Below are 52,430 nucleotides of genomic sequence, written 5' to 3' on the forward strand. Positions count from 1 at the left end.
CTAGCTCTGGTCCAGCTTCAAATGACATCATTGACTAGAGGTCGCTAGCTACATCCAGAGCCATATATTTCTAAATATATGGCTCTGGCTATACATCAATAGAACCAAAATGATAGCTAGTAAAAAAAGCCGTCCTATGTCAGCTGGATAATCATTTGCTATGTTTTATTGCATCCTTTATCTATCTTAATATAAAATACTAATCTACTATCCATTACCTGGTTGTTAATAAACTACCACTTCCCATATATTTGGCCACACCAGACGCATACTAGTAGGCAGGCACACTCTTTGGCCAAACATAAATGTATTTTCCCCAGTACAAGGATCTGAGATGACCACTCCTGGCAAAAAGTCTCAGTCTACAGTGACTGGAAGTGCAAGAAAAGTTTAAGACAATGTAGCTGACTGGCACAATCTGATTCTGAAATGGGACTGACTGAATGATGAAGGATCCACCATTGCAAATAAAATTGTCAATCTAAGGTTGAATAAAGAGTAAAAATCCATGTTTTGCGATGTCTTGCTTGACAATAAATGGAATTGGGAGGAAAGTCATGCTAATGTTAAGCGGCAATCTTCCTCATCACTTAAAAAAGATCTGTTTACATAAAGAGATGGAAGTCATGATGGAGGATCAGGACACCTCTGCCACCTCTAATTCAGAGAATGTATTTGGAAACAGTAGTGAACTACAAGAGGAGTTGGTAAGTGTCATGGACAAAAGGGTGAGTCCATCATTTGTGCCATAATTGAACAGAACAATCAGCCAAATCTTGATTAAGGATTGTTCCACCTTTCTCTCTGGCAACACTAACAATTGTAGTTCGATTCCAGATCTGTTTGTACTGTCTTGCCAACAAAAACAGATCTGAGACCAGTATACAATTGTGCTGTCAGTGTCATTACTGACCATTTTCTCTTTCCATTAGACACGTATTGTATACAAAATGAAGTTAGTTTAATCTGAGAAGGGGATCATCGACCTGGAGAAATTCCAATATGGAACAGGAAGAAGACAAACTCCTTTGTTTCAGACCTGGCCTACATCAGTTTGGTGAGACTTTCCATCAGTTTAAGATACCGTGTGCTTTGAAAATACATGTACGACCCAGAATACACATAATTCTGGACTAAAAAACATTATGAATTGCTTTTTAGTTCAGGTGTAGGCTTACGTTTTTTCTGGGAAACCGATCCCTGAGGTGTTTTTATTATAAATCATGTAGTGCCTTCATACCCCTTGACTTTAATCTATTTTGAATTCAGGCTGTAACACAACAAAATGTGGAATAAGTCAAGGGATATGAATACTTTCTGAAGGCACTGCATGTTCCATGACAAGTAGGTTTTGTGAAATGTCACCATTTTCATTGCAGCTGAGGTCTCCTCCAAGCTCTACGAAGCTTACAAGCGTGACCGGACTCTGAAGCAGGCCATTCTTCAGGAACTAGCTCACACAACAAACACAGACCTCTCAATGGTGCACCTCTCCTGCAGGCTGTATCAGTCGTACATAGAGAACAGTGCAAAGCTACTGTTAGAGGGTCTTCTTTTAGAGATTGGTCTATGCCCTATCTAACAAACATAAATTGGAACATTTTTTTCATATTTGAATGGGATTATATTCTGTGTATGGACTTGTAAGTCCAGTAGCCATACAACTACTGTATGGATGTTACAAAGGAACTCCCATGCACTGAATGAAGCACAGCAATGCTGCTGGTTTCAACTCTCCATTAAATAAAATGATTTGTTCTCACATCCTTTATTAAGAGGAAAATGAGCTAAACTGTACAGTATATGAAATGGTTGTACTGCAACAATGAATCACAAATGAAACATGGAAATGAATAAAACCACAACTTTTACGATTTCTTTTAAAGTTTCCCCTCCATTGAATAAATGTCCCATGGTATTACAAACCTATTTTATGTTTGGAAAATGTTACACCCAAATATATAAAAAGTAATAAAATAGTGCAACTTTTTTTAAACTGCTTTTGATATTTATCTACATATAAACATATCACAAACAACTAAACACTTTTAAGGAAGGGCTATTAATTTGTCTAAATATGAAAACACCACATCGAAAATAATGTTTACAAATTCATAAAGAACACTTGGAATACAATAAAATCCACCAGAAGTAAGAAATCAATATGGGTGAAGTTGAGGGGGGTCGTATATGGAGAAACAATAAATCACTGCTGTGTTTTCCCCTCAGCCTCAATACCAAGCAGGGCATGGACTGCTTCCAGAGGGACTCCTTCAGGGGCGCGGATGTGCATGGTGGTGCCGTCAGGCCCGTTGACGATGACGATGCGCTCAGAGGCCATGTCGCCCTCCTGGCCCTCTGCTAGGTGCATGGTGAGCCCCTCGGTCTGGATGTAGATCTCCTGGCCTTCCTGGGTCTCCTGAACCACTACCTGGCCTCCACTGGAGGTGGAGGCAGCCTGGGTCAGGCCACTCTGCTGGACCAGGGTACGGTTGGGCTGATGAGGCTGAGTGCTACTACTCCTGGGCTGCTGATCTACTGGAACTGGGTCTGTGGCCAAGGCCTTCTCTAACTCTTTCATCTGATCTGCTATGTCAGTGGTGCTCAGGACCTCGGTTGGTTCCGTACCAGACGCACCCTGACAAGTCTCCATGGCCTCTCCTCCCGCTGAGTCAACAGTCTCTGTCATGCTGTTGGATAAGTGATCCTGGATCAGTTCCATGGGTGTTACGTTCGTCTCTGGGTTAGATGAGACAACCTGTGGTTTGACAATAGCAGTCTGAGTGGCTTGAGGGCCCATGTCACTGATGCTCAGGACCGCGGTTGGTTCCGTACCAGACGCACCCTGACCTGTCTCCATGTTCTCCTCTCCTCCTGCTGAGTCAATCGACTCTGTCATGCTGTTGGATAAGTGATCCTGGATCAGTTCCATGGGTGTTACGTTCGTCTCTGGGTTAGATGAGACAACCTGTGGTTTGACAATAGCAGTCTGAGTGGCTTGAGGGCCCGCGGGGCTCTTGGTGGGTGCCTGAGTTTGTGGTGAATTGTCCTTCATGCTTGTTGATGCGGTGTTCTCTACTTTGGCCTCACTGGATTCTGAGAGTATACAGGGAAATGAAAGCAGAAACAAAGTGTGTGATCTTCCATGAGTTCTTCCATGTTTTAGTTAGGACATATAGCAAATATCTATCCACAGGTTGTTAGTAGGTAAAATATACAACATACCTATTTTGGAAGTCTCAATGCCGTTCTGATGGATTTGAACACCAACCCGGTTTTCCATTTTAAATCTCTTCGTTGGAGGTAACATTTTAGAATTCTGGGTAAAAGAAAATATATATATAAAAAAAATAAGACTTTCATCAACCTAAGAATTACCTTTACATTTTTGCATCTCATAACAATTCATTACTATGAAAAAAATATATAATTCCATAACAGCAAGAGTAGAGTTAAAGTGTACAGTCTAAATTAAATGGTGCTTACCTCCATGTAGCGGACATTCTTGGTTGCCATGTTGGTGACATTCTGCTGCGTTGGAGGGTTGAGGACTTTCAACCGGTTCACCTCATCGACGATGCCAAGAGATTTGGCAACCTAAGCAACAGGATGTACATTATGAACAATTTTACTCCGCACATTTTGTTTCCGAGACAGAATAAATGTGTTCAATGCATTTGAATACATTTCAACTCCCAGTGTAGTGATACTAATAACGAGATGTCTGTATAGTATTTTATGCATGGAGGTTCTTTAGTCGGAATCTGGCTATGACGTTATTAATTCCCCCCAAATGTATAGTTTTATTGAATAATATAGCTGTACTTCTTACATCTACATTGTGGACCTCCAAGGCCGTGTGGACACCCTGCTGAGGGTTACTGATATAGTCCTGGGCCATCTTCTTCACCTGGCTGTGGAGCTGCTCAAACTCCCGGTAGACATCCGAGAACTGGGCTTTGGGTTGCCGCCCCTTCTCCACCTGAGGGTGAATGGAATACAATTATTCAGTAAACAACAAACTACAACTGTGTCTTATTCTATATTTGCCTGTTGCTAAAAATGTATGTTAAAGTGCATTCAAACATTATGTAGCAAAAACAATGTATTGTGTAAATTGTTTTATTGGCGTGCAACTGTTTGTTCAGTTGGTTAGCGTGGTGACCTTACCTTCATCAAGAGGAACTCCCAGACAGTCATGACCTTGGCCAGACGAGGGAGCACAGTCTCCATCAGTTCTTCATTATCACACTCGTGTGTCACCTAGCAAGGGAACAAGTGACATAAACAGTCAAACAACTTATGGTGTTCAGAGATTCATGTTATACTCACAGCATTGCTAAATACTCATGTGTTCTGCATTATAACAACTACATTTTGTTTGTATATTTAACACTTGTTTTTAACTTCATGTAGAAACATTCCTAGCAGCAACCGTTTGTTGAAAGTGTTCTGACTCCTAATTTGATGTACCTCTTTCAGCCGTGCTTTCCTTCTCTGGGCCTGCTGCTCCACACTGGCTACTCCCCCTCCTAGCTTTGGGGGTCGGCCCCGTCGCCCCCGTCTCACTGCTGGGTGTGCTGCCACCGTCGGCAGGCCTTTGGTAGGTGGTCTGCCCCGTCCTCTGGGCCTCCCTGGTCCCCGAGCCTGGACCACTACCTGGCCCACTGCCTGTCTGGTAGAAGCTGCTACTCCTTGGGCTGCCGTGGTATCCACCTGTGAAGGTACAATCCGTAAAAACATTCTGGACTGGTTTCCCAGACACAGATTAAGCCAAGTCATGAGCTAAAAAGACAGTTCAATGGAGATTCTCCATTGTGCTTGATTTTTTTGTCCTGGACAAGGTTTAATCTGTGTCCGGAAAACCAGCACTATAACAGACAGACATCACCGTAATGTTAGCTTTCGGCTAAATTAGCTGCAGGTTGTCAACATTCCAATGGTATTCGTTTGTTAACATTTGATTATACACAAGGTAACTTTCTAGCGACTTACTTTTTGTTGAGTGGTTGACGTTGCAGCAGCTGTTTTCTCTGTGGCATCACTTTTCTCAGGACCTGATGTATTTTTAACACTGTGGGCATTACTCTCTTCAGTCGGCTTCTTATGTTCGGCCCCAGCGCCTGCTCTCTTACCAGGGCTGTCCGTTTTAGGGGTCCCTTCAGGAGGGGACTTCAGTTCACCGTGAGAGGGATTCAGCCTGTAGTGTCTGGACAGACCTCCGTGGCCTATGTAAGCTTTATCGCACGTTTCACATTGAAAGGCCTTCCGCTTGTGACTGTAACTCATAGATGCTGCTCCCTTTTTACTATCCTCGCCATCCTCGTCTTCCTCCACACTGATCTCAGAGTAATCATCAGAATCTGACTGATGGCCCTCGGCCAAATCCTCTGTCTTGATGAACTTATAGTCCTTCACCTTGTACTTGGGCGGCCTGGACACCCTCCCGGAACGCGTTTTGATATTCGGTGCCTTCTTCACTCTGGCTTTGACCCTTTTAACTTTTTCCACTGTGGAGGCTGGGACAGAGACAGACGTGGTGGCAGCAGCAGTTGCAGGTTTAACTGCTGTGCCATTGACCGGGGCCTTACCAGAAGGCTGCTGGACTGGGGTCTGAACAGGTATGGGCAGTTTATGCACAATGGGTACCAGGCTGCCAACCACAGGGGTTGAACTCTGCAGAAGCAGCTGAATGGGAGGGTCTCCAGGGTTCTGCTGTAGGAAGTACTGTTGCTGTCCAACCATTGGTGTGATGTGGATGATCTGGGGGCTGCTGCTCACACTGCCGTTTGTAGACACTTTGACCTGCTGGCCTTGACTCGTCAAAGCCAAGTTCTTCTGTTGGGGGATTGAAATGGTAGCCTGCGTAGGTCCTTTCACCTCCGGCTTTCCAGAGGGCATCTGGACTTGGATTCTGATGGTTTCCTGCTGGTAAAATATAAACAATACTAACGTCTGGATAGATTTCATAGCATCTGATTAAAGTGCTATGATCAAATGTTAGCTTTTTAAACAGAAAGTGTAAGTCGCATGTGCAATCATTTAATAGAATAAACTAATCCAAAAACGAGTTACCTTTTTCGGGACCAGGCGCGTACCATTGTGGGACTGAAGTGCCACTTGTTTCGCAACCTTCTTCAGCTGCTGTGATGCATTCTGCATTGTGACCAGTGGATGTGGGCTTCCTACTGTAATCTCTGAAGCTGCAACAGTCGTGAACAAGCCAGTTGTGGGGTCCAGAGTGGTCACAACCTGCTCCGATTCCTTGGGTGTCTGGGCCATGGATTGCTGAGATTTGATCACTTGCTCTAGCACTTGTTGCAGCTCATTGGGAGCCAGTGCTGTATTTGGAATAGTATACTGTGTCTGTGATGAAGTAGTAGGGAGTGTTTTGATGACTTGATTTTGTTCAAACAGGCGAACAGCCTCACTCTCTGTCACTGTGACAAGCTGCTGTTTGGCCAACTGCTCCACTAGCTGTTGCTGCTCCTCTGCAGTCAGACCTGATCCCTCAACAAAACTACCATCCGGTTGCACATAAATAATGGTGGTTCCAGGTGCGAGAGCGTTTACAAAGTCAGCACTGACTGTAGAATACTCTGCACCATTTGCAATACCTGAAGTCTCAACAATAGACGTTATGTTTTCTTCAGGTTGTTGTTCATTTCCATCAGTTTGGCTGACAACCACTTGGGAGTCCTTTGCAACGAATGTCTCCTCTTTTGTGCAGCTTTGCAGGAAATCTGTCAAGCCCTGCGCTTCAATACATTTCTCGCCGACTTGGTTCTGGTTTTCCAATTCTGTAGAGGTTTCATTTCCAGTCAATCCAGAAACACATTGAACTTCATATATTGTACCATGATCTGCCCCTGTTGTTGTACTTGACACATCGCTCTCATCCTCGTTGTCCGCCATTTTGACTGTTGTAGCTAGCAGGCTAGCTAGCTAGCTAGATATTCATGTACAATCCCCGAAACAATCGATAGATTAGGTAACTTGAATTTCGAATATTTTTTTTTTACAACGCAATGAGTTTGTAATAAAAACGACACAGAGGTTACTGCAATTGTAAAAAAGACATATATGTTCAGGATACTGTGAAACGATGCAATCATTAAACGCTACAGAAGGTAGCTAACGGCAAAGACAGACGTGAGCAGAGTGGCTGCTGGCTAGAATTTTTTTTTCTCTAGCGTGTGTCATTTCCGGAACCGGTCATTTTCTTCTTCGGTGGGGTTTATCGGCAGTTGGCATCCAACGTTGTGGTGCATTACCGCCACCTACTGTAGTTGAGTGTGGGCCAGAGACTGACAAACTAAATCCTACCCGCCGGTTGGCGTTTCTCTTTAAAAAATATAACAAAATATTTGAGGCTGTATCTAATGACGTTCTACTCAGTATGCTTTGAAACTCATTTCCTGTATCCCCTTCTTCCTCATACTGGATTTCAGCGTCTCTCTTTCCCTCTCATACTGCCCACACAGCATCAGTACATGCGCCACTGTTTCTGTTTCCTGGCAATAATCACACGCTCCTGTCTGATGATTTCCTATCACATTTAAAGTATTATTCAACCTTCTGTGACCCACTCTTAGTCGTGTAAAAATTGCCTCTCTTCTGTCTCTTCCTGCCGTCCTCCTCTCCCCGACTTTCCTATGTACTTGGAATAGATGCCTGCCTTTAGTGTCTCTATTCCACTTCTGCTGCCATATCAAATCAGGTGAAAAAAAACAGGTGTAGACCTTACAATGAAATGCTTACTTACAAGCCCTTAACCAGCAATGCAGTTATAAGAAAATACCTACAAAATGTAAGATAATTATTATAATAATTTTTTTATAATTAAAGAGCAGCAGTAAATAACAATAGCGGGGCTATATAAAGGGGGTACTGGTAGAGAGTCAATGTGCGGGGGCACCAGTGTCGAGGTAATTGAGGTAATATGTACATGTTGGTAGAGTTATTCAAGTGACTATGCATAGATAATAACAGAGAGTAGCAGCAGCATAGAAGGGGGGGGGGCAATGCAAATAGTCTGGGTAGCCATTTGATTAGATGTTTAGCAGTCTTATGGCTTGGGGGTAGAAGCTGTTTAGAAGCCTCTTGGACCTAGACTTGGCGCTCAAATACCGCTTGCCGTGCGGTAGCAGAGAGAACAGTGTATGACTAGGGTGGCTGGAGTCATTGACAATTTTTAGGGCCTTCCTCTGACACTGCCTGGTATAGAGGTCCTGGATGGCAGGAAGCTGTACTGGGCCGTACACACTACCCTCTGTAGTGCCTTGCGGTTGGAGGCCGAGCAGTTGCCATACCAGGCAGTGATGCAACCCGTCAGGATACTCTCGATGGTGCAGCTGTAAAACCTTTGGAGGATCTGAGGTCCCATGCCAAATCTTTTCAGTCTCCTGAGGGGGAATAGGTTTTGTCGTGCCCTCATCACGACTGTCTTGGTGTGCTTGGACCATGTTAGTTTGTTGGTGATGTGGACACCAAGGAACTTGAAGCTTTCAACCTGCTCCACTACAGCCCCGTCAATGAGAATAGGGGCGTGCTCGGTCCTCCTTTTCCTGTAGTCCACAATCATCTCCTTTGTCTTGATCACATTGAGGGAGAGGTTGTTGTCCTTGCACCACATGGTCAGGTCTCTGGCCTCCCCCCTATAAGCTGTCTCATCGTTGTCAGTGATCAGGCCTACCACTGTTGTGTCATCAGCAAACTTTTTATTTTTACATTTTTTATTTAACCTTTATTAATGATGTGGTTGGAGTCGTGCCTGGCCGTGCAGTCATGAGTGAACAGGGAGTACAGTGGGGGACTGAGCACACACCTCTGAGGGGCCCCCGTGTTGAGGATCAGCATGGCGGATGTGTTGTTACCTACCCTTACCACCTGGGGGCGGCCCATTCGGAAGTAGTCAATGAATATCATTCTCACATAGATGTTCCTTTTGTCCAGGTGTGAAAGGGCAGTGTGGAGTGCAATAGAGATTGCATCATCTGTGGATCTATTGGGCGATATGCAAATTATCTGGTCTGCACCATCACTGTCCATATCAGGCTTTTGGATTTGCCTTGCTCATTGAAACTACAACATCCACATCCCCACTACTAAGTGCTTGTTTAGCCAGTACATCAGCTGCCTAGTTCCCTTCCACCCCCACATGGGCTGGGACCCAAGTAAATCTTGTCTGAATACCCATTTGTCTAACCATGCCATTGGTTTGTAGTACATCATACAGCTGGTCTTGTCTGCTACGTGAGCTAAAGGACTGCAGACTCATCAACACTGCACATGATTTAGAGCAAATAACTACATCTGGTTACTTTAGGAGACCATCTATGGTCGTTCCACAAAGTTTATAAACTCAGAGGCTTAACATCGCAAGATTTTCTGGGAACGCATGCGAAACAGACCAAGCAGATCAGGCTGGGGTTTGGGTTTTGAAAAGTCAATAAGAGAAGAGAAAAATTCTTCCTTAGTTGTTCATTTTCTTTAAATCTAAAAGCACAAACTAGAATCGAGGCAATGTTATTACTCCAACCTCGTAAAAGTGACAAACGGACACGTTGGAATTTTTGTCAAGAACAACTTTATATCGAAGGAGTGCGTGAGACCAGATGAAGTGATTCTGCGCATGCACTTAGCTAGCCAACGTCGCCATGACATTGTCTACAAGCGTTATCTGGAGAAGCAGTTTCTGCCCATCTTCATACTGTACTGTCTTTGGTTTTTCTGTATGGAGCACCGTTTGGGTCTTTGTGTATGGAACGCCGTTTGGGTCTTTGCGTGTCAAAAAAGATACACATCAAATAATACTATTTGATGCGTTAAATAAGTTTTTTATTTGTCACGTCAAATAACATAATTCTATTATAGAAAATAAAATTTGAATTAAAAGCAGGCCCAGCCCCTGGTTCGACCGTTATCTTGCAGAGTTACTCCATCTCAAGAATTGCATTTGGCGAAAGGCTCAGCACATGCATACTCAGGTTGACTGGCACTCATTCAGGCAAATTAGAAATAAGTGCACTCAGGCTATCCGGAAGGCCAAAGTTGGTTACTTTAAGGAGCAGTTCTCTCTCTGTGGGTCAAACCCCAAGAAGTTCTGGAAAATGGTTAAAGACCTGGAGAATAAACCCTCCTCCTCACAGCTGCCCATGTCCCTTAAAGTTGATGATGTGGTTGTTACTGACAAGAAGCACATGGCTGACCTCTTTAATCACCACTTCATTAAGTCAGGATTCCTTTTTGACTCAGCCATGCTTCCTTGCCCGTCCAACATTTCCTCATTTCCCTCCCCTTCTAATGCGACTATCCCCGATGCTTCTCCCTCTTTTTCCCCTGCCCGAAGCAAAGTTTCCCCCTGCAGGCAGTCACTGAGTCCGAGGTGCTAAAGGAGCTCCTGAAACTAGACCGCAAAAAAACATCTGGGTCAGATAATTTAGACCCTTTCTTCTTTAAGGTTGCTGCCCCTATCATCGCCAAGCCTATCTCCGACCTTTTTAACCTGTCTCTCCTTTCCGGGGAGGTTCCCATTGCTTGGAAGGCAGCCACGCTTAGTCCTTTATTTAAAGGGGGAGATCAAGCTGATCCTAATTGTTATAGGCCTAGTACTATTTGGCCTGTTTATCAAAAGTGTTGGAAAAACGTGTCAATAATCAACTGACTGGCTTTCTTGATGTCTATAGTAATCTCTCTGGTATGCAATCTGGTTTCCGCTCTGGTTATGGATGTGTCACTGCAACCTTAAAGGTCCTCAATGACGTCACCATCGCCCTTGATTCTAAGCAATGATGTGCTGCTATTTTTTATTGACTTGGCCAAAGCTTTTCATACGGTAGACCATTCCATTCTTGTGGGCCGGCTAAGGAGTATTGGTGTCTCTGAGGGGTCTTTGGCCTGGTTTGCTAACTACCTCCCTCAAAGAGTGCAGTGTATAAAGTCAGAAAATCTGCTGTCTCAGCCACTGCCTATCACCAAGGGAGTACCCCAAAGCTCAATCCTAGGCCCCACGCTCTTCTCAATTTACATCAACAACATAGCTCAGGCAGTAGGAAGCTCTCTCATCCATTTATATGCAGATGATACAGTCTTATACTCAGCTGGCCCCTCCCCGGATTGTGTTAAACGCTCTACAACAAAGCTTTCTTAGTGTCCAACTAGCTTTCTCTACCCTTAACCTTGTTCTGAACACCTCCAAAACAAAGGTAATGTGGTTTGGTAAGAAGAAGGCCCCTCTCCCCACAGGTGTGATTACTACCTCTGCGGCTTTAGAGCATGAGGTAGTCACCTCATACAAGTACTTGGGAGTATGGCTAAATGGAACACTGTCCTTGTCACGGTTGTCGTAGGGTAAAGACCAAGGCGCAGAGGGTTGCATGCTCATCATTATTTTCTTTATAGGTGAACACAAAAAAACAATACGACAGTTTCACAGGCTATACACAGCAGTGCAAAAACAATCTCCCACAAAGGGACAGGTGGAAAACAGGCTCCCTAAGTATGACTCTCAATCAGAAACAACGATGTACAGCTGTTCCTGATTGAGAGCCACACCAGGCCAACAAAGAAATACACAACATAGAAACCCTCGAATACAAAACAAGAACATAAACCAAAAACCCTGGAACACATAAATCCAACACCCCTCTATATAAACACACACCCCGAACCATATAAAACAAATACCCCTCTACCTAAATACATAGCCCAAACCACATGAAACAAACACCCCCTGCCACGTCCTGACCAAACTATAATAACAAATAACCCCTATTACTGGTCAGGACGTGACAGTCCTTCTCTCAGCACATATCAAAGCTGCAGGCTAAAGTTAAATCTAGACTTGGTTTCCTCTATCGTAATAACTCCTCTTTCACCCGAGCTGCCAAACTAACCCTGATTCAGATGACCATCCTACCCATGCTAGATTACGGGGACATCATTTATAGAGCGGCAGGTAATGGTGCTCTCGAGCGGCTAGATGTTCTTTACCATTCGGCAATCATATTTTCCACCAATGCTCCTTATAGGACACATCACTGCACTCTATACTCCTCTGTAAACTTGTTATCTCTGTATACCCGTCGCAAGACCCACTGGTTGATGCTTATTTATAAAACCCTCTTAGGCCTCACTCCCCACTATCTGAGATATCTACTGCAGCCCTCATCCTCCACATACAACACCTGTTCTGCCAGTCACATTCTGTTAAAGGTCCCGAAAGAACACACATCCCTGGGTTGCTCGTCTTTTCAGTTCGCTGCAGCTAACGACTGGAACAAGCTGCAACAAACACTCAAACTGGACAGTTTCATCTCAATCTCTTCATTCAATGACTTAATCATGGACACTCTTACTGATAGTTGTAGCTGCTTTGCGTGATGTATTGTTTTCTCTATCTTCTTGCCCTTTGTGCTGCTGTCTGTGCCCAATAAAGTTTGTACCATGTTTTGTGTTGCTACCATGTTGTTGTCATGTTGTGTTGCTACCATGCTGTGTTGTCATGTGTTGTTGCCTTGCTATGTTGTCTTAGGTCTCTATTTATGTAACGTGTTGTCTCGTCATGATGTGTGTTTTGTCCTATATTATACTTCATTTTTAATCCTAGCCCCCAACCCCGCAAGAGGACTTTTGGTAGGCCGTCATTGTAAGTAAGAATTTGTTCTTAACTGACTTGCCTAGTTAAATAAAGGTTACAAAAAAAACAACAACAAAAAATATAGAATGTTGTGTGTGATGAATTTGCACGTGCAAGCCAAGCGCCACCATTACGATCATTGTCAAAGCTGTAACATTACAATACTGTTGGTAATAAGGCATTATTTGTTCGACCCCAAATAGTAAAACGTCTGTGTGAGCATTTAAAATTAGATCAGGATCAAACGAACAGGATCAAAAATGTATGCAAATATCTTTGATACAGATGTAATTAGCAACTTCTGGGGTAGCTAGCCATCTCTCTAGCTTTGTACCTAGCTAGCACCAATGCAACCAGTCTGAAAACAATGACCAGTAGATACTGCAGTCATTTTCAATATTCTTAACAATGATTTAGGAATCCATGTAAGTATTAGCTAGGTAGCCACTTGTTGTTCTCCTATTGAGATAACTATCTAGCCAACCACTTCACCGTGTTGCCCAAAACTACCGTTATAAGCAGCCAGCTAGTGTCATCTGGCTAGTATGGCTTCACCGGACCGTTATGTGTTGTGAAGCTAACCATAATAAGGATGAGCCACAATAGTGGAATTTGCGTTTCGCCTTCAAAAGAAAAGTCCATCTTTGAAAGTGATGCAGAAGGTAAATTGGTGGAATCATGCCATATTTAGACTAGATAATGTTAAACAAGGTTGGAGTGTTGGAATGTGGAGCTATGAACTGGGGTATCAGTCTACTCGGTGACACCCACAGAACACAATTGTGAAGAGTTTACGCAAATATTAGCGTCATAGCTCTTATTGTGGGACTCAAATCACCACCCCAGTCATCCTATTGTGCGTATTGACATTCATATTCCACTGTACAGCCTGACAGTGCAATGCAATGGGGTATTAGCCTACTAAGTACCCAAGTGCTTTTTCCCCAAAGTCCTTCTCAGGAGTTATCAGGCTCCAAAACATCCACATTGTATTGTTTTTCCTCTGGAATAGTGTTCAATATACATAGTAGGTTGACTGGTATAATAAATGTGTCTCAATTCACAGTGGTTTCAGAGTCCTGCAATAAGAGCTACAATGCTAATGTTCTCTGGGTGTCACTGAGTAGACTGATACACCATGTCATTGATCCACAATCCATAAGGCTGTACAGTGAAATAAGTATGCCCCCAATGCAATTCTAATACATCCAGTGGGATTTCAACAGATTTAACACATTGTCTTTTGTTGGATTTATAAAAGAACATTCCAACCTCGTTTAGCATGATCTATTCCATTATGGCATGATTCAACTTTTTGTATTCATTTGCATCACTTTCTGTTAGACTTTTATTTTAAAGGCGAACCGCAAATTCCACTAATGTGGCTAATCCTTATTATGGCTAGCTTCGCATAGGTGGGTCGACCACCATTTATCAAATAAGAACTGTCTTCTAAATCAGGGGATGACACCCAGCTAGATAGTTAGCTAGCTAACTATAGCTACTGAAACAGATTATATCGTTTTGCTATGCTTTTGGGGAAGAACATTGTTTGCATCCATCAGCTAGCTAGCTTGTTCATGACCAGCTGTCCAGAGCTCGGGAAGTGTTCCTGCGGTCGTCTGGCAGCAGCAGGTGCGGGAAACAAAACTTGACCAGCATCATAGCATAAGTATCGGTGAATCGTGGTGACATGTGAAATACGAGTGACAGTGTAATCAAACTGTAATAACTACGTAAAAATGTATGAACATGTTAAATTATTATGTGACGTGCAGTCATATTCAGGTCCTGATTGGTCAACAAGCTTATTTGACCCGCCAAAAGGCGTTCGATATTTCTGTGTATTTGTTTGCAAAAATCTACTCAGAAGTGCATTTCATCCATTGAAATATGCTCAGCAATGCTAGAGGTGTACTGTAGGCATAGATTTCAATAACAACTTATTATGAGTTGACAGCTAAAAACCTGGGCAACCAGAGGCTTGTGCTCAAAAGCCAGTTTTAGCATGGGGAGCGTCATTGAGGACTTTCACCATTTTGAAGTAGTCAACTGGGTGGGACATGGTTTAAGGAAGAGTCACATAATTTCATCCAGGTCACAAGGACGGATCATCAAATGAATTATACTCGTGAGGATTTTTTTCTTTTTTTCGTGATGATACATTCCACAACTGCAAGTGGCAGTAAATCGCAAACACTGGCTTTGTACCTGTACAAACAGGCAGTGTGCACCCTTACAGTTATTTTGCCAACTCATAGAAGTTGTAGAAGAAGAAAATTGACTACTTCAAAATGGGAATCCCAAAAAACACGTCACTTCAATAGAAGTGCCTTTTCGTTGCATGATAGGAGACAATTTTCACTAACCGTAACCGAATTCTCCTAACCTGTTACGAAAAAGTCACAACTGTATAGAAGTGGTGTGTTTTTATGGAATCTCACGTAAAAATGGATATGGGGCACAATGGCGCTGCCCATGCTCTCACGGACGCCATAATGGGACAGCTACAAATAATATGATACTTGTGAATAGTCAGATTAATATAATAGTTAGATTTCAACGTTTACATGCTTTGCAAGAAAAATGATTTCCCTAATAACCCTGTTTACATGGACACATCTGAAATCAGGCTACCTGATGGGACATTGATAAATGCTGAAAATCGTAAATCAAAATAAAGTTTCCAACATTCTGAGTTCGGACATATAACGCTTTTATGTGATTTTTTTTCTTCAAACGCATACGTTCAGTTTTTCCGAACTCACTTCACTCGCGCAAAAGAAAGAAGCTCGCGTTGCTTGTGCTAGAACATGCGAAGAAGACCGCTATAACTGTACAAATCCTAATAATTCGAAAAATTCGAAAGCAAGCATATGCTTAATTCGATTTTTACCTTACGCCAATTAACATAAACGGAGTAAGGTGTTTCCATGACTACTACCATAAGTTGAATATCGAATTATTAGCGTGTATGTAAACGTACAAGGCGATGTGTATCTAACGTTAAGTCTATGGATCCAACATATCTTTTCTTCATGTATTCTATTGAAATTCAACAATTTCCCCTTGCACATACAAATATGGATGCTGTTCACAGACTGTCCATGAATACACAAATATTGGTAATAATAAAGGTGCCTTTGACACAACAACAGCTGTCACTAAACTTCTCATCTGCCACAGCAGGCAACAGTCATGCTTAATTGTGTTTTCCCGCGAGACAAGGAAGTGATGTGGTGGGGTTTGTTGACGTTCATACTCCATAGCCCGAGACGGAAACATCTGCATGATAAGAGATGTTCTCGAATGATAATTCATAGAAGTGTGCGACAGCAATGTCGTCAGCTCTCTCTTTAATACATGCTTTTAGCGTAACGTATTTGCCATCTATATGATAATAGGATATAGGGACATAATCGAATGTAAGTCTGTGTAAACAAGTCTTGTATTTTGTTTTTGTAGCTAGCTAACGTTAGCTAGGCTAGCTAACGTTAGCTAGCTAGCTTGTCATGTCCGAAACGTCAACATTACTGAAACTGCTGTTAGCCTGGTTGTGCCTTAGTCCAAGATCGTTAGCTACCTAATATTTTTGGTTTCATGCGATTTCGTCTTGGACCTCCAAGTAATGTCACTGTATCTAGTTACTATAGTTAGCTAGCTATTTAGGGCCACTATGGAGAGATATTTGGTAAGGTTAGTTTCAGTTGATGTGGAGTTAGCGCTAACTGTGTTTGTGCTAGTTAGAAGTAGAAGCAAGGTGTGAAAATTGGACCATTGAGGATAACCCCACAGTAGCGACTAGCTAGGTACCTACCTTGCCTGGTCTCACACTGTATTTACCGTAGCCAAATATTCTATAATCATTGTATGCCATACATGTCGGCAGGTAGCCTAGATTGTATTTTATTTATTTCACCTTTATTTAACCAGGTAGGCCAGTTGAGAACAGGTTCTCATTTACAACTGTGACCTGGCCAAGATGAAGCAAAGCAGTGCGACAAAAAACAACAACACAGAGTTACACATGACATAAACAAAAGTACAGTCAATAACACAATAGAAAAATATATATACAGTGTGTGCAAATGGAGTAAGGAGCTAAGGCAATAAATAGGCCATAGTAGCGAAGTAATTACAATTTAGCAAATTAACACTGAAGTGATAGATGTGCAGATGATGATGTGCAAGTAGAAATATTGGTGTGCAAAAAAGTAAATAAAAACAATATCGGGATGAGGTAGGTAGTTGGATGGGCTATGTACAGCTGCAGCGATTGGTAAGATGCTCAGATAGCTAGTGGTTAGAGCGTTGGAGTAGTAACCGAAAGGTTGCAAGATCAAATCCCTGAGCTGACAAGGTCAAATCTGTCGTTCTGCCCCTGAACAAGGCAGTTAACCCACTGTTCCTAGGCCATCATTGAAAATAAGAATTTGTTCTTAACTGACTTGCTTAGTTAAATAAAGGTGAAAAAAAAGTAATGTCTATCATTCATGTGTTCCCATGTTTATGATTGCCATGCCTTCTTTTCCTATTCCACAGAGAGCAGAACATTGCCTGTCCACCATGGCAGCCCAAACCCCTCCACAGAGCGCCTTGAGGGAGTTCTGTCCCCTGTACTACCTTCTCAATGCAATACCTGCCAAGGTTCAGAAAGGCTTCCGCTCTGTAGTGGTCTACCTGACTGCTCTGGACACCAACAGCGATTACATTGCTGTGGGGAGCAGTATTGGGATGCTCTACTTGTACTGCAGGCGGATCTGCCAGATGAACAAGTACAACATAGAGGTGAGTATGCCACTGTTTCATGTATTGCTTATTTTATTAAATTAAGTTTGTTAACAAACATCCAATTATTAGTGATTCTATGAACCACGTTTTTTTCAACCCCAGTAAGTAAGTTGAAAACATTGTTTACAAGTCCTAACCCTGGAACGGGTAGCACCATAGAAAGAAGTTGGCTTGATGAAATCTATGTCCATTTCATCTGTTCCAGGTAACTGTGTTAACATGTTACTGTATCTTCCCAGGGGAAATCCGAAGCTATCACAACAGTGAAGCTGCTCAGTTGTTTTGATGACTTGGTGGCAGTGGGCACAGCGTCTGGTCGGGTTGCTCTCTTTCAACTGGTGTCTCAACTTCCAGGCAGGAATAAACAGGTATGCCAACCAACCAATCAAATGATCTGTTGATACGAGTAAGGATAGTGTCATGTTTTGGGCTTTTTTGTTGTTGTTGTATTTTATTCCCTTTTAAAATGGAAAGGTGCAAGCTTAGCACATGCACTGCTCCAGCCTCTAGTGTGTGTGTGTGTCTACGTCTGTGTGTATATTGGAGGGGTTCGAGAGGAAACAAATCACAAGACAAATTTCCATCTCATATGGATTAAAGTATATTTTATCATATTATCTGCTTAGTAAATGTATCCCTTTGTGTAGCGAAACACTGAGGTCTCTCTCTTTTCTGTAGCTAAGGCGATTCGATGTGGTCGGTTTGCATAAAAGCACAGTCACTGCTTTGGCCTGGAGTGCCAATGGAATGAAGCTTTTCTCTGGTGATGACAAAGGAAAGGTTGTGTACTCTGCTGTGGACCTGGATCAGGTATAGCAACTTTCATTCTTTCAGTTATGTGCTGTTTGGTTTCTAACCAACTTCTCTCACATATTTGTTGTATCCTTATACACTCAGGTTGTATGTAACCCAGTATTGCGGTTGGAGCTTTGACCTGTGTTGTATGCTCATATCCTTAGGGTGTGTGTAACCCAGTGCTGCTGTTTGAGGAGCCCTCAGCCATAGTCCAGCTGGAGTACAGTCAGAAAGTCCTGCTCATCTCCTCTCATCAGAGATCCTTGCTCTTCTACACCCAGGAGCAGGCCCTGCAGCAGCTGGGCACCAAGCCTAGGAAGAGGTAACCTACATGTTGTACTTATTCATTAAAAGTACCACAACTTCTACATCACTGAGTTTATAGCAACAAATCAAGTATGTCCCCTTCAGACAATTTATTGAGACATTTACATTTTCTCAGCTAAGCATCTTCATATTTTTATGATGTATTAAACCAGAGAGGAATAGACGGTGCAACAATCTAAGCTATGAAGCTATGTGTATATCTTATATATGTCTCTTGCATTATTCTTTTCCTCGAAGCAATGGCAAGTTTGGTGCGTGCTTCCAGCCAGGCCTGTGTAAGCAGAGTGGCCTGCTGGTCTATGCAGCGAGGCCTGGCCTTAGGTTGTGGCGGACGGACGTGCGAGGACTGGTGGAGGACACGCGGGTCCTGAAGCCTCTGTTCAACCAGCAGGTGCCCCAGTTTGAGCTGTTCCCCAGGCCAGCCCCCACAGGGGGTTACCGGCCCCAGGAGAGGCAGCTGGGCCTGGTGAGCTGCTTCCTCAGAGAGGGCTGGGTCCTCAGCTGGAACGAATACAGTGTCTACGTGTTGGACTGCCTCAACCAGGTAAAGATGTCCTCAGGCAGGAATGGATACTAAACTAATAATACATGGATTTTATTTAGCACTTGTTACAATGTTTTGTTAGAGTAATAGCGAGAGGTGGTTAGAAGTGGATCAGTTGAGACTGCAAAGAATGTAGTAATTTAAGCCATCTTAAATTAGATTTCCTCAACCACAAGGTAATCAAGTGTGAATTGCATGTGTTACAAATTATATTTTGATGGAGAATAATGAAAGATAGTCAGGTAAGTGAATCAGCTGAGAGAATACAGGTAGCGGTAATTGAAGCCATCTTTGTGTCCTGTCAGAGTGCTATCTTAAACGTCGCACACATCGCACCGAATGTGGATCTCCCGTTGACATCTGACTGCTGACATTTTCGTGCGATTCTACATTTAAAATCGTTTTTCACTCGGTTCGCAAGTACTCTCGGCAGGCAAACGCTATTGGTGTGTTCGAGCCCTTACAGGAAGTCGATCTGTCAATGTTATTTTGTCTTTGACTTTCAAGGTGATCATCGGTGCACTGGAAAGCTGCGGGGACATTGTCTCTGTATCATGCACTGAAAATGAGATCTTCATCTTGAAAGGAGATCGAGACATCGTTCGCATCTCCAATACTCCCGAGGGCCTGGCTTCCAACAGTAAGATGTCATATTGTATTTTGTTTGCTTGAATACATTGAAACCACTTTGGACTACAGTTCAAACCAACCAGATGGTGGAAAGAGAGACAATCACGATCTACAGATAACTTTCTATAGTCCTTTAATTTCTTCTCTCTCTATAGTCATTCCCTGAAAAGTCTTCTCTTAACCTTCTTCCCGTCCAGTTTCTGAGTTGTCCCTCCGTCTGACCTCTCCCCTGACCACTCCCACCATCTTGCTCCCGCCCACCGGCTCCGTGGAGACAGCCCAGCCTATCAGGACCATGGCCATCATCACAGAGCATGGGGAGAAGCTGGTGGATGAGGAGGAGGTGGAAGAGGTAGAGGAAGTGCTAGAGCAGGACCAGCTGAGTGACAACCCAGAGGCGGGGGAGGCCATAGCCCTGGTGGAGAGGCCTGAGGTGGGGGAGCGACTGAGCCACCAGAGAGGGGCCAGTGTAGGGGGCACCAGTGAGTCTCGTAGCCGCAGCAGCTCCATCACGTCCTGGGATAGCGTTCAGGGCACGATGCTCTCCACCCCCACCACCATGGAGCAGTCGGACCTCTCCTCCAGCCGCTACAGTGCCATCAACCAGGAGGACTTCCAGCAGGAGCTGGTGGTCAAGGCCATCAAAGTCAAGAAGAAGGCCAAGAGGAGGAGACAAGGTGAGTGGCAGTACTGACCAATTTGGTAAGGCTCTGATTTTCAACCAAGAAAACTTTGAGGTCTAGTGTTTCTTTGCTCTGGTTGATCACAAAATGTTCCAAAACGGCTCCAAGTAGCATTTTAATAGCTTTAAAAAAGTGAATTGCTTGTCTTATATGTCTCACCTTTCCCATATGAGTCTTGATTCAATACATTAATGTTGAAACTTAATTGCTGCTATGTTCTCTCTCTCTTTTTCTCTCTACAGAAAGTGGAAACCGCATCTGTGAGCAGCACAACAGCTGGTCTGAGAGCATTTGCAGTCAGGATGGAGGAGGGGGCAGTGACGGGGGGGCCAGCACCCCTATGAGTGAGCCTCCATCCGCCTCCGACCACACCAGTCTCATGTGCAGCAGTCTGGACCTACAGAGCAGGAGCAGTGGATCCCCAGACCAGGAGGAATCCATCAGTGGAGGTTCCCCAGAACTAAATAACTCTGGAGCTCAGAGCCAGGGTGGTGGCCAGGGACAGGACCCTCAGACTCAAACCCCTGGGACTCAGCCTCCCTCCTGCCCCACGTCCCTGCCTTTCCAGGACATGGAGTGTCAGTCCTACCCAGAGAACGGCAACGGCCCTTTGGCCACGAACAAACAGGGAGAGGCCCCTACCCCAGACGTAGACCTTCTACTGGAGTGCACCTTTGCCTACATGCAGACCTCAGAGGACCAGGACCCTATTGAGGAGCAGGAGGATGACTTCCTGAGCCCCCTCATTGGACCGGATGACTCTGAGGACCTGGACGACCCGTACCATCTGGAGCCTCCTAGCTGTGCTGATCAGATGTGTTATTCCCGGGAGCCTGAGCAGTGCCCCTCCAGTGACGAGGAGGACATCTACGCTGCCCAGGGAGTCCCGTACTCAGCCTCCAGTGTCAGCCTTGGAGACGGCCTCAACGCCCTCAACCTCCAGGGCTCCAACATCGGCCAGCAGGACCAAGACAAGACAGTAATAGAACACACAACATGTTGTGTGATGTTTCGGCTTCCTTCCTCAGTGTGTGTGCTGCTACAGTACATTGCATTCAGTTTCGTTCTGACACTATATGACTAGTAGTGTCACATCAAAATAGAAGCATTGACTCATTTGATTGTTGTTACACGGTTGGATAGTTTTCACCATAGAATGTTATTCATCACCAGTACCAACAGTTCTGTCCCTGGTTGAACCCTCTCTCCTCTCATCTCCTCTGTAGTTGGCAGAGAGCTGGATGGGCTACACAGGGCCAGGCTGTGGCATCCTGAACCTGGTGGTGACTGACCGATACATCTGGTGCCTGGACTTTAAAGGAGGCCTGTACTGCAGTGCTCTCCCAGATGGGGGGCTGAGCTGGCAGAAGTTTGAGGAGAACGTGCAGCAGGTGGCACTGTCACCTTCAGGTGAGGATGTCTAAAATATGATAATTTAGCGCCAGACGCTTTTATTCACAGTCACTCTGTCTATTATGCGTTATAGATAGAAGGTACTGTGGTACCTGGTCTACATCGTTGTTGCCTCTATTTGAGATGAGCATTCAATGTGTTGGTACTTTTGGGAGTTGGTAAGTTCATTACCCAAGATTTCTCCTTTGGATGTAAATACTAGTGGTTTGTCCTGGCTGTTACATTGAAGTCTGATTTCATTTCAGGGTCCCTGCTATGGAAGGTGGAACAGAAGACCATGACGGCGTATGCATGTGGTAAAGTCACCATCAAAGGCAAGAGGCACTGGTACAAAGCCCTGGAGGATTCTGCCTTTGTGGCGCTTAGTGAAGACACAGCCTGGATCATCCATACCAGTGGAGACCTCTACCTGCAGACAGGTACAGGGAAGTAGTTTGTGACTATTCTCTTGAGGCTTGTTCTTCTTTACTATCTGCTTTAAGAATTAGATCACTTTATTGGTCAAACCACATTACAGGGTTCAACTGAAATTTGACTTCCTCTTTTAACCCAGCCCCTCCGAAAGACACACATACATGTTCTTGGAGAGGTGCGGGGAGCTACCACGCTGGGCGCCAGTGGGGGTTAAAATGGCAGACAATGGCATTTAGGGTTTGATACCAGAAACCCTTCAGTTGCCAGCTCACCTCCCGACAGACTTTTCCAATCGAAACCGGGATTCGAACTTGCAATCCTCCACTTGCTGTCTTGCCTCTCTAACCGCTAGGCTACCTGACACCCCCTTGCTCATTCCACTATGGAGTAGGGATGAAGAGATCTGCCACTACATTTAGCAAATTCGTTGCATAGAAAAGGTGCTCACAGGAAGTTTCTATAATATGGTTTTTGTGACAAACCATTTTACTTTATTTTAAATGTAAGATTTGTTCATGTAAGCTATTTGGACTATTCAATTCACTCCTCCATTTGAAACAAGACTTCAGGGTTTCAGCAGCAGGTGGCCTCAGGGCATTAAGAATATTAATTCATGACCCTGTTTATTGGCAGTCTCAAGCCTGCAAATAAGTTCCTGAAATTAACCAATCGGCCATTAGATGGAGCTGTTCAGGCTCCATAATAAATAGTATCATCAGTCACCAGTGAATTTGTTTCGAGGTAATCATAGTGCTGTATGGATGCCATATTTGGGATGAGAATAATGAAGATGAATAAATCCCAAACATTCCAAAATAATATCTGTCCCTTGTATTATGATGGCTTGTGAACAACACCACTAACCCTGCTGGTCAAGACGAGTAATATGAATTCCCTGGTTGTGTAAAGATGTCAGTTGTATATGAAGCATGACTCTAGCAGCTGTTCTGACACATCCAGAGCCAACAGACACAGAGGCGTGTTCATGAAATGACATGCTGTGTATGTCTGCCTCTGTCTAGCCTCAGAGAAACCCTCTGAAATTGGCAGGATTTGTCACAGAAATTGGGTGGTGGCAATGAGATAAATATACACTTTGGAGACCGACATCAAAGAAATTGAAGATTAGGGATTGGTGGGCATAGTGTTGCTGCAGGCTTGTAATTTCTAGTGGCACATTTAATTTCAATTTGATATGATAAACTAAGAAACTAATGGGAGACTGCTATACTGCTAGTATGGCTAGATGTTCTTTACTATTCGGCCATCAGATTTGCCACCAATGCTCCTTATAGATCTACTGCAGCCCTCATCCTCTACATACAACACCCGTTTTGCCAGTCACATTCTGTTAAAGGTCCCCAAAGCGCACACATCCCTGGGTCGCTCGTCTTTTCAGTTCGCTGCAGCTAGCAACTGGAATGAGCTGCAACAAACACTCAAACTGGACAGTTTGATCTCAATTTCTTCATTCAAAGACTCAATCATGGACTTCTCTTACTGACAGTTGTGGCTGCTTCATGTGATGTATTGTTGTCTCAACCTTCTTGCCCTTTGTGCTGTTGTCTGTGCCCAATATTGTTTGTACCATGTTTTGTGCTGCTGCCATGTTGTGTTGCTACCATCCTGTGTTATCTTGTGTTGCTGCCTTGCTATGTTGTTGTCTTAGGTCTCTCTTTATGTAGTGTTGTGTTGTCGTGATGTGTGTTTTGTCCTATATTTATATATATTTATTTTTAATCCCAGCACCTCTCCCCGCAGGAGGCCTTTTGTCATTGTAAATAAGAATTTGTTCTTACCTGACTTGCCTAGTTAAATAAAGGTTAAATAAAATAACAAATATAAATAATAGTCTAGACTTGGCATGATTACCATTCTGTTTACATACAGACATGCACTCACTCACTCACTCACTCACTCACTCACTCACTCACTCACTCACTCACTCACTCACTCACTCACTCACTCACTCACTCACTCACTCACTCACTCACTCACAAAAACACAAGAACTGCACAAAAACACAAGAAACTCAGACTAATCCCTGACTGTGGTCGTGGTCCCGTCCTGCAGGGTTGAGTGTGGACCGTCCGTGTGCGCGGGCTGTGAAGGTGGACTGCCCGTGCCCAATGACCCAGATCGCAGCACGGGGCGGGGTGGTGTGGGCCCTCAGTGAACACAGGGCCGTCTTCTACAGAGAAGGCCTCAGCAGCTACTGCTCTGAGGGGGAAATGTGGAAGTACGACAAAATCAGGTAGAACATTTTCTGTGTGTCATAGACCCCAGTAACAGTGATAGTTAGTTAGCAATGCTTGCTTCTCGTGAAACTCCTACGGGTTGTCATGTGTTTGTTCTATTGAATTTAAATCCAACAATGACTCTTTCACCTGTTTTGAAAAGAGGAAGGAAGATGTGTGTCATACAGGCCTAGTAACAGTGAAAGTTGAGTTAGTATGACCAACCTGGGTTAAAATCCAGCACTCCTGCACACCACAAGACTGTGTTAGCCTGCTGAGCTAAAGGGAGCTATAATGCACATCTTCAGGACTCACTCAGGCAATGTTGGTTATGCTTTCTTTGCTAATCATCACATATTTGTGTGTGTGTTTTTCCTCCTTCCAAAGTGAGAGTCAAGGTCTGGAGCCCATCTGTATAGCCCTGGGAGAGAACAACACGGCCTGGGCTCTGGACACCGGTGGAAGTCTGTGGTTCAGGACTGGAGTCACTGCCAAAAAGCCCCAGGGGGACGATGACCACTGGTGGCAGGTTGGTATCCTATTGGATTTGTGTTCAATGTTACTCACACGGTGCTAGGGCTGTGGCGGTCACAAAATTCCGTCAGCCGGTGATTGTCAAGCAAATAACTGTCGGTCTCACGGTAATTGACCGTTAGTTAACATAAACACATTTAGCATCTCCTGGCTTCACACATAGCCTACAAGCCATTTAAAAAACGTCTAATAAATCCATGTAATATAGCCTATACCTTCACAATAAATCCATTATTTATTGTAGACAGGTCTAAAGAAGCATGATATGAAGAAAATATAGTCTATTTCAGAAGAAAAGAATAGCATACTCTGAGTTTTCCTTATGATGTGGCTGTGCCAAATGGCTGTGGACTTCGCTAGTTTATTTAGCAGACAAGATTTGCTTATAATTCCGTGACATTGTTTTATAGTATGAAGAATTCAATTGAACAAAGCTGAATAAAATATAAATATTTTCCCCAAACGATTTGAGAGAGTGCGCACATGCGGCTATTCTGTGTTGAGCGATTAACAAAGAAATATGCTTACTTTAGAGTTATTAATGTAACTTTAGTTGACCTACAAATGTTGGGCAATATGTTTTGATTTTTAATACATTCTAAGGCTGCGTGATGAGACTCTAATGATGATTTGAAAAAAGTTGCTTGAAAGGCATGAGCTCTGCTTTGTTTTTTTGCACAGGCTGTACACACTCCAAAAGTCTTTCATTCACCATTTGACAAGCACTTGATAATGCCTCGAATTTCACAGCGGCATCCCCTTTGTGACCGTAATGCACCCTAAATAAAAAATTCCATGCCTTTTGCGGCCGGGAGTGCTGTGTTGTGCCGTTCTCCCTGAGTGTGCTGCGCAATCGGAAGCGCCTCTCACATGGCTCGCCGTCACGTGATTGGGTCTTTCTCACAGGCTACAAGTGAAGACACACATCGGGGACGCAACTGCTCGCGTCCTTATCCAATTCCGAGGTGCATATTGAAGATAATGGAAGAACTGTCCACATTTACTTTTTGTCAGCCAACAAGATGAGTAGGCCTAACGAACAGCAAAAGCACTAGCCTATGTCAATCTACAGTCCCCCATAGTACAAAAGTCAACCTATTCTGTGCGAGAAATAAATATTCCAAACATAGTCTGGGACAGTTGTGGGATGCGATAGATCCCAAATGAATACAGCCACTAGCATCAAAAATATATTTTTTATGCAATGTGGCTGACGCAACAGATCAGAATGTTTAGCTTAAAATGTTGACAAACTATTACATGCTACGCCACCGCACGCATGTTGATTTTTGTCCCCCCCACACCAGACGCGATCAGGACATGCAGGTTGAAATATCAAAACAAACTCTGAACCAACCATATTAATTTGGTTACAGGTCGAAAAGCATTACATATTTATGGCAATTTAGCTAGCTAGCTTTCTGTTGCTAGCTAATTTGTCCATGGATACAAACATTGGGTTGTTATTTTACCTGAAATGCACAAGGTCCTCTACTCTGACAATTAGTCCACGGATAAAAGGGTAAAAGTTTGTTTTGTAGTTATCTCTCCTTCTTCAAGCTTCTTCTTTGGACTTTATATGGCGGTTGGCAACCAACTTTAAGATGTGTTACCACTACCGACTGGCCGGGAGTGTGGACCTCAGTTCATCTTTCAATCACACACGTGGGTATATGCTCCTAAAAACCAATGAGGAGATGGCACGTGGGTATATGCTCCTAAAAACCAATGAGGAGATGGGAGAGGTGGGACTTGCAGCACGTTAAGCATCACAAAAAGTTATATTTTAGCGCCTGGCTATGCAGACACTCGCGAGCAGTGTGTGTGCGCAATAATTGAATAACATGTATTTGTACATTTATTTTGCAACGCATGTTAGGCTATTTCTTCACATTATAAGCACAGCAATGCGCACATGGTGGTAGGCTATAATGCTTTTATTATAAAACTGCATTTTTATGGTGAAAATGATCTTCCCCAATCTTGAAACTCACGCGCTGCTTATATATGCCAGTTAGGGTCTACACCCCTTGTAAAGCGGATGAATGTGCTTAATTGGCCACTTTAGTTGTGATACAAACCTTTTAAAACATATAGGCCTATGGGCTAGGCTACATGAGGTGTGCTACTATGATTCAAACAAGTCGCAAAAAAAAGCATTGTTTCTATGCTGGGCATCATTCACAAGTGATAATATATAATTCACAAGTGGTAGGCTAATATTGTCACCCATCAGACTATTATTGATTTAATCTTGTCTTTACATATACTAAATAATATACAGTTGAAGTCGGAAGTTTACATACACTTAGGTTGGAGTCATTAAAACTCGTTTTTCAACCACTCCACACATTTCTTGTTAACAAACTATAATTTTGGCAAGTCGGTTAGGACATCAACTTTGTGCATGACACAAAGTAATTTTTCCAACCATTGTTTACAGACAGATTATTTCACGTATAATTCACTGTATCACTATTCCAGTGGGTCAGAAGTTTGCATACACGAAGTTGACTGTGCCTTTAAACAGCTTGGAAAATTCCAGAAAATTATGTAATGGCTTGAGAAGCTTCTGATAGGCTAATTGACATAATTCGAGTCAATTGGAGGTGTACCTGTAGATGTATTTCAAGGCCTATCTTCAAACTCAGTGCCTCTTTGCTTGACATCATGGGAAAATCAAAAGAAATCAGCCAAGACCTCAGAAAAAAAATTGTAGACCTCCACAAGTCTGGTTCATCCTTGGGAGCAATTTCCAAATGCCTGAAGTTACCACATTAATCTGTACAAACAATAGTATGCAAGTATAAACACCATGGGACCACACAGCCATCATACTGCTCAGGAAGGAGACGCGTTCTGTCTCCTAGAGATTAACGTACTTTGGTGCGAAAAGTGTAAATCAATCCCAGAACAAACGCAAAGGACCTTGTGAAGATGCTGGAGGAAACGGGTACAAAAGTATCTATATCCACAGTAAAATTAGTCCTATATCGACATAACTTGAAAGGCCACTCAGCAAGGAAGAAGCCACTGCTCCAAAACTGCCATAAAAAAGCCAGACTATGGTTTGCAACTACACATGGGGACAAAGATCATACTTTTTGGAGAAATGTCCTCTGGTCTGATGAAACAAAAATAGAACCGTTTGGCCATAATGACCATTGTTATGTTTGGAGGAAAAAGGGGGAGGCTTCCAAGCCTAAGTACACCATCCCAACCGTGAAGCACGGGGGTGGCAGCATCATGTTGTGGGGGTGCTTTGCTGCAGGAGGGACTGGTGCACTTCACAAAATAGATGGCATCATGGGGGAAGAAAATTATGTGGATATATTGAAGCAACATCTCAAGACATCAGTCAGGAAGTTAAAGCTTGGTTGCAAATGGGTCTTCCAAATGGACAATGACCCCAAGCCTACTTCCAAAGTTGTGGCAAAATGGCTTAAGGACAACTAAGTCAAGGTATTGGAGTGGCCATCACAAAGCCCTGAACTCAATCTTATAGAAAATCTGTGGGCAGAACTGAAAAAGCGTGTGCCAGCAAGGAGGCCTATAAACCTGACTCAGTTACACCAGCTCTGTCAAGAGGAATGGGCCAAAATTCAACCAACTTATTGTGGGAAGGTTGTGGAAGGCTACCCGAAACGTTTATCCCAAGTTAAACAATTTAAAGGCAAAGCTACCAAATACTAATTGAGTGTAAGTAAACTGGGAATGTGGGAAAGAAATAAAAGCTGAAATAATTAATTCTCTCTACTATTATTCTGACATTTCACATTCTGAAAATACAGTGGTGATCCTAACTGACCTAAGACAGGGAATGTTTACTAGGATTAAATGTCAGGAATTGTGAAAAACTGAGTTTAAATGTTTTTGGCTAAGGTGTATATAAACATCCGACTTCAACTGTATGTGTGACATTTGTTTTGATTTAGAATGGACCATTATCATATACCTGTCTCGAAACAAGGGCAGCGGGAAAAAATGTATGTACTTAAATAGAGAATGGAGGATGCTTTTCCCCATGGTTTATTTTCATGCCACCCAGGTAGGCTATTCACCTGTTGTAAATATAAGCAATGTGCTTTATATTAGGAAAGTTGAGAAATAAATATTGGAGGCCTAGCCTATAGAAAGCTGATCCTGCTATTTTTAGTAGAGGCCATCATCCTGTTTTCTTGCACAGTTGCATAACCTATTGAAATGAGCTCAAGGGCTCTTATGAAGTGTGTTTGGTTAGATTATCAAAGGCACTTGCATTGATGTCAGAGTGATTAGAGGGACAATAAAGTGCTGAGTACCAGGCAGTTAGCAACTTTGGTAGGCTACTAATGACCAGCAGCAGCATCAGAGCTTGGAGAAGCCTAATTGCGCGACTAAATGGTCATGGGGAATTTGACTCCCTTCATGACTTGTGACCGCCGGTGTGGCGGTAATACAGTCACCGCAACAGCCCTACTCACACCCATAATTTCCATCAATCTTCTATTTTTCACTTTGATCGTTTTTTAAGAATGTCTATTTTTTAAGTCAAAGGGTTTGCATTACAGACTTCACCCTGAGATGACTGGCACACCTTCTAATGCTTATATATTTCTGGCCTTTTGTTCCCTCCCTCAGGTGAGCATCACAGACTATGTGGTGTTTGACCAGGGCAGTCTGTTCCAGACTCTGATCCAGGCCACTCAAAACGTGGCCACGGCCACCAAGGCCCCGGTGGAGCGGGTGGCAGAGTGCCTCCGCGTGGCCTTCCTCTCCCAGCAGTCCCAGTGCCAGCCCAGCCTGGTCTCTTCCAACACCACTGGCGTCTGGATTGCATCTGGCAGGAACGACTTCCATGTCGCCAAGGGCAGCCTTAGCGGTATGTTATTAGACCTCAATACTTTTTTGTTAGCTCACCAAGCTAATGCCTAGGCTTAAGCTTGGTGAGTTAACACAGATGTTCAGTCAGGAGCCATTTTAATTGTTGTTTTCTGCATTGGAAAGCCATTTATGGAGTGCCCTTGATGACATAACCACTTCCCATAGAAACACAGAACTTCATCAGCTAAGCCTTCAGCCCAGTTCAGATACAACAGCCAGTCAAGATGAGACTAGATGGTTTTAAGCAGTTTTAGAACAACTTCTTTTTTTTTTTATCTGAGTGGTGTAGTTTTAGAATGTCTCATGTTGGCTGCTGGAGTTTTCAATATTCAACATGTCAAATCTTAGCAAAAGACTTGAAACGAGACGGGTCCGTTTAAATAAGAACTCAATCAAATGTTATTGGTCACATACACATGGTTAGCAGATGTTAATGCGAGTGTAGCGAAATGCTTGTGTTTCTAGTTCCGACCGTGCAGTAATATCTAACAAGTAATCTAACAATTTCACAACAACTACCTTATACACACAAGTGTAAAGGAATGAATAAGAATATGTACATATAAATATATGTACAGTGGGCTGATGTTCTGTGTTTAGCCAAGCAGGCTAGCTAGCTATTTTGCTGCAGTTAGATACCCTAGCTTGCTGATATTTCTCTGACAAGTTGCAAAGTGTGCCCGGTTTCTGGTGCATGTATTTCATAGTACTCGTTTTCTACAGCACCGTTCCAACAGCACCATTTTCTTCAACACTGTTTTTTAAATACATGTTCTATTTAACCTTTATTTAACTAGGCAAGTCAGTTAAGAACAAATTCATTTGCTACAACAAGCGGCAACTTTTTCTCAAACTTTCATCACATCCTTGTAAAGAGGCACCTTTACCGTGGAAACGGTCTCAACCGTGCATCCTATATTTTTGATCTGAATGCCCCGTCTTTGGTCAGCTGTTATACAACACAAATGTTGTCTTTTCTCTCCTTATGTCGGCTGTTCTATCTGAACGGGCTTTAAGGCAAAAACTATTTGCATTTCTTTACTGACACCTTCTCAAAGGTCAAAGTGTGTTAAGGCAGTGTGATGGACAGTGACTTTTGTGATAATACTGCAGGGTGTTTAGTGTGACAGTGATGTTTTGTGACCCCACAGGCACGTTCTGGCAGGGTGTTGTACCCAGAGGAACCGTCTCTGCCACGAAGTGGGCCTTCGTCTACTCCTCGGCTTTACTCAGTAAAGAAGGTAGATTGGTGACCACTCTTTGTAAACACATAACATTATTACTACCACTCTCCACCTTATGGCAACAACCCATCTCAAATAAATGTACAGAAATAAAGAAGCCCACTCCTTTGACATTACATTTACATTACATGTTATCTGTGTCGCTCTGTGTATTACATCACCAACATGTGACTGTGTTTGTATCTCTCTGTCTCTGCAGGGAGCTTCCTGTGGCTGGGCCAGAGCAGGAAAGACCTGTTCTGTGTTTGGGACCAGGATGGTCAGATGCACCCCACCACGGTCCAGCTGCCCCAGGACATAGAGATGGTGCAGCTCACTGCCTGCCGCGATGCCCTGTGGGGACTGGACCACCACGGCCGTGTCCACATCCGCACCCTCTCCACCAGCTGCCCCACTGGCATGCACTGGAATCTGCTGGACCTCAGCCAGCTCGGTAAGACCATACTGTTCACACATAGAAATAACATTGGTTGCCTCATCAGACAGATCACAAGCTAGGGTAGCTAAGTTTAGGCTAGATGCTAAATGTAAAAATAACAGTGATTTTGTTTGCTAAATTGGTGATTTAGTGGCCTCATGGGGAGATTGATTGCAGTAGTTTTGTGGTATTTTCTCTCTGTTTTGTATGAAAACTATACTGAACAAAAATATAAACGCAACATGTAAAGTGTTGGTCCCATGTTTCATGAGCTTAAATAAAAGATCCCTGAAATTTTCCATATGCACAAAAAGTGTATTTCTCTCAAATGTTGTGCACAAATTTGTTTACATCCCTGTTCGTGAGCATTTCTCCTTTGCCAAGATAATCCATCCACCTGACAGGTGTGGCATATCAAGAAGCTGATTAAACGGCATGATCATTACACAGGTGCACCTTGTGCTGTGGACAATAAAAGGCCACTCTAAAATGTGCAATTTTGTCACACAACACAATGCTACAGATGCCTCAAGTTTTGAGGGAGCATGCAATTGGTATGCTCTCTGCAGGACTGTCCACCAGAGCTCTTGCCAGAGATTTGAATGTTCATCCAGAGGCGGCGCTCCTAGTGACCGGGGACTTTAATGGAGCAAAAACTTAAATCAGTTTGAACTAATTTCTATCAGCATGTTAAATGTGCAACCAGAGGGGAAAAAATTCTAGACCACCTTTACTCCACACACCAAGACGCGTACAAAGCTCTGCCTCGCCCTCCATTTGGCAAATATGACCATAATTCTATCCTCCAGATTCCTGCTTACAAGCAAAAATTAAAGCAGGAAGCACCAGTGACTCGGGTCTATTAAAAAAAGTGGTCAGATGAAGCAGATGCTAAACTACAGGACTGTTTTGCTAGCACAGACTGGACTATGTTCAGGGATTCTTCCGACGGCATTGAGGAGTACACCACATCAGTCACTGGCTTTATCAATAAGTGCATCGAGGACGTCGTCCCCACAGTGACTGTACATACATACCCCAACCAAAAGCCAGAAATTACAGGCAATATTTTCACTGAGCTATAGGCTAGAGCTGCCACTTTCAAGGAGTGGGACTCTTAACCCAAAAGCTTATAAGAAATCCCGCTATGCCCTCAGACAAACCATCAAACAGGCAAAGCGTCAATACAGGACTAAGATTGAATCGTACTACATCTGCTCCGACGCTCGTCGGATGTGGCAGGTCCCGCAAACTATTACAGACTACAAAGGGAAGCACAGCCGAGAGCTGCCCAGTGACACGAGCCTACCAGATGAGCTAAATAACTTCTATGCTCGCTTCGAGGCAAGTAACACTAAAACATGCATGAGAGCATCAGCTGTTCCGGACGACTGTGTGATCACACTCTCCGCAGCCGATGTGAGTAAGACCTTTAAACAGGTCAATATTCACAAGGCTGCAGGGCCAGATGGATTACCAGGACGTGTACTCCGAGCATGCACTGACCAACTGGCAAGTATCTTCACTGACATTTTCAACCTCTCCCTGTCTGAGTCTGTAATACCAACATGTTTCAAGCAGACCACCATAGTACCTGTGCCTAAGAACACTAAGGTAACCTGCCTAAATGACTACCGACCCGTAGCACTCTGCGTCTGTAGCCATGAAGTGCTTTGAAAGGCTGGTCATGGCTCACATCCACACCATTATCCCAGAAACCCTAGAACCACTCCAATTTGCGTACCGCACTAACAGATCCACAGATGATGCAATCTCTATTGCGCTCCACACTGCCCTTTCACACCTGGACAAAAGGAACACCTATGTGAGAATGCTATTCATTGACTACAGCTCAGCGTTCAACACCATAGTGCCCTCAAAGCTCATCACTAAGCTAAGAACCCTGGGACTAAACACCTCCGTCTGCAACTGGATCCTGGACTTCCTGAAGGGCCGCCCCCAGGTGGTAACGTAGGTAACAAAACATCCGCCACGCTGATCTTCAACACGGGGGCCCCTCAGGGGTGCGTGCTCAGTCCCCTCCTGTACTCCCTGTTCACTTATGACTGCGTGCTCAGGCACGACACCAACACCATCATTAAGTTTGCTGATGACAGAACAATGGTAGGCCTGATCACCAACAACAATGAGACAGCCTATAGGGAGGTCAGAGACCTGACCGTGTGGTGCAAGGATAACAACCTCTCCCTCAACGTGATCAAGACTAAGGAGAGGATTGTTGACTACAGGAAAAGGAGGACCGGGCACACCCCCATTCTCATTGATGGGGCTATAGTGGAGCAGTTTGAGAGCTTCAAGTTCCTTGGCGTCCACATCACCAACAAACTAACATGGTCCAAGCACACCAAGACAGTCGTGAAGAGGGCACGAGAAAACCTATTCCCCCTCAGGAGATTGAACAGATTTGGCATGGCAGATCCTCAAAAGGTTTTACAGCTGCACCTTCGAGAGTATCCTGACGGGTTGCATCACTGCCTGGTATGGCAACTGCTCGGCCTTCAACCGCAAGGCACTACAGAGGGTAGTGCGTACGGCCCAGTACATCTCCGGGACCAAGCTTCCTGCCATCCAGGACCTCTATACCAGGCGGTGTCAGAGGAAGGCCCTAAAAATTGTCAAAGACTCCAGCCACCCTAGTCATAGACTGTTCTCTCTGCTACTGCATTGCAAGCGGTACCGGAGCGCTAAGTCTAGGTCCAAGAGGCTCCTAAATAGCTTCTACCCCCAAGCCATAAGACTCCTGAACATCTAATCAAATGGCTACCCAGACTATTTGCATTGTCCCCCCTGCACATTGATTCTGTACCGGTACACCCTTTATATTACCCCGCTATTGTTATTTACTGCTGCTCTTTAATCATTTGTTATTCTTATCTCTCACTTTTTGGAGGGATATTTTCTTATCTGCATTGTTTGTTAAGGGCTTGTTAGTAAGCGTTTCACTGTAAGATTTACACATGTTGTATTCCGCGCATGTGACAAATACAATTTGATTTGATTTAATTAGTCTACTATAAGCCACCTCAAACGTAGTTTTAGAGAATTTTGGCAGTACGTCCAACCGGCCTCATAATCGCAGATCACGTGTAACCACGCCAGCCAGGACCTCCACATCCGGCTTCTTCACCTGCGGGATCATCTGAGACCAGCCACCCATACAGGTGATGAAACTGTGGGTCTGTACAACCAAAGAATTTCTGTACAAACTGTCAGAAACCGTCGCAGAGAAGCTCATCTGCATGCTCATCGTCCTCACTAGGGTCTTGACCTGATTGCAGTTCGGCATCGTAACCGACATCAGTGGGTTAATGTTCACCTTCAATGGCCACTAGCATGCTGAAAAAGTTTGGTATTCACGGATGAATCACGGTTTCAACTGTACTGGTGTATGATGTCTTGTGGGCTAGCGTTTGCTGATGTCAGCTTTGTGAACAGAGTGCCCCATGGTGGGGTTATGGTATGGGCAGACATAAGCTACAGACAACAAACACAATTGCATTTTATCGATGGCAATGTTAATGCACAGAGATCAAGAGGCCATTGTCGTGCCATTCATCCACCGCCATCACCTCATGTTTCAGCATGATAATGTACCATCCCATGTTGCAAAGGATCTGTACACAATTCCTGGAAGCCAAAAATGTCCCAGCTCTTGCATGGCCTGTATACACACCAGACACACCCATTGGGCATGTTTGGGATGCTCTGGATCAACGTTTATGACAGCGTTTTCCACTTCCCACCAATATCCAGCAACTTCACACAGCCATTGAAAAGGAGTGGGACAACATTCCAGAGGCCACAATCAACAGCCTGATCAACTCTATGCAAAGGAGATGTGTCGCGCTGCATGATGCAAATGGTGGTCACACCAGATACTGACTTGTTTTTCCGACAGTTTAAAAAAAAAAAAGATATCTGTGACGAACAGATGCAAATCTGTATTCCATTCATGTGAAATCCATAGATTAGGGCCTAATTAAGTTATTTCAACTGACTGATTTCCTTATATGAACTGTAACTGTCTGAAATTGTTGCATTATGCATATATATTTTTGTTCAGTGTAAATGTTTTCCACATTTCATTATACAGTAGTAACTAAGCCATTTTGTTTGCAGATATTAAAGGAACATTTTATATATAAGCAATAAGCGTTCTTAAAAATTAAATGGCCATTTCAGAGCTGAACATTTATTCCCAGTGTGACATACATATCTAGCACATGCTGTATGTCTAGTCTGTCAAATGTCAGCCTGTCTTTTGGTGTCAGTTCCGTATAGCTGCATACTTTCACACGCCCATCGTAGTGTCCCCACCAGCTTACATTTCGTGTCCCAGTGGTCGGCAATGGTACCCGCACCTCCAAACTGCAGTCTGACTCTGACCTAGTTCACGTCTCTATATGAGGTTGTCTCTCTAGTCCTAGTTACGCCCCTCAGGAATACAGGGAGAGCAATAAACTAGCAGTCCTGAAACAGAGGATCTGGATCTAGAGGCATTGTCTTGAGTTGGCTGCTGACACAGATTCAGTAGGCAGGGGCTGCTGGGAGTCTCAGACGTCACTCGCTTCCCCAGTTTTACTAGGGAGTTTTTTACTTATGTATAGGCAGGTGGTACTTACATAAGACTTTTTTGTAATAAGGTCCTCCTTGAACAAGGTGTCAAAGTTCATGCCAGGCAGGGTAATTATCAGAGCAGTTCCTCCTACTACAAGTCAAGACCTTTCAATACTCCATGCTGAAGGAGTGTCTGATAAGTTTACTAAAGAAATCCTTGTATTTTTTGGGGTGAAATGTTTACATTGCCTTTTAGACTTTTTTGGGATGTACCACGTCTCAAGCAGTAAGCTGACATGTCTGCAGAAAACACATGATTCTAAAGAGATAATAGACCTATGTATTACCGTCATTTGGCAATGAGTCCCTACCCTCCATTCCAAGAGGTTGGTGTCATTTACAATTCATGGAAAGTAAGTTATCTAACAGCAAATCAATTTCAACCCTTCGATAGCTGCACCAGGGTCTTGATAGAAGCTTCAGTGTTTGTTTATTGAAGAGGTTCAAGTTGTATATGTTCTGCTGCTGGAAAGTGGCTGGATGCAAATAGACAGCCATGTGACGACAGCAGACAGCTGTAGCCAGGCCGTATTGGGCTGTGTGTGCATCACAATGTAACATGAGAGGGGAGGGGGCTGAGAGTACACACATTTTTAGCCGTGTTCTGTTAGATCATGTGGTCATTGACACTAAGTCTCCGTGCTAGAACACTGCACATGAATCAGGACAGGGACAGAGTGTTTGACACCTTTCACAGTTCATTATAGTTCATGAAGTAAGTTTTGTTAGTTATCGCATAATGAAAAGACATTTGTAAGCGAAACTTATTTCATGTAAGACGTTCATTTGGTGTCGAACATTTAGGTTATTTGTTATAAAAGATTGATTTACTATATAATAAAATGATATTTTTGGAGGGGAAATAATCAAGACTGGGGAAATAAATCACAAAGCATTGGTCTGCCTTGTGTGGGTTCTCCATGTTTGACATAAAGAAACATTTAACAATGTTTTATCATTTGTTTCTCAATTGGCATCTTGTCCCTGATAAAACTACTAGTAAGCTTAGGGCTGTGGTGGTCATGAAATGTTGTCAGCCAGTTGTTGTCATGCAAAAGACTTCCAGGCTCATAGTAATTGAAAGTTAATTAACATCAATATGTTTCGCATCTCCAGGCCTCCACACATACAAGTCGCTGATGCGCCACTTTGGAACATCGACATTTAAAAAAGTATAATAAATCAATTTAATGTACACCATCACAATAAACCCATTATTTATTTTTAGTCGGGTCTAAAGAAACATTATTATATGAAGAAAATGTATTTCAGAAGAACAGAATATGAATTGGCCTACTGTAGGCCGATGTTATCTGGCTATGCGCCATGCCATGGGCTGTAGGCTTGTTTATTTAGCTGACAAAATAATACCATATAGTCCTGTGGTATTATTTTATATGATCTTATAGTAAAAATAATATAATTGGACTTAGCCACTTCATATCCTTTCTATTTTACTCAGCTATGTTGAGTGTAAAAGTGAACATTTTGAAACAGGTCAGATACACTAGATTTGGAGTTATTTGGGAACTTTAGTTGTGAATGATATAAACCTTAGAATGTCTTAGAAATCAAGACATATATGGGCTGCAGGATGCGACTATAGGCTATTGATGATTTGAGAAAGTAGCAAAAAAAGCTTGTGCTCTGTTCCTTGCCTCAGGCTGCACAGCTGTTCTCTCATCAAGTGATCATATTTTCACCCATCACACTACATTCAATTTAATATTGTGTTGACTAATATGAAAATAGGCAGGAACAGGGGGAAAAAAAGACATGTCATCTGTATGCACTCAAATAGCGAATGGAGGCCTCGCGCTTTTCCACGTGTCAGTTTTGTAGGCTACTTCGGGTTTATATCGGAGCATGTGCTTAATATGAGCTGCTGAGAAATATAAGAACACTTATTTCACTCCAAGCATCAACCACTGCTTGATGAGCACGCTCTTGCTGCCCTGTAGGTAATATTCCGCCCAAACTCTGTATGCCTTGGGCTGTCCCAGCAACCTAGTGCTTAATTTGGGAAACCAAGTGAAATCTGTTCCGGAACATCGATAGTGACATGTTTTCGCAAAACAAATAATATTTCACTAAACTGTTGACAGCCCGTCTGCGCGTTCGAAAAAGGAATAAAGGAGAGAGAGGAGATGGAAACGCATGGTGGTGAGATATTCTGTATAGCTAAATGTAATGTGTAACCCAATTAATTGTGAAAATATAAAACAATCCCAATTACTAGGCTATTCAAATACAAATGCACTGATTGTAAGCTAACTGTAAGCCACCCTGCACAATCAATGAACCAACAGCATCAGCTAGGGCTATACGTTCTCTCCCAGACTCATGGATAGACATTTTGGAGCGTAGCATAAGGTAACCAGTCCATTCTGTATGCATTATAATACTGTCTACACTCAAAGGCCGTTACTCACATTTGTTTAATTTTGGAGTATAGGCTAGACCAATTATGTACCGAAGACATATCAGTTTTATATAATGTTTTTCTACCATGCGTTATATGCCGTAGGCTATGTATTGTATTACTGCACAATCATAATTTTAATTCAGGTTTTTTGTTCCGGGCCTGGGCTCATAAGCTTATGCATATGCATAAGCTTTAATATGCTTATGGGAGTTTTGAATTAATCATCACCTTAGAAAGCGATGTCACGTAAATGTCGTGTTAGTCTTTGAAACAAAGACTAACTACACTGTTTCAACCTGCAGTTGAAGTTCTTTCTTCAAATTGATCATCACAGTGAGGTGAGTTTTAAAAGTAAGGTAGGCCTTCTGTTTCGATGATAAGTGTTTGGCTTACATAATCACATCAATGTCAATTGTCTGTATGAACACATATTTTCTCCACTTTCATGTGAGCATCAGTTGCTGCTTGAAGGCATAGTACACTAGTAATGTGTGCTCGTGTCTTACTGCTTGCCGTGTGACCATCTTTGGTCCTAGAGTAGCCCTAAATAGGGCTTTTAGTGTATTTGTCCTGGCCTGGTGACCTTGCCAGGAAAATTGTTTGGCTCATAGATCACCCGTGTCCAAACTTTTGACTGGTACTGTATTAGCCTATTATCAACGTTCAAGGGTTTTTCTTTATTTTTACTATTTTCTACATCGTAAAATAATAGTGAAGACATCAAAACTATGATATAACACATATGGAATGATGTAGTAACCAAAAAAAGTGTTAATTAAATCAAAATATATTTTAGATTTGAGATTCTTCAAAGTAGCCACCGTTTGCCTTGATGACAGCTTTGCACACTCTTGGCATTCTCTCAACCATTTTCATGAGCTAGTCACCTGGAATGCATTTCAATTAACAGGTGTGCCTTGTTGAAAGTTAATTTGTGGAATTTCTTTCCTTCTTAATGCGTTTGAGCCAATCAGTTGTGTTGTGACAAGGTAGGGGTGGTATACAGAAGATAGCCCTATTTGGTAAAAGACCAAGTCCATATTATGGCAAGAACAGCTCAAATAAGCAAAGAGAAACGACAGTCCATCATTACTTTAAAACATGAAGGTCAGACAATCCAGAAAATGTCAATAACTTTGAACGTTTCTTCAAGTGCAGTCGCAAAAACCATCAAGCGTTATGATGAAACTGGCTCTCATGAGGACCACCACAAGAAAGGAAGACCCAGAGTTACCTCTGCTGCAGAGGATAAGTTCATTAGAGTTACCAGCCTCAGAAATTGCAGCTCAAATAAATGCAGACACATATCAACATCAGCTGTTCAGAGGAGACTGCGTGAATCAGGCCTTCATGGTCAAATTGCTGCAAAGAAACTACTACCAAAGGACACCAATAAGAAGAAGAGACTTGCTTGAAACACGAGCAATGGACATTAGACCAGTGGAAATCTGACCTTTTGGTCTGATGAGTCCAAATTTGAGTTTTTTTGTTCCAACCGCCGTGTCTTTGTGAGATGCAGAGTAGGTGAACGGATGATCTCTGCATGTGTGATTACCACCATGAAGGAGGAGGTGTGATGGTGTATGGGGGTGCTTTGCTGGTGACACTGTCTGGGATTTATTTAGAATTCAAGGCACAATTAACCAGCATGGCTACCACAGCATTCTGTTTGCACTTAGTGGGACTATTATTTGTTTTTCAACAGGACAATGATCCAACACACCTCCAGGCTGTATAAGGGCTTTTTGACCAAGAAGGAGAGTGATGGAGTGCTGCATCAGATGACCTGGCCTCGACAATCACCCGGCCTCAACTAAATTGAGATGGTTTGGGATGAGTTAGACCGCAGAATGAAGGAAAAGCAGCCAACAAGTGCTCAGCATATGTGGGAAGTCCTTCAAGGCTGTCGGAAAAGTATTCCTCATGAAGCTGGTTGAGAGAATGCCAAGAGTGTGGAAAGCTGTCATTAAGGCAAAGGGTGGCTACTTTGAAGGGGGCATGACGTCACGTGATAGTTGCTAGTCACGTTTACCACCAGAGGATTCCCCAGTGAGGTCAGAGGTGAAAGGGTGATGTCAAAGGGTTAAAACATGAGCTTTGAAGCTTCAAATACAGTATATCCAATGTCTCTGAACACCAATGCATGTTGTCTGTAGTACCATATACGCTATTCAGAAAAATAAATACAAATACTTGTTTAGGCTAGACATGGCTGTAGACCCCTATGGCGTCAATGGGCTCCACATCCAAGTCTCTGGCAACATTTAGGACTAGGCTAATCTTTTCTTAGAATGTATCTTGCCCAGAAACTCCAGGAGTAATCTTGAATTGCAACCAATCCCTTTAGCGATCCCTATAGATTATAGGTTATTCATATAGAGGTCCGGGTTTTCATTTTTTAGGGATAGGTGGAATTCCTCAAGTAGCTATGTTCCAGATTTTTACCTTGTCAGCTTGGGAATTCAATCCAGCAACCTTTCAGTGACTGGCACAGTGCTCCTACCCGCCAGGCTACAATGACAGCCACCTTATCAACAGTCGGGAGGTTTCCCTGACCCTGTCTCTCCCCACACAAAGTTTGTTACAGAATATCAATAGCTTAATCTAATAGTGATAATGTGATGAATAAAGAGAGCAGTGATTCTGGAAGGGTTGACCATTAAAGGGACGCTCCCAAGCTTTTGTATAATTTCAGCCAGTATTAAAAGTAGTGCTCACGAGCAAAAAAACAGTTCCTTGAAAATGTTGCACAATTGTGTACTACGCCATCCATTTCGTATAATATGTTACACCCTGCAACAAAAAAACATAAAATTTGTACAATCTGTTACGAAATTGTAAGTACTTAAGATCCCAGACTGCATCTTTAACCCTTTGACAAGAAAATACTAAGTAATACGTTATGTTTTGGTGTGTCGGTCCTCATATTTCATAAAAGTATTCACGTCATTCAGTCGGAAACCTCTTCTAAAGACTGAAATAAGTATTTGTTTTTAAGTGATGAAGCCTTTGAAAACACAGTAAGTGTTGTAATGTTTCACATGAAATAATAACTTGTCTTTTTTGCCTTATTGGCTTACAACCCCTTTGCCTTCATTAATTTGTTAAACAGAAGCTCAGAGAACCTTTTGCATCATCAACATTTTTATTTTATTTTAATTTAACCTTTTATTTAAACATGCCATCTCCTGTTCTGGGCAATGTGCTTTTCCATATCTGGCTTCGATTAAAGGGACTGTCATCACATCAATGCAATCATGGGATAGAGGAGCATCAAGGTTAGCAGGACAAACCAGTTCACTTTATCAACACCTTGCCCTGATGTGTCTGTGAGGACATCCAGGCATTTAAACTTATCCTCTCCCGGTGGTCGTTGTCCATCCGTATTCTCTGTCCTGATATCACATGCCCTATGGTTTAGTTTGGGAAAGGTATAACATACCAAGCTTCTACAGTGTCAGTTTTTTACGCACGCACGAGACCATGCATACGTCACTCACTGAACATTTGAAGTGGACGTATATGTATGCAGTCTTTATTAGAATAGAATAGATTGACTTAATTTTTCCCTGAGCGAACTTGCGATTGTGTTATTTGGATTAGATAATAAACACAACAGCACAAGAAACAGGTGACAGATATACAAATAATACAAAGTCATTAACATAAAGTCAAGAATATTGCGGGCGAATGGGATTGCTTTATTTGGAGGTCATTGTTTGTTTAGAGGTCAGCCAGCCCAATAGTCAGATTATATAATGTGTGAGATTACTGTGACATAATAGTGTTTTGTCACATGGGCCTCTAGTGTGCTGTGTTATATTGTGCCGCACAAAGCAATATCCATGGCTGTGGTTTCAGTTTTTCTTACTAAACAATGGTAAGAGAAAGTCGTACATACATATACTCCCAGTTAAAATTAGCCTATTATCAAAGTCTGTTACAATATTATGTAAACAATCTCTGCTATTATTAGGCCTATATGTCTGAACCAATGTTCCTGCACAATCGTTTCTTCAGTGTCATGAAGAAAGACTTCACAGGAGCTGAAGAACTGACATTGGTGTGGTTTGCTTTGTCTTGCAGGTCAGGTAAGGCTGATCAGCATATCATGTGGCAGTCAGAATGTGTGGGCGTGTGATGGCTATGGGATGGTCTATTTCCGCGTGGGCACGCAACCCCTCAACCCCAGCATGATGCTTCCTGCCTGGATCTGCATTGAACCACCAGAGCAGGTAAATCCACACAGTGCATCTGCTTAGATTATGAATACCATTTGATTGATACAGTGATAGTTGCTTATACGGTGGAGTCCGAAATTATTGACACCCTTGATAAAGATGAGCAAAAATGACTATAAAATAAGGAATTAAAATACAGAGCTATATTGTATGCTCCAAAAAATTGGGAAATTATATTATTTTATACTAATACAATTGCTAAGAGAAAGATATATATATATATATTTTTGACAAGTAATACTTTTTTTCTCAACAGTAGGGGTTATAATTATTAGACACCCCTGTTTTCAATAACTCACCTTGCGAGGATAACGGAACTGAGCCTTTTCTAAAAGGTTTTATAAGTTGGAGAACACTTTGGGAGGGATCTTAGACCATTCCTCCATACAGAATCTTTCCGGATCCTTAATATCCTTCGTCTGCACTTATGGACTGCCCTCTGCAATTCAAACCACAGGTTTTCAATGGGTTTCATTTCCGGAGACTGAGATGGACATTGCAAAATGTTGGTTTTGTGACCATTTAACCATTTCTTTGTGGATTTTGATGTGTGCTTGGGGTTATTGTCTTGCTGGAAGATCCACTTGCAGCCAAGTTTCAGCCTCCTCGCAGAGGCAACCAGGTTTTTGGCTAAAATGTCCTGGTACTGGGTAAAGCTCATGATGCCGTTGACCTTAACTAGGGCCCCAGGACCAGTGGAAGCAAAATAGCCCCATAACATCAAAGATCCACCCCCATATTTTACAGTAGGCATGGGGCTCTTTTCTGCTTATGTATTCTCATTTCGACACCAAACACACCACTGGTGTGTGTGACCAAACAGCTCTATTAACATGTCATCTGACCATAGCACTGGTTCGAATCCAAGTGCCAATGCCGTTTAGCAAACTTCAGACGTTCACATTTGTTGGATGACATAAAATAAAGCTCTTTGGCCACGCACACCAGTGGTGGGTTTGGTGTCAAAATGAGAATGTATGAGGGGGAAAAAAACATACCTACTGTAAAATATGGTGGTGGATCTCAGTTATGGGGCTATTTTGCCTCCGCTGGTCCTGGGGCCCTTGTTCAGCACATTATATTTCCAGTTGTGCTGTGTTGTTCACATCGTCATGGTTTCCTGCTCCATCAGCCAGTAGGAGTGCACTTGATAAGGATCCACACCAGTCCCAACGACCGCATGCTGTGGGCCATGGACAACAGAGGGAATGTACATGTCCGCACAGGAATCACAGACGAGATGCCTGTCGGCACAGACTGGGAACACATTCCAGGTAAATGACCTGATGATTGACCGTCAGTCAGACACCCAATGATATAACACCTTTTGGTCCCTATCCCTACACCTGTCATCCATTTTCAATTTTTACCCAGTGCATCATTGTCTCTTTGTTTAAGTTAGACAACCACGTTTCCATAAGCGGAAGATCAGACACCCATTCATAAAACCTTCGTCCAAAGACGAGACAATCAACTTCAGTGTTCTATATCCAATGTGTTCCCAGGCCTTCAGGCCAGTCAGCTGGTGCTGAGTGTGAAGACAGTTTGGGTGCGTTGCCCCAACGGGGAGGTGGCGAGGCGCTACGGTATCACTGACAAGAACCCAGCAGGGGACTACTGGAAGAAGATACCAGGCCTGCTCAACTGGCTGACAGGTGAGTGATGAGATGGAGACTAAGAGAGAGAGGGTGTTCCAGTTGTGGAACAACACGTTTCAAGTTTTAATGTCAAATGCACAAGTACAGTGAAATGCCTTTCTAACCCCAACAATACAGTAATCAATAACAAGGTAGAACAAGATATACAAATAGAAAATAAGAAGAACATGATACAGTAAGAACACAACTGTGTTCTAGTACGATAGCAACACCAAAGTGTTGGCTTCCGCTCATTCCCACATATCTTGGCCCACAATTCAAGCATGTTTTATACACAGGTCAGGGGCTTACTGTAGCTTAGAGTTAATACACTCTCAGGCATTGTTAATGTTTGGCTTGCTGTTCCTTTGTGCATGTTTGAGATCGACTCCACAGCCAGAATCACTGATCTACAAATCACCTTGCGTCCCAAATAAGTCCTCAATAAGTGATCAAGATTAGCGATTCTGCGCCTTGCTTTGCTCAATCTGATCCCTCCAACCCGCTGATTGTCCCACAGTGACACCCATGGACGAACTGTGGGCTGTGAGTTTGTCTGGAGGTCTGAGTCACCGGCTCACCAAGACCATGGTGCACACCGTTGTCAAGTGCCACGTCAACACAGGCTCCCTGAGCGGAGAGGACCTGGAGGAAGAGTGGGAGGTCATCTAAAGAAGACAGAATTTGCATTCTATTCTCTATATAGTGCACTACTTTTGACTAGGAACTACAGGGCACATAGGGCTCTGGTCAAAAGTAGTGCGCTATGTAGGGAATAGGGTGCCATTTGCCATGTCTCTTCCCAACCGAAACAACCACTATTATTATTCTCTTTCACTACTGAAATGGGCTGCATTTCATTTATTAGTCTGTCCTTTACTTACTGTGTATTTTTTATGTTAACCTCCTATGTACATAATATCTAAGATTTTATGGCAACTGCTATATGGTTATGAATCAGAACTGAGTGCACAATGGCTCTGGAGACAGACGGGACGGGATGATTTTGTGTTACCAAGGGAATGGGGTGTGTCGCCCAGCCCTCCTTATGCTGTGTTCAAGCGTAATTAAGTGTCCAACCAGTGTTTACGTTTAACCTAACCCAACCAATCCCTATTGAATTTCAGTGGACTAATTTATTGATATATTAGTTATTTTATTATTTATTTTTATCTGATGACATTGTAGGAAGGCGATTTTGTTATATTTTTTCATTTGAGTTAGTTTGCACTTTAATTGTAAGTGAGAAGGTAACCCCACAAAAGTACACAGCACTAGTCTAGACTTGCTGCCCTGAGACAGTTTATTTTTGTTTTCTTAGGAAACACCCTCTCCCAAAGGAACTTACTGTAGCTCTGGTGTTGTTTTTTACACATTGATCAATTCCGTTGAATACTGTATTTACCACAGCACACTCAAGAGCCTTCCAATAGGGTACCTTCGATTAAAGACTTCAAACTGTTAGACCTTTAGTCCAGTTTAACCGTTGTCACCCAACTCAATGCCACAGGAGTTAGATAGGGCCATGGTCTGTGAAATTATGTTTGTATATTGTTTTAAAGGGAACTACGATGGTAGTAGGAAGGAGATCCATTATTTATTGTTATTTTTACTGTATATAATAACACAGGTGTAACATGTGAATGTAAGTACTTGAATGGAGAAATTGATTACGTTAGTCACCTTGCAAGGGTACCATAAGTTCATCTCTGTAGGTGCTTACTGTGCACAGATTGATTGATGCTTCCTTTTTTACTGTGGAATGCTGTGTGCTCACTAAGGAAGGGATATTACTTTGCAGGATTTTGAGCTGGGAAATTTCTAACGTGTATTTTGTATAACTACCAGAAAGGGAAACTAACCAATTAACTTATCCAGTCTTAATACAGCTACTGTATAAATATGGGAATCATGCATTTAATGGTTGACAGATACTTTAATCAAACATATTAACAACAGCTAAACAGCTTTGGAAATATAACTCAATCACTGACTAGTACATCTCATAGCTTTGTGAATAAGTTGGTTGTGTTTGTGAAAAGCTATTAGTGTGGCTTAACTAGTACTGTAGTACAATGCTGAATTATCTAGCTATTATATTAACATATAGAAACCAGGGTTACACATTGACATTAGGCACACTACATGGTATCATAATGCTGCTTCTGAATACTGTACTCTACATCAGTGCTACTTAGTCATTAGGGGCTTGCCAGTTCAATTCACTTTGACAAAGGATGCATCCCAAATGGCAACCTATTATTCCCTATGTAGTGCACTACTTTGTTTCAACAGTGGGGGATCCTTAATAAAAAGTAGTAAATACCTTTTGACCAGAGCCTGCACCCTGGTCAGAAGTAGTGCACTTTGTAGGGGAATAGGGTGCCATTTGAAATGTAAAGAAAATCTGATGGGTCATCAAATGACCAATGTTTTGGAATATCCTGGACAAGTTGAAGTACTGTAGCCCCTCTGTGTGTCTTTCATGGGATGCACAGTACTGTAAGTCCACTGTATGAATCCATGCCTCTCCTCAGTATGACTTCCTTAATAAAGATGTTTACAGTTAGTGACTCTATGTGATGATACTGTATGACCACCATAAAGCAGCGTTTCTCAACTCTATAGGACTGCACATTTTTGCTGAGCTGGAACAAAAATGTGGGAGCCCTGGACTGGAGTTGAGAATGTTCTCCTTCGGACCACGAGCCAAGCATTTGTCAGAGAAAACAAAACCATGAATGTGTGTAAAGAGCTCATTCAAACCATTGTGCCATTTTATGGGTGGGTGATACCATGATGTAAAACACATGTTCATGCTGTCATATAGTTTTGGACCTATTCTATAGTTTATTCTGTTGTTCTGTAACTACATTGTTGTTCCATTGCCTGTGTAGTAACTGGGTAATTACTGTAGTAGTAACATTGTATTAACATGTTCTCTGCACCCCTTCAACCCACAACCTCCAGATAATGGCCCTATAGGTGAAGCACATTATAGATTTTTTTTAAACAACAGGTTAATATATTTGATAGACAATAATAGTATTTTATTTACACATTGCAACATTAACACCATTAAATTCACTCTTTAGTGTCAAATATGACAAGTCGACATTTATTCTAAAGTGCATTGTTTTTAAACATCAAAATGTAAAGAACATTTTGAGTTGCTATTTACAAAGCCACATGCTGCATTTAATTCACTTTTATTGACACTGTTGTCAAAGTGTTCACACCATAGCCAAAAATAAATATTTGATTCCAGAAGTCAGTACAGTAGTTTTATCTGAGAGGTCTGAGAGAGTGTTCAACTGGCATACTGGTGTAGCCTGAAGTCCAGTGGTTTCAGAAAGTCTGGCAGAGGGTCCAGCTGTTCAACAGGTATGGACTGGGTCATCTTCTGCATAGCCTGAACAAAGAGAGAGGGGGGAGATAGTCCTGATAGCCACTGGAACGCCTGCTCTCCAATAAGACCCTGCCACAGCCCTGGATTCTTCTCCAACTTTCCCTTCATTTGAAAATGCAATTTTGGCATGAAGAGAATGAGATAACCAAGGCAGACGTGCTTCCGGCGCATGTCAGGCTCACCCTGGCGTATCTGATTTAAGAGGCAGTCCAAGGGGGTGTTCCCATCTCGATCTGTGACATAAGGACATGCACCGTGTCCTAGTAACAGGATCAAACACTCAGGGCGAACCAGTTCGCACGCCAGATGCAATGCGCCTTTGCCTCCCTCCATGTGAAAACATCCACGACTGTTAAAGTAGCTCACGCGCTCGCTATCGGAGAAGTCTTTCAGAGAGTCCAGAATCATTTTCAGGATAGTAATACGGTTATAGCGGACAGCTACTGTGAGATGCGGTGTTGCAGATGCTTGGCAGCAGCAGAAGCTTCGACTGGGCATCTCCAGTGCGCCGACAGAGTATCTGTTGAGCAGGTATCTGGCGTATTGTTGATGATCGTGCACAAGTGCATACAGAAAAGCCTCGGATGGAGTAAAAGCGCACGCCCGCCCGTCATCTTCCCAGTGAAACACCTCCATTGTCCGCATGTCCTCGAGTACCCATACTGGTAGCAGGTCCCGCACTGCTTGGTAGAAGGCAAAGGAGGTTCTTTGGCACTGTTTCTCGGATTTATAATCCGCCCGGTTGTCAAACACACCCGCTAGATCGTAAGGCATGGTCACTTTGTTCTGCAGTTTAATTTCGGAATATACCCTTTTTTTGCAAGGTATAAGCACCTCTGTGCCAGGTCTGTTTACATCAAGACAGGAAGTCAACAGAAGTGATTTTTTTAGAAGATAAAAATAATCAATAGCTGAATTTAGAAAGTTGCATGACACACTGGAAAATGTGTTTCAAAATAATAAATAAAAGCCGATAGCAATCGAAACCGTTTAGAGCTCTTCGGTCTCGCTGATCTCTGAGTCTGTGTTCAGTAGCAAGGACCCTGCCTGAGTCTGTTCAGTACCGCTATTCGTGATTTGCTTCAAACCCCTTTTCGAACTCCATCGGCAGTTTATATATCCTTGCTGGTGGCGAACGATAGTGGAACTCCCTTCACGACTGCCCTCGTTGGTCGCTGACTGCGTCAACAAATATCCCCATTGGCTGATGACGACTTCAAGGTGAGATTAAATGTGACGTCAGTTCAAAGTGCCCTAACTTTTCCATATTTGTTGTGTGCCATGTGAGCGATTTGTTTGGGAGACGCGCTATCGCCCCCCTATCGAGTGTCACCACTGCATACAGTACATTCAGAACAGTCCGGTGTAGAGGATGTATGTTGGGTTGTGGGTCGCCAGTGCATGTTATATAATTGCGCGTCTGGTGCAACGTGCTGCTACCAACACTCCCCACTGCTAAATTCTGACAGACATATCTGTTTTACGCGTTATAACTGTTTCTCGTTTGGGTCGTGATGTCTCATCAGGATTAGACTAAGCCTATCAAGTGTAAAATCTATTTTAAGGATAGAATAAAAACGTATATTTACACCACATTACAATGGTCAGGCAACTATAGGCATTTGAAAGTGTTTTTGCAATGCATATGTCACAGCCTAACTTTAACATTAAAATTAACCTCAAATTATGAAACAGCTTGTGAGTTCATGCAAAGTCAAATGTAGGCTATTGGTTTTAGTAGCTTCAGTATAGGGCAGACCAAAGGCGGCTTTTAGATAGTGGACCACGCCATCTGTTTGGTGAATATGTGTCATTACATGTCATGCATAACCTTGAATTGACAAAGTAGCCTATCTTCATCTTCTCCACTCATTTTCAAACTTACAGCAAACCGTATGTCCCCACATCATGATCAAACCTGATGTATTGAAATGATTTCTTATGAGCCATGAAGAAGTGGAAATGCAGTGTGAAATGGGTATAGAAGTGGGAGTTCAATGTAAAATGGTTAGGAATCTGCTAATTAAAAATGTCTAGTTAGGAAAAAAAGGACTGGTATCAATAAAACATTTTGGGGAAAGTGACATCCTGGTATGGAGTTGCATGGGCTTATACATATCCTCATTGAGCATGGTTGTGAGTAATAGCAATTGAGAGAAGCATGATCCAGCTGCAGGTGGCACTCTCATGTCCCAGTGACTATGATGCAAACAGACACAGTGATGTTTCACAATCATAAACCCCAACCCTAACCCTGCATTATGGCCTGGGTAATCTGTGTAGCCTATGTCATGAGAAATTGATGATCACAAAAGATAATATTTAGATTTAGTGTATATCAACATGACATGAGCATGCCTGCTGCAGCTAGATAGGTAGGGTGGGACTATACTGTATAAAATAGGCCACTTTACAGTTCAAAAGAAGCATGATGGATGAGTGTTTTTGATTAAATGAATGTTAAGTGGAGAATGAAATCCATCACAATCTGTAACAACCACATCTCTGTAGGAACGACAATGGAAAAAGGAATAATAATTTTGTATCTTATTCATGTATCTGCACAGATACAGTGCCTTCCAGATGTATTTTGCCAGTGTAGTAAAAAGACCAGATACATTAACATCAGGCAATAGTAGCCTATAGAAAGTATTCCCAGTGCCTATGGGAGGACCCCCATTTAGCAAGAAATTAGTCTAACTCAAGTGCAGTTCTTTGGGGGTATGATCTTTGTGCCTCTGTAAGCTTCTCACTCATCATTATTCATGATTCATTCATGATTATCCCTAATCATGGTAGCATCCACATTTAATGTAGAGGTGTTCAGAAACATCTTCTATTCCTATTTACAATAAAAGTAACTCAAATGACAAAATACATTATTCACCCTTCAGTTCCTATTGGTCAAAACAAACAGAAACACAACCAAAACAAACTGCAAATGCATCCAGAAAGTTTGTAGAGTCACAAGCTTGATTTAATCATTTTGTGCTAGGCATATGGAACCAAATAATACACTTTTGACTACTTTAATACAACCTCGGAAGGCTGAATAAATGTGGCTTGTCACCTAAAACCCTCACTAACCTTTACAGATGCACAATTGAGAGCATCTTGTCAGGCTGTATCACCACATGGTATGGCAACTGCACGGCCCACAACCGCAGGGTAGTCTACCGGGGGCAAACTACCTGCCCTCCTGGACACCTACAGAACCAGATGTCACAGGAAGGCCAAAAAGATCGCCAAGGACAACAACCAGGAGCCGCTGCCTGTTCACCCCGTTACCATCCAGAAGGCGAGGTCAGTACAGGTGGATCGAAGCTGGGACCGAGAAAAAGAAAAACAGCTTCTATCTCAAGGCCATCAGACTGTTAGCCATCACTAACACAGAGAGGCTGCTGCCTACATACAGACCTGAAATCATTGGCCACCCTAACAAATGGATCGCTAGTCACTTTATTAATGCCACTTTAATGATGATGTTTACATATCTTGCATTACTCATCCCATATGTAAATACTGCTTTTATACCATCTATTGCATCTTGCCTATGCCGCTCAGTCATTGCTCTTCCATATATTTATATGTACATATTCTTATACCATCCCTTTACTTAGATTTGTGCGTATTAGGTAGTTGTTGTGGAATTGTTAGATTACGTGTTGATATTGCTGCACTGTCAGAACTAGTAGCACAAGCATTTCGCTACACTGGCAATAACATCTGCTAACCATGTGTATTTGACCAATACAATTTGATTTGATTTATAAGTGAATTTGTCCAAATGGGGGGGACTAGCAGTGGTGGAAAAAGTACTCAATTGTCATACTTGAGTAAAAGTAAAGATACCTTAATAGAAAATGACTTAACTAAAAGTGAAAGTCACCCAGTAAAATACTACTTGAGTAAAAGTCTAAAAGTATTTGGTTTTACATATACTTAAGTATCAAAAGTAAATGGAGTTGCTAAAATGTACTTAAGTATTAAAAAGTAAAAGTATAAATAATTTCAAGTTCCTTATATTAAGCAAACCAGATGGCACAATTCTATTTTTTTTATTTTTATTGACGGATAGCCAGGGGCACACTCCAACACTCAGACATAATTTACAAACTAAGCATTTGTGTTTAGTGAGTCAGTCAGATGTTCTCTTGATGAGGGATGTTCTCTTGATAAGTGTGTGAATTGGACCCTTTTCCTGTCAAAATGTAATGAGTACTTTTGGGTGTCAGGGAAAATGTATGGAGTAAAAAGTACATTCTTTTCTTTAGAAATGTAGTAAAGTAAAGTTGCCAAAAATATAAATAGTAAAGTAAAGTACAGATACCCCCAAAAACTACATAGGTAGTACTTTAAAGTATTTTTACTTAAGTACTTTACACCACTGGGGACTAGACACATAAAGTGCCTTTTGTTCTAAAACAGATATGTATGAAAATACCCTCAAATAAAAGGTGACATTCTGTACTGTCGTCTCATATGAAACATTTCAAAATCCAAACTGCTGGAGGATAGAGACAAATTCAAATGTTTCTGCTTCACTC

At 42.6% G+C, this 52,430-nt stretch overlaps 3 protein-coding genes across 6 annotated transcripts; 1 reads left to right on the forward strand and 2 right to left on the reverse strand.

Moving 5' to 3' along the window:
- Positions 1–1,752: 1,752 nt before the first annotated feature.
- Positions 1,753–7,181, reverse strand: LOC106601004 (zinc finger protein 839). 2 transcript variants are annotated; one of them, XM_014192855.2, is made up of 8 exons: positions 6,076–7,181; positions 4,996–5,925; positions 4,474–4,716; positions 4,171–4,263; positions 3,833–3,982; positions 3,487–3,597; positions 3,226–3,319; positions 1,753–3,096 (listed from the first exon to the last, which is right to left on the reverse strand). In XM_014192855.2, the coding sequence occupies exons 1-8, from the start codon at positions 6,913–6,915 to the stop codon at positions 2,207–2,209; spliced, it is 3,351 nt and encodes a 1,116-aa protein (XP_014048330.2). In that variant the 5' UTR covers positions 6,916–7,181; the 3' UTR covers positions 1,753–2,206. The 2 variants fall into 2 exon arrangements, with proteins under 2 accessions (XP_014048330.2, XP_014048321.2); XM_014192846.2 differs by having other exon boundaries at positions 4,996–5,928.
- Positions 7,182–14,036: 6,855 nt separating this feature from the next.
- tecpr2 (tectonin beta-propeller repeat containing 2) lies at positions 14,037–47,043 on the forward strand. Of its 3 annotated transcripts, none has more exons than XM_014192813.2 (20): positions 14,037–14,275; positions 17,183–17,428; positions 17,671–17,799; positions 18,110–18,241; positions 18,391–18,548; positions 18,791–19,097; positions 19,605–19,737; positions 19,925–20,404; positions 20,653–21,389; positions 21,637–21,820; positions 22,069–22,242; positions 24,311–24,491; positions 24,862–25,003; positions 29,629–29,869; positions 31,023–31,112; positions 31,315–31,548; positions 42,683–42,831; positions 43,970–44,111; positions 44,343–44,492; positions 44,995–47,043. In XM_014192813.2, the coding sequence occupies exons 2-20, from the start codon at positions 17,207–17,209 to the stop codon at positions 45,144–45,146; spliced, it is 4,137 nt and encodes a 1,378-aa protein (XP_014048288.1). In that variant the 5' UTR covers positions 14,037–14,275; positions 17,183–17,206; the 3' UTR covers positions 45,147–47,043. The 3 variants fall into 3 exon arrangements, with proteins under 3 accessions (XP_014048288.1, XP_014048297.1, XP_014048279.1); XM_014192804.2 differs by lacking the exon at positions 14,037–14,275 and adding an exon at positions 15,871–16,065; XM_014192822.2 differs by lacking the exons at positions 14,037–14,275; positions 42,683–42,831; positions 43,970–44,111; positions 44,343–44,492; positions 44,995–47,043 and adding exons at positions 15,870–16,065; positions 40,302–40,401.
- A 451-nt stretch (positions 47,044–47,494) lies between these two features.
- Positions 47,495–49,180, reverse strand: ankrd9 (ankyrin repeat domain 9). The gene has a single exon (XM_014192834.2). It carries the CDS (start codon positions 48,655–48,657, stop codon positions 47,785–47,787), a length of 873 nt encoding a protein of 290 aa, XP_014048309.1. The 5' UTR covers positions 48,658–49,180; the 3' UTR covers positions 47,495–47,784.
- Between the last annotated feature and the right edge of the window lie 3,250 nt (positions 49,181–52,430).

Source organism: Salmo salar, chromosome ssa01 (genome assembly GCF_905237065.1).
Source record: "Salmo salar chromosome ssa01, Ssal_v3.1, whole genome shotgun sequence".
In the NCBI taxonomy this organism is placed as follows: Eukaryota; Metazoa; Chordata; class Actinopteri; order Salmoniformes; family Salmonidae; genus Salmo; species Salmo salar.

What these genes read in the sequence shown, in the direction of transcription:
- LOC106601004 (XM_014192846.2), bottom strand. Translation starts at nt 6,915, where the DNA reads ATGGCGGACAACGAGGATGAGAGCGATGTGTCAAGTACAACAACAGGG. An exon ending in GGAAAGCACGGCTGAAAGAG is followed by an intron (nt 4,264 to 4,473) that starts GTACATCAAATT and finishes TTCCCTTGCTAG; the next exon opens with GTGACACACGAGTGTGATAA. An exon ending in CATTGAGACTTCCAAAATAG is followed by an intron (nt 3,097 to 3,225) that starts GTATGTTGTATA and finishes GTATACTCTCAG; the next exon opens with AATCCAGTGAGGCCAAAGTA.
- tecpr2 (XM_014192813.2), top strand. Translation starts at nt 17,207, where the DNA reads ATGGCAGCCCAAACCCCTCCACAGAGCGCCTTGAGGGAGTTCTGTCCC. An exon ending in CTGCTGTGGACCTGGATCAG is followed by an intron (nt 18,242 to 18,390) that starts GTATAGCAACTT and finishes TCATATCCTTAG; the next exon opens with GGTGTGTGTAACCCAGTGCT. An exon ending in AGACTGGGAACACATTCCAG is followed by an intron (nt 44,112 to 44,342) that starts GTAAATGACCTG and finishes ATGTGTTCCCAG; the next exon opens with GCCTTCAGGCCAGTCAGCTG.
- ankrd9 (XM_014192834.2), bottom strand. Translation starts at nt 48,657, where the DNA reads ATGCCTTACGATCTAGCGGGTGTGTTTGACAACCGGGCGGATTATAAA.